Raw genomic sequence first — 72089 nt, 5'->3', positions numbered from 1 at the left:
TTTGCAACAAATTTGACCTATGCACAGGGGTTCGGAAATCAATGGGTTTCGAGTTATTGCAGTTTGTAGATTTTCGTGACATATTCCGACTTGCGACCAAAAACTACTACACCCTGGGCACTTAATTGACACTTAGCTAACAGCTGACAAATGAGTGACTACTGGGAAAAAAAATTGTGCCCAAAATTACCATACCCACAGAAAGAAACAGTCATTGGAGCACGCGTCATGAAGAAATTTGGAAATTATCGTTTAAATCGAAGAGGATTACTCAAAAAAATGGTAACACACTTAGTGTAAAAATTACGGAAAAAACTTCCTTGTTTCATAAGCTCTCCAAAAAGATACAAATGTTGTCAACTGGCACACGGGTTGGGGGAAAAATCCAGTCCAGTGCATCACAAGGGTATGGATACCCTGAGGGAAGAACATCCGTGGTTCAACGGCGTCAAGGACCTCGGCATCGTTGGCGAACTGGCGGCTCTTCAGATGTTTTTTTAGTGGCCCAAAGATGTGGTAGTCGCAAGGTGAGAGATAGGTGCTGTACGGAGGATGGTCGAGGACTTCCCAGCAGAAATGCCGCAGCAGATCACGGCACACCTGTGCAACATGAGAGCGTGTGTTGTCGTGCAATAGAAGAACCCCATTTGACAACATGCCAGGTCGCTTACTCTTGAGTGCCGATTTCAGTTTGTTTAGGGTAGTGCAGTATGTGGTTAACACATTTGGGTCTGGCCTCATAATACAGCATTTTTACCTCTGGTCTGTGGTTTTTGGTTGTTTTTCAAAAAATCATAGAAAAAAATATTTTTAATTTGTTGTTATTTACTACACATTTCTTAAATCTACAAAACTTCCTCTTTTCAATGAACAAAAATTTGTTAAATTTTCTTTTCATTTTCAGTCATTTTTGAATACAGTACAACATTGTAACAAATGTTATATATATATATATATATATATATATATATATATATATATATATATATTAAGTTCGTAATCTGTTAATTTCAATAATTAACAATGCAAAAACTACATAAACTATCAATACATCTTTTGAATCGTGCATAAGAATACTTCTTATGAGCACATAACAAAAAGTAATTACAAATTACAGGTAATTAGCTTTTGTATGAAAAAGTTTGAAACATTCAGGAACGCAGAGAGCAACGTCACAGCTGGGGCAGTAAACTGTTGTCTTTTCTTGCCCACTTGCCAGTTTCTTTTTTGTGCCTGTCTCCACAAAATTTACATGTCCTACAGGACCTTGACTTTTTCTCTGTATGAGATTTTCCTTGGAAAATGGCAGCCTGTTAGCCTATCTGCTGTAGTTGACATTGATGTTTGACCTTGAATATCTTAGCCAGCTTTGATCAGTAGCGCTTCTCCTACTTGGATGATGAACTCTTCCAGAGACATATTATGATTTTCCCTGTTTACTTTCTTATAAATTACATACGCATTCACCACTGACCTAATGAACAAATGGAAAAACTTCTTTTTCCACCATTTCGATGATTTTCGTTTGAAAGGATAGTAGCTCACAAGTTGATCATTCCGATCAACTCCTGTCTTATTCTGATTATAATCCAATACAGCATCTGGCTTTATTTTCTGCTCTCGACCACCCTTACATTTTACCGACACTTCTGAAACAGTAGCTCCATGTTTTGTGCTAAGTATTAATACATCAAGAGTGTCCCTCCATTGGCAGAACGTGAGTTCATTACTGTGATAGAAAGTCATTTCTCCCTTTTTTAGCTTGATTTCCTTCAGTTTTTGGGCAAATGTTTTCTGTTTCCTTGTATTGTTCCCACAGCAAGAGTCTCCTTTTTCCATATGAATGCACTAATGGACTTGAATAATACCTATCCATGTATACTGTGTGACTCTTGCCATAGTAAGGAGCAAGAAGGCGGTCAAGAGTGCAATTATTGAATTATCCAAGTCTCCTTTGCCAGTGTAAGTTTTGAACCCCAATACGTAACCAGAGTGAGACTCGGTCAGAATATACATTTTCATTCCATATTTTTCCGGTTTGCTCTTCATGTAGACCCAAAATCGTATTCTACCTCTAAATGGACAAATACCTTCATCAATGGTCAGATTTTCTCTAGGAGAAAGTGAGCCTTTGAAAGTTTCTGACAGAAAATCAACATACGGCCTCAATTTGAACAATGGATCATGGTTTGGCTCTTTGTACGGAATATAATAAACATTGTTATTTAGGTGTGACATAGCCAAAATAGAGCGAAATCTATCCCTGGACATAACTTTAGCAGCAAAAGTTGAATGAAGAAAAGCCCTTTGGCTCCAGTATTTCTTGATGCTACTTTTATGCAGGACACACATATGTAATATTATAGCAAAAAATTTGTAAATTTCATTGATAACCACAGACTTCCATTTCCACCACAAACTGTTTTTCTTCAAGTTATTAGTTCTCTTGGAGTTTCGAAATACTACTATTAGCATACCTGTTTGATGTGCTTCACCATATTTTCATCAAAGAAAATTGAGAAACAATCCATTGGAGAATTGTTGCAATCTACAGGAGCAGTCACTCTTGCATCCTCTTGAAAAACAGATCTTTGCGGGGAATCTTCTAAACGAATATTGGACCACTCTATATCCCTCAACTGGAATGGCCTCTCTGGTATACTTGGATTTGGCTGCAGGACAGGACCAGACGATGTATCAGTTGGTTCTGCATTGTCTGTAAAAATTTAATAAATAAAATAAATTTTCATTTGACATACACTATACAAAATAATAAATGGAAAAACTAAAAATACGTCAGTGCATGTAGGAGAATCAAGCAAGAGGCAAGATGAATAGACCCAAAAAAATTACCTCTTCTCACTTCATTCATAAAATACTATAGTTTTCAACACTGTTTATATTGTCAACAATTAATTATTACGAATATAACCTACCTTCCAAATCTTCAAATTCATCTGCATCATCAAAATCCTCGCTAACTTCAAACTCTTCTCGTCGAAGCTCTGATGTAGAAATTAGCCTTTTTTGGGCCCGTTTGGACGAAACCATGTGAACGTGCTTCTGCACATGTGAACAACACACTGCACCGTCAGACCATACCAGGTATGCATGCGATGTATGCTTTCTTACATACAACGCAACCTACCAGAGCAAACACAGAGCTCTGCATAGTTAAGCTAGGACACTACGACAAAAGTTTGTTTCATTTGGCCAACCCTTATATATAAATAGCCTATAATTTAGTGAAAAAATGATTGCTCACCTGGTTATATACATTAAGAAGGTTAATGAACCTATCATGTTCCTGAGGAGCATTTGCAGTTTTAGCAGGTACTGGAATAGTATGCAGACTGTATGAATTAGGCATCAAATGTACACTGTATCACATGTGCAATTAACCTGATATCATGGTTGAATCACAAGAATTAATACATACCATTTGTAGTAGCCACGAAATGTGAAGCATGATAATCGAAATTAGTTACATTACACCTCATAACACTAAGTACCACTTTACTCATCCATACATTACTAGGAAATATTAGTAGATAATATGAAACTTATCATATTTTCAGTTTTAATATGGAAACTCTAGTTCATTAGGTTTTCCTGATGTATTCGTGTTCAGTCCCTCAGAATTAGTAAAGATGAGCTGGCATGTCTGTGGTTTTTGGGCTGTTGACCCAGTGTTATGTGATCCTCGAGTGTAGAACATGTCAAGAAGAAGGGAATGTTGAACCTTTGGCTCCACTTAATAGATCATGCATTACCTTCAATAACATAATGCTTAAGACCATCACCTTTGACGTTTGCCCTATTCCATTTGTACAGTGTGTCAAAAGCCACACAACCGAGATTTTGAACGTTCGTAACTTTTGTACAAAAAATTACACATATGAAGCTTACACTGGGTATTAACTTTGTGTATGTGGATATTTTTTAAACATTATACAAGAAAATCATGCTCTACATGAAAGTTCAGTATGCGGGAAAAGTTACTAAGGTGTAAAAAAAAGTCTTTGTACGATGTAAAAACAAAAACAAAATAAAAGAGGGCTGTGGAATCATTTGCAAAAGTTTTTTGATGTGTATCGATGGTCAGTGTTGTTATTTATCTAATTGATAAAAGAATGATAATTTTTTATGCATTACAGGTGGTTTTATGTTGTTAATTATGACATTTAGATCTATCCATTTCCAAAAAGAGGCTTCGTAAACAGGCCTTTCAATGCAGACAGTGAGCAGGTCAACTGCCCTTGGGTCGGCATATCCCCCCAGACGAAATAGAAATAAAGATCTGGAGATATTTTTATTTCCTCACAAACCCTCCCAGAGGGGGTTTGCCAGATTTTACAACTATGTCAAAGTGCCAAAAAGTTTCAAGTCCATGAAGTCATTCTTGTTTGACACAGTAGTGCGTGTGGGTGTGTAGAATCACAATTATGGGAAGAAATTAAATGTCTAGGGAACGGGACAAATTTTGTAAATTTTAATCATGATTCCAAAATGGTGTAAAAAGAAAGGAAGGGGGGCGCTTTTTTAAAATGTCAGAAGGGAGCCTTCAATTATTTTTTTTTACTATCTCTAAATACAGTTTGCTTCAAATTCTGCCACGATCGATAAACCAAAATAATGGCGAAATCCTGGGCTTTAGTGTTAAATGATGATGGTGATAAGTCGAAGCTGTGAGTGCCAATAGCGATGGTTATCGTAAATTTAACTCTTTTGTGAGCCAGGTGACAATGTAGGAACAAATTGCGAGGAACAGTGTATTTCATCTTCTGTACCAGATGATAAATTAGTTCTGCTTCTGTTTCTAGACTCAGGTGAGTGACCGTTGGTTTTGAACAATAAATTTGCAGCACATGGCTGCAAACACAAAGGATATTTTTTGTAGCACTAACAGCACAGAAACAAGGTCTCAATCAGCAAAAGTCATTAAGAAAAGTTGTGTGCCTTGATGACACCTTCCTCTACAGAGTCAAATTTTAGATTTTGTTCGTAGTAAAAGGGGATACCACAAAGACACTCGTGTGTATAACAATAGATAATAATTACATATTACTAATAACCATGTTTGCTTTAGCATAGAATATTACGAGAAATGGATGATGTCGATATTTTCAATTTTCATAATACAGGGGCCTTGCGGCTATATTTCGCACAGGGCCTTGCTTTCCCTGGTGTGGATCTAGTTATAAAATTGTAACAGGCTAGAAAGTTGTTAATATTCAACAGAAATCTTAATTTCTTTCGTGAACTCCATTGTGTGGAGTAGTGATGGACCCGTGATCTGTTGTAAAAATTACTGTGAATTTTTTATTAGGTATTTTATTCTAACACATTTCTCTAATATGTCAATTTTCTGTTGTAGCACTGTACTTTTATGTACAGTTATAGACATAACTGAAATTTGCATATTTTATGTTTTGTTATCTATATTCAGATATTCCTGTGTTTTCATGTAAGAAGAAGAATGTTACAACCTACCCCACTCAGTGTTACAACCATCCCCCTTGGTGGGGCAGGTTGTAATAATTGCAAGGTTACTTTTGTTCTATCTCACAAACGGCTCATAGTTTGCAGTTATTGCATATTTTTAAACTAGAAATATATATAGTTTCTTGTGCGTAAAATTTCGTTTGTGTACTGCCATGTATACATCCGCAATATACTCCAGAACAACCATACAGTGTTACAACCATAGCCGCTCTCCCCTATTTCAATATTGTTAAGCCCAACTTCGTTATTGGAAGTTCTTGTCAACAGTCATAACATAAGTATTTATATCCAGAAACAAAATTTGGAGGGGTCTAGCCAGGGGTGCCCATTCCCCGGTCCCCCTGGATACGCCCTTGGTTAATGTAACCACAGTAACTGATGCATCTGTCCCCAGCCCCAAAAGGGAGAGCTTTTAATCCGCCCTGCATCAGCCAATATTCAGTATTACCATGTGCGCGAATGACAAAAACATTTCAATCACCCAGTTTGTTTTAATGATCGTTTTATGCTCACGTTTTAAAGACTGCTGGAATCCATGCAGCTGTAATGTACTGGCAAATATTTCCATAGACCAGACCACAATAACCCAGTGAAAGCTACAGTTGCACAATGGGTAATTCTTTGAAACAACACCTGCCAACGCAGGGTCGAACCAGACAAGTTGTTGCACCTTTGTGAATCAGGTGCTGGCTACACTGATTGACGTAGATTCTGATCTAAATGTAAGTTTTGTAGTTAATCAGCGTTACTGTCTTCGATGAAATGTATGATACATTAGTTTTAAAAGTTGAGGAAGCTTGAGTCCATGAAGTTTGAAAATTTGCTAGGAACGTTCTTAACTGTGGAATAAACCATTCTATTAACGCTGGAAATGGATCTAGAATGCTCGGATCTGACAAGTACTCCAAAAGCAATGAACGAAATATTGTCCATTCCACGATACGGGTATGTACTGTTTGGCCAAGGTACGTAGAGATTAGGTAAAGCCATCCGAAGATTGCCGATCTTGCACGAACGCATGACGTCACCGGAGAAGCAGTGAGCTCGTCTGAAGCAGACGGCCCCTAGCATTTATATGGGAGATTCAGAGAGCGAAAGTATATTATTACTTTTAGGAGGGGGAAAATATTAATTGTCATCCTCCAAGATGGTATTGAGGCATCCATTTAATGATTAGTAACATAATTGAAAACGCGCTACTATTAAAAGGGGGCAAAGTAAATGTGAAAAAATGTATTTTGAAAATCCATATTCCTGAAACTTTCTGACCGATGCGCTACAAAGAAAGTTGCGTGTTCTCCTTTAGAATTTCGTCATTTTACAAATTGTAATATAATTTTAACAAAAACGTTGCATGCTAAAGAAGAATTAAAGAGTTTAAAAAAATAATTGATTTATAGACTTAGTTTATTTTACTTCGCTTATCTGTCACCTAATCGCAAAGATGAGGATGCGTGATGATATGATGAAATTGAAGAAAGGAAAGTAGACCCATGCCCGGGCGGGGATTCGAACATGGGGGCCCTTGGCATCGTAAAGCGTTGCGCTAACCACTTCGCCACGGAGGTCAGCATTACAAGGAAATAAACAGAAAATGGCATATATGTTTTAATATGCGAGAAACATTTGCGAGGAGGTTATTGAAGTAACAAATAATTATTACAAGACGTTGTGATGAAAATTATTAATATATCTGAAATGTCGAGAGTTGACCTTGCAGTCTCTAAATGTACTTTTAGGGTTACGCAAAACCTTTACTCAAAATTGCTAGTGTAAATTTATAAGCTATTAAAATTTAAAACTTATTCCTGTTCGAAAAAAGAAACTGCCAAGTCAAATTAATATTTCGTATAAATACATATATTTTTCTTTCATGAGGCCAAGAGAGTATTTGGAGGGGACGGTGGCTTGGGAAGGCTATAGCCCCGGATCTTGATCTGCAAAGGGGCTTCCAGTGGGAAAACATTGCTATGAAATAGTCCAGAAGAAGGGGCGAAATGATTTTTTTTAAATGGCTCAAGAATACAAAGATATAAGTGGACATTTGGCAAGCTTAGTCTAAAACTTACAACTGATATCGTACGTGTGTGGGGGGGGGGGGGGTACGTGAGGTAACACAGTGGAATATGATTCACAATACTAAAATTAAAATAAATATGTGGGAACAATAGAAATCAAAATATGTTGTAGCTAGTGACGGCGCAATAGTAAAGATGGAGGGGTAAATCATATTTTCCCGGGGCAATCATGTTTATTATTCCGTTACATACGACACAAAAATGCATATTTTGGCTAAAAGAGCATTCATTCATTTATTTATTTTTGTCGTTTTACTGGGGGCAAATAAGAGAGAGAGAGAGAGAGAGAGAGAGAGAGAGAGAAATTGTCGAACGAGAATAGGGGGGCGTTCCTGCCTCCCCCCTGTAGTGTGGTCACTGCCTATAGCTATGCTGGAGAAGAATGCACCAATTAATACACTATTAAATAAAACAGATACTTTTAAAACATTTAATCAAATTATTTGTGAACTATGATTTAAATTTAGAGAGAGCACATTTAATTTGGATGAGTTAACTTCTGAAGCCTGACATTTCCGAGCCTTCTTCCGGTGTAACTGCACTGCCCTTTGAGCCCTAGCTGCTACGTTCAGGTGGCGGAACGAGCAGAATACTAATTAAAACAAATATGTGACAAATATATATATAAAAACAACGTATTGAAGCTATTGACGGCACCTTTGTTATGCAGCTTGCAAATGCTGACAAGTCTCTACATAGAGTTCAAGTTTGCTACGACAACACCGAAAGGGTAAGAAAAGTTTACGTGCAATATTATCAACAGCATGGTTTATTGAGTTTATTGAGTTTGAGTTTATTGAGCAATTTTCACACCGAAAGTACCCCTGAGGGGCATTGGTGCATGTACATTACAAAATACAACATGTTGACATCGCACATAATATATATCTATACATCAATTTGGCAGAATTTTTTTATAATATAACATAATATAATAGTAAAACGTACATTGACAAATTATTTTTTGAAGTGAACTAGTGCTGTAAAAGTACATATTATATAGTGTATACAATCTACATTTATTTTATAAAGTTATTTAATTCTTGAAATTCTTGAACTGAATATAATGTGTATTCCAATAACAATTTTTTCACTTTACTTTTAAAGATTGTGGATCTTTCAAATTTTTTGTAACTTTTTGGTAATATATTGTATAACTGGATGCCTGAGTAAAAAGGTCCCGTTTGGTATGCAGTTAGCCGCACTCTGGGAATGTGGAAGTTATCTTTTTGTCTGGTATTGTAATTGTGGGTGTCTATGTTCTTTGGATAGTTCGATTTTGTTTCGTGTATGAAAGTAAGTGTTTCAAGTATGTACAAACTTGGAAGTGTTAATATACGGAATTTTTTGAAAAGAGGTTTACATGTATCAGTTTTGTGTGCATTTGCCAAAATACGCAATGCTCTTTTTTGAATTTTAAAAATCCTCTGCGATTGAGCCGAGTTCCCCCAAAATTGGATACCATACCTCAAAATACTTTCGATGTTTGAGAAATAGATATTTAGCATACATACTGTATTGAAACTATTTTTTAAGGTTCTTAATTGGTAACATACGGTGTTTAGCCTCTTGCATAAATGATCTATGTGAACTTTCCAGTTTAGACACTCGTCTATAAATATTCCAAGAAATTTTGTATTGTTAGTAGCTGTTATAACGGCATGCCCTACTGTGAAATTATCTTGCTTAATAGAAGAGTTTTTGGCTCTAGATACACCAAATTTTATTATATTAGTTTTTTCGTTGTTCATAGAAAGTTTGTTTGCTGAAAACCAGCTTTGTAGTTCAGTAAGAGCTTCTTCCGTTTCTTGAATTAAAGTTACATCGTTAACAGAATCTACCAAAGCAGTAGTATCATCAGCGAAAAGAGTAACTTGGGCAGTTTCAACATTTGCTGGAAGATCATTTATGAACAATAAAAACAATAGGGGTCCTAGTATCGATCCTTGGGGGATTCCAATAACCACATCTTTCAATTCGGAGTAATATGTTGTTTGCGTCCCATTATTGGATAAGCTATTTATTGCAAAGCTCTGTTTTCTATTCGATAAATAGGATTCAATTAATTTATTTGATAGACCGCGGATTCCGTAGTATTTTAATTTCTCTAGTAGTATGTGATGATTCACACAGTCAAACGCTTTTGATAAATCACAAAAAATTCCAACAACAGAATACGTTTTGTTTATAGCGGAAAGAATATTATCAATTACATCAAAAATGGCATTTTTTGTTGTTTTCGATTTCACAAACCCATTTTGTTGCTTTATGAGTATCCTTTTATCTTCTGCATACTTAATTATCCTATTATAAATTAATTTTTCGAAAATTTTTGAAAAAATTGACAATAAGGAAATTGGTCTATAGTTTTCAATTTTTGTTTTATTTCCTTTCTTATATAAGGGTATTACTTTTGATATTTTTAAACAATCTGGAAAGCTACCATTTTCCATACACTCGTTAATTAATTTAGCCAAAGGCTCGTTAATGTACGTGCAAATCTCTTTGATCACGTTAATCGGCATTGAATCTAGTCCTGTTGACTTTTTGTTTTTCATATTTCGAATTATGTTGGAAATTTCTTCGTCTGTAGTAGGGATCATATAAAAAGAATGCGTGAAAGATCTTTTTACGTTATTTAACTTTTCTTTGTATGTGTCCGTTACGCTGATGTTACGTTGCAGGTTAAGTTCTACATTAACAAAATAATTATTAAAAGTATTAGGTATTTTTTGCGGATCTGTCTCTATTACATTACCTGTTTCTAATATGATATCTTGATTCGTGTTCGTTTTTTTACCTGTAATATGATTAACTATTTTCCATAGTTCTGCAGTTTTGTTTTCTGAATTATTCAACTTTTTATCAACATACAACTGTTTGCAATGTTTTAATGTTTTCTTGTAATTTTTGTTGAACTGTTTGTAATGATCTTTAAGGGTAGGGCTGTTTGCATATTTACTCTGTTTATGCAATGATCGTTTTAATTTGCTAAGATTTTTAATTTCCTTGGTTATCCATAGGCAATTGGTTTTGTTGTGAACTCGTGCTTTTTTTATGGGAAAACATTTATTAAAATGGTATTTTACAGTATCAAGAAATTTTTCGAATTTCGCGTTTACGTTTACAGCCATATTGTTTATAAAATCCCATGTTTCTGATTTAAGCGCGTTTCTGAATTTTGAAATGTTCTCATCATTGTTTGTAGGTCTAATAACTCTGAATTTTACGCGTGGTTTATGATTCCGCTTGTCTTCTATTACGTTTACCTTAATAAGCTGAGAATCATGGTCAGAAAAACCTATGCAAGTTTCTACTGAATATTTATTAACGTTTATATTGGTAAAAATATTGTCTATTGTACTTTTTGTTTTGTTGGTGATTCTAGTTGGAGTTGTAATTGTATGAAACAGACCAAAAGAGTTCATTACATCCAGAAAACTATTTTTTTCTGCTGTGTCTTTAGATATATCAATGTTAAAATCTCCACAAACAACAATATTTTTTTTGGAGCTTTTTGTTACGAGATCTAGTACTAGTGTTAACTTGTTTAAGAATACATCCATATTTCCACTAGGCGTTCTATATATTGATATTACACATAAGTTGTAAATAGCTATTTCAATCGCGGCGCATTCAAAGTCTTGTTCTATTGACAACTCAACAGCTTGCTTTATTTCAATTACGTTACTTTTAAGTTCATTCTGAGTGAAAATTAAAGACCCGCCTCTTATTATATTTGGCCTACTGTAACTAGATGCAATACTTAAATTATCAATATAATTAAACTTTGTTTCATCTTTTACTAACCAGTGTTCAGTGCAACAAAAAATACTAATATCATTATTGTTTTCTTTTTGTTCCTCGAAAAATATATCTATCTCTGACGCTTTTGATGTCAACCCTTGAACATTGCTATGAAATACGGTGATAGTTTCTAATGCAAGGTCACTGCTCGACGTATTCTTACCTCCCCTTTGTCCCGATCTCCCACTCCACAGAACTCACTTGTTTCGGTTCCTCAGCTGCATACTGGAATTCACGGAGTTCGATAGCCGGGGGTGACGTGGGGTGGGGGTGGGGGTAGCAGCAGACACTCGTGATTCACGTTCGACGTTGACATTCTCATTTACAGGTGTATTTCTGAGAATTTCCTGCGTTGGCATATTTCTTTGCACGGAACGCGATCTTGCATATTCTTCGCACTGTTGCAAGGAATAACGCACACCGTTAACAACGAGATGATCGTAACGAAGGAACGCACTGTCACCGCACTTTCTGGCTTCTTCGAGATGAGGTTTTAGCTCGTTTCTAATCTGACGCACACGATCAGAGTAATGCTCCGAAACCGCTACACCGCACTGTTTGAAACTTTTAGCTTTCATCAGTATTTTCGTCCTGTCTTTGAACGAGAGAAACTTTGCTACAATCGGACGGCAGCCTCTTCTTGAGCCAAAGCGATGGACCCTCTCGAACGAATCTCCTCCTATCGCGATGCCTGTATTCTTTTCTATCACTTGGCGTAGTATTTCCTCCGTCCTCTCCCATGTTTCTCGTTATTCTTCCTGGACGTTGTAAAAAACGAGGATGTTCCTTTTAGATTGGGACTCAAGGTAGGATACTTGATCATTTAACCTGGCGTTCTCATTTCTTGCTTAATGGCCTTCACGTCTTTCTTGAGAGACGACAGTTCTTCCCGGAAACTGATACTTATAGAACATTCTCCGTCTAGCCTTGATAAGTATTTCTCTCCTAAAATTATCGTCACATTATTCAAGAAGACAACAACCTAATTTTATCTAGTGTAAACTGAAACATTTCCTGGTGGGGGTGGGGGGGCACGAGTTACGATCCCCACCTTGGATACGCGCTATAAACAATAACAGGGTTATAGAACATTCTCCATCTTGCCTCGATAATTATTTATCTCCTTAAATTATCGTCACATTATTGAAGAAGACAAAAACCTAATTTTATTTCGTGTAAACTGAAAAATTACCTGGGGGAGGGGGCGTGAGACACCTGATGCCCACCTTATATACGCACTATTAACAATAACAGGGTTATAGAACATTCTCCGTCTCGTCTCGATAATTATTCCTCTCCTTAAATTATCGTCACATTATTCAAGAAGTCAAAAACCTAATTTTATCAGTGTAAACTGAAAAATTTCCTTGGGGAGCGGAGGGGCCTCGAGCCACCTGATCTTTACCTTGGATACGCGCTATTAACAATAACAGGCTTATAGAACATTCTCCGTCTTGCCTAGATAATTATCTCTCAAATTATCACCATACGTATTATACAAGAAGCCGAAAACCTAATTTAATCTAGCGTAAACTGAAAATTTTCTAAAGGGGGGTTTGAGCCCCCTGATTCCCACCTTGGATACGAGCTGTTACCAATAACAGGGTTATTGAATATTCTCCGTCTTGCCTCTATAATTATTTATCTCCTTAATTTAACGTCACATTATTTTATTTGACACCACAAGAAACAAAACATCTCATTTTATCTAGTGTAAACCGAAAACTTTTTGAGGGGCTCGAGCCCCCTAAGCCCCCCTTGGATACGTGCCTGGGAAGCAGTCACGTTTATTACACCTTTACATTTATATACAATATTAAAAAGTTCTGCTTTTAGATCTCACACAATGCCTTTTTCACAAAAATGGGCAATACCGCATTTTTTATATCAGTCAAGCTGTGATATTTTAGATTTATTCCGTTAGTTTTCTGATAATAGTTTTCACAGCTTTCCATAGCATTTAGGCATGATTTCAGTTGACAAGAACAAAATAATCTTATTTCAAAACATAGACCAAAAATAAATCCAACGCGCTTAAGTTAAAACTCCCTTACATTGGAAGCCTGGAGAGGACAAAACAGGGGTTCCTTCGTAACACGATTTCTTGAAAAACATTTTACACATTTGAATCAACTTTGTGATAAATTGATTAGAAAGGATGAATCTTAACAGTAAAAGTTGTAACTTTTTCCTTGCTACTATATTTTAGAAGATATTCGTTGTCAAATATCTCAATATTTGCATAAGGAACCAGCCTTTTCCGTGCCGAGTGTTTCGATGATGACGTCATGCATCCACGGACAACTGCGCATACGATCTGCGCCGCCGAACGAGCACCCCCTGCTGTTTGGCTGCATTAGCTGAGACCATGGACGAAAGTGCGCATGCGTCAACTGAACGTGTTCATTGGCAAAATAGGGGTGACGGCACTTTGGTCAGGAAGCGGGTTCCTTGAAAATGGTCTGCTGTGAACAATGAAGTTTTAAACGTACTAGTAACATCGACGCCAAATTACGCAGAGTTCCTTACGAATTATGTAAGGCTACAGAATGAAATAAAAAAATCCATCCATTACTACGTATATAATCGAATAGAATATATCAGGAAAATATTCATCACGTCACAGTAGTAGATAAACTTGTTTGTAAACCAGTACTTTTTTTTATCATTGAATTAAAGTGATCTCCTTAGTAAATATTATAATTAGCACAAATGTGCAAATTAACAGTAATCAGGATAGTATTCACTAATAATAGTATTATTATTATACATAGTATTATAAATATAATAAAGAAAATGTAGTAACTGAATGGTTTGTGGCATTGTGTATTATATCGAGGGCGTTTTGTAGAATGTGCAACAGGGACTAAAACGACACAGTTTTCTTTGTTCTATTTCGAAACGGTTTGTTACGAATTGTTAGAGACATCACAAACACAACACAGCAAGCAGTGATAAACACAACAAGCGAACCCATGCAAGCAAAATGCCACAGGGTGGTTTGGTGGGTGTTCTACCTGCTTCTCCTCTCGCGTTTTGAATCGCACTTTCCAGCTAGTTTCGTTTCCCTTGGCCGGACTGTAAATTTTCCCTTTCTGTTTATCTGCACACTTTCTTTGATTAAATTAAAGGTAACGGCAGCATAACAAGATCTAGCTCAATAGAAACATTCGCAAGCACAGCATAGATACGCAATTCGTTCTTCGGTCGTTCATTGTGTAAATTAGCTACATGCAAATTGCATTCGGGCCCTCCCCGATGGCGCAGTGGTAGTGTCGTCGCCTTGTAATCAAGGGTTTCCGGGATCTATACCCGGTGGAGGCACAAGTGGTTCGGATCCCACTTTAAACTGTAGGTCCAGTCCCGATTAGCCTTACTGTGCATAAAATGGACTTAAAACACCAAATTAATCAATCAAATTGAGTTCGAAGGCAATTTTGCTATCATTTCATTCCCCTTGCACACAAAAACTACCACTTGGTTCATCTTTATCAGGTTTTTAGTGACATTATGTGATTTTAGATCGTAAGTGTATCGTAATTCACTTTTAAAAAAATGTATATTTTCATAGTGGGATACACAAGTATTGCTCGAAAAGTTGTCTATGATTATTGTCATTAAATTTTCTCGCACCCTGTGTGTATTTGAATGAATTTTTGCGTAAAATAAAGAGAATAAACATGGTGATGGACAATGCTTGGTAATACTTATGCATTCGACTGTACTCGTTTGAAACAACACTTCAAAGAAGTTACGGTCACGGTTCTTCGCTGACACAGTCATGGTAATTTTGTTTTTATTGCTCATCAAATGCTGAACGTAAATGTTTGTCGCAAACACAAGTAGTACTGGCTGTAAACGTTGTTCCATTTGTTCTGTGAAAAAGAACAATACTTGTCAACGTTCAACAGGTTTTATCTGAAATATTGAACAATACTTGTCACGTTCAACAGGTTTTATCTGAAATATTCGGGTAATGAGGCTTGCATTGATATCAACAGGATAGTTAGTTCGTAATCTGACCAAAAGGTGGCTCTGTGTCTGTGAACTGTCGTATGCGAAGATAAGAAGGTTTCGTGAATTCAGATGACAGAAGTATTTGCTTACTTCTATTTGTGAATTTTTCTGGCGAGAACAAACAAAGGATCTGATGGGTTCAAAACACAGTGTTTTATCGGAGGAAGAGATCTCTGAGTACTTGGAGCTGACTTATTTAACTAGAACAGAAATTAAGCGGTGAGATTTTATTTTGTTGCTGTTTCCATTGCGCGTAACTACTTAAATCACATTTATACAAGAAGACAAGAAACATTATTTTAGTATTTTAAGATGTCTGACGCATTTGCGATTATATTTCTGGTGGTTGGTGTTTTATTTCTTTTAGCTGAATTGTTTTCTTCAACTGTGGCATATTGATTGTACTGTAGGAATAATGACATTTGAATATGTGCAGTGCATTACTAAATTATTTGCAGCATAAATTACGTAACTGCATATCGTATGTTTGGCCAAATGTGTATATACAAAATTCATTAATATTAATTGCTCATTATCGCTTACACGCAAATGTTAATCTACAGAGTAGGAAAAGGTCAACATTGAAATATTTATGCTACACAAACAACTTAATATCGTGTTTTACATGTTCACATTGCTAATATGTATGTGTAGTGTGTGCGTTGTTTTGCTTGCATGTTAATCGAAAATCTCCAAAAAGCACACACAATTTTAAAACTGAAAATTGTAAATCGTTGGACTTTTGTAACAACGCCTGTACCTACTAATATGAGAATGGGTATTAATATTGTGAATAAAATTGGTGCAATAGGTTTAACACTGTACATATGCCCCCCCCCCCCCCAAGACCCCTTGGTGTGTGTTTTTTGGTGAGGGGGATTCCGTCTGGGTTAAAAGGAGCACTTCAAATTGTCAGTTTCGTATCATAGCCAGTAAGAAACCTTTATTCTATGCACTGCGAATTTCATTGAATTTTTCAACTGATAATGTTGAAAAGTTATGAAACTGTATAGGAGCCTCTTACGTATTCAGTTCTACGGGCTATAAGGGGTTATTCTTTCGGAATGCACCCCAATGTCAACCCCTCTTCCTCTGGACTGCATGTTGCAGTCTAACGAGGCTCTGGCGTCTAGACTCATTGCCAATATAATTATTGGCGTCGACTAAGGGGAGGGGTGCTTTCCGACCCCCCAATTCCTCAAGAAGTATATAGCCTACATTATACATAAAAAATATTATTGTCAATCTTACCCCTTCCCTCAATATTTATGTGAAGTTTAATTCTCTGTGAGACTTGTGTCGGCGTCGTTGTCCATGTGTGTTTGTGACTGTCCTTTCATCCATTTCATATCAACATTCATCCTCATGTCCGCGATTAGCCAAAAGTAGCAGAAAAGATAAGTAAAATAAGGCGAACCAGTCAATCAATCTTTCAACCCTAAGGTTCGGCAGGAGAGTCTCGAAGCCACCGGTATTGCCGTCACTGTGTTGTAAAAAATAATTTCGCCGAAAGTGAGTTCACCAGACTCGTCTCGTTCAGGCTATTCTTGATAAATTTAATAAAAAGAGGTGGGAAATCTAAAAACAACCTGTGGGTGTTTTCGACACTGTGAAACAAAACAAGGCAGTTTCTGTGTGAAGTGTGGCGATCATGTTGCAATATATTGAAAGGACTGGCGTACGAAGGATTTTTTTTTCGGGAGGAGTTAAAATTGTAAAGGTGCATAGCTGCTTTCTAAGTGGCCGGCATACACAATAACATATTTCGTACACGCAAAACTTTTCACTCTCAAAAATTGCAATCGGGTGTCATTATAAGGCAAATTTGCATTTAACACTCTGGTTTTTCCCGAGTTCTTCACTGGCACTTTTATTTGAAACTATTTATTTTCTCAAAACTTCAGAGGTGGCCGTAGCCCCTTCAGTCCCCCCCCCCCACCGGCATGCGCCAGTGATTGAAAGTACTGTTAGCATTGTGTTAATTTGTTTTATTTGTCAATAATATTTCTTTGGCTCGTGACAAACAAAACACGAAATCATACATTAATGGAAAGTTTCTTCGATTACAAAGTGCTAACCCACTTTGGAAAACAGTGGAGCGATTTGATTTCCAAGTGCCATTAAATGGTTTCTAATGCGCGGTATAAAGCGGGCTTTCTTGACAGTGGTCCGAGTTGATAGCTTGTCCTGCAGAGTACTGCATTGGACTAATTTCGCTCGCTCAAACTCGATCGAATCTCCCACGCTCGAGCGAGATTCGTTCGAATATATAGAACATCAATGTGACAATAATCCTACAAATATATATGTAAAATTCGTGTTGGTAGTTTCAGCCCATAATCATCTATTCATTTTCATATATTGCTATGTATTGTTAAGATAGGCTAAATTACATTGTAACATGAAGATGTAACATGAAGATGATGACCATGTTCACATTAGTTTCAATTTCATGAAGTATATTTGAAGACCCACTACCACAGGCAAATTACGATTGTACACCCAACGCCGAAAGAAACAGTAGGCGAATTGTCCACCACCATTTTCATTCGGTCTGTATTACTCAATGTGATGACTAGTGCTCGGAAGTTGAGGAAAAATCATTTTCTTTCCTATTGTCCGAAGACTAGGCTCAACATAATATATGTTCATTTTGGGTCATTTTAGGCCAGAAGAAGGTGGGTTTTATTTGTCCATTTTTGCCTTTTTTTAGTCTTAACGGCTTTTTTCTTGCAACTTCACCTTCTTTTGACTTCGTTTTTATTAAAAAAAAAAATAAACTAGTGCTTGGAAAAACCAGGGGTATCAAATTATGTGATGATCAGTGAAATATTGAAAGGAGAAAATTTTGATGTGAATGTTTTTGAAGAATGTATTATTCACCACGAGATCTCACTTGCTTCAACTATGCACCCTTAACATCCGTTGATGCAGAGAGAAGTTTCTCGATGTTTCGCAACGTGCTGTCTGAAAAACCAACGATCCTTTTCATTTAAGAACCTGGAGATGACTATTGTGATATGCTGCAATGCCAACTGAGGTAAAGTTTCCGAAGTCCTATTTCTGTAACCCTAGTCTGGTTAGGCCAAATATGATTCTTCAAATATGATTTTTCAAATTATGTTAATCTAAAAAATATATAATGTCTGAAGGAAGCTGCATTTCATTCATATAGAGTTTTTTCGCACTGTGTGTTCCATACCACCAGAATATGTAATTACAACTGAAGTTATTAATTAATTTGGATCACATTTATACGTCATTTTTTCCGTTTTTAGCTCCTTTTTTTGATATTTTTAGGTCTTTTTATAGGCCTTTTTTTTGGCAATTTATAGGTCTTCAACTTCAGAGCCCTATGATGAGAATCAATTGAAATAATGACATCAATAAGCAGAGAACAATGCTTGCTTCTAACCAATATAGTTTCATTCCTTAAAATAACACAGGATGTAGAATAAAAAAGTAATTTGCCTACCATTATATTTGCCGTTGACTGTACGTGAACTACTGTGCTTCGAGCGTATACCGATCGTTCGAATGTTCGACCGTTATTCGCTCGAGCGAAGAAACAGTCGATTCCGTAAACCATCCAGCGTTATCCGTGCGAACTATTAGACGATCGAGCAAAAAAGCCTCGATGCAGCACTGCTACTTAACTCAGGGAACTATTTTTTGTGTGTGCTACAAACTAAGGCCGTGTCCGAAAGGTGCAACACCGTACTTGAAGCGAGCATCCTCCTTGTATGGTCTTGAAGTCGTGGACTGGAAGTGAAAGTCTTTCGAATTGCACTTCGACTGCAGCGCCAAATACGATCAGTAGATAAAACTGAGTACTCGTTGTTTTCCCCATGTTTTAAACACTTGTCTTTCACCATAGAAATCACGTTGCATTTTCAAATGTTCGTACACATATATTTCCACACATTAGAAGCACTTTAACCAACAACTTGCTGGCTGACCCATAACGTATATTTAACCTGTGTTGCTGGCTTTCTACCTCCGCGATTTTAAACAAACGAACAACGAGTGTGGAAATCACGTGACCGAGTCAGCTTCCATCTGCACTGCGAGCTATGCACTTGCGTACTCCTGTTCTTGGCGCTTTCGAACTGTACTAGGTGACGTCACTTCCGCCAAAACCATGCTTCAAGTACGTACTTCGTACCTTTCGGACAGAGCCTTAGAAATGTACGTGCTTGTCTCATATCAATGCATAGAGCTGTGGCGGCGATTGGGGAGGGGGCGAGGGGGCAAGTTGCCCCTCCACTTTTCGCCACTTTTGCCCCCGCACTAGGCTAAACCTTATCTACAAAGGGAAATATACTGTCTTTGCCCCCCCCCTTGCTCCCCTAGTTTCGGAACTCAATTGCCGCCACTGGCACAGAGTGTACTTTTGGAGTACTATTGTCACAATTTTCATCTTCAGTTGATAAAATCCGTGTCTTTTATATATACACACAAAATTACTGATGGCTAGGGGGAAACGTGTTTCCTTAATGGCTGGTATCAATCGCGTGAGGGCCGATCTGCGTAGCGGAGGGGTTAGCACAGCACGCTACGACGCCAGGGGGGTTGGGTTAGAATCCTGGCCTGTGCGTGGGTGTTCTTTGTGAGTGCTCCTTCATCATATTATCACTCATCCTCGTCGTCGCGATTAGCCAAAAGTTGCAGAAAAGGCGCCGCATGAGGAGCTCCTTTTAACTCCCCTCCGCCACAACTGGATCAAGATTACCAGTTTGCCAGTGCAATAACAGCTTCACTGTTATAGTATCTACATTGTTATACGTTGCGTGCTTTGGACACTTATTCAGCAACACACACATACAGAAATACACACACACAAACACACATTTTATATGTACATACAAGATTAATTGAATTGTTGTTTTAAGCCCACTTTATGCTAATCGGGACTGGATTAAGTGGGATCCGCGCAACTGTGGGTATCGAACCCAGGACCCCTTGATTACAAGGCGACTACGTCATCGGGAGGCCCTTATATGTACATACCAGGAGCGTATATCCCAGGCTACCTAGGATATCTGCGAAGCCTGAAGCGCAGAGAGTAAAATACAGAAGAAAAATCGATTAGCTACAAACTGTGAATAAATTTACTCATTTCAATAAGAAAATAATGAAGTTGGCAACCTGAATTCTAACGAGTTTGCAACCAAATTCCTTGAAGTTTGCAACCTGAATTCTTAGGAGTTGGTAACCAAATTCTTGCAAGTTGGCAACCTGAATAATTAGGAGTTGGCAACCAAATTCTAAATTCTTTCAAGTTGGCAACCTGAATTCTTAAGAGTTGGTAACCAAATTCTTACAAGTTGACAACCTGAATTCTTAGGAGTTGGTAACCAAATTCATACAAGTTGGCAACCTGAATTCTTAGGAGTTGGCAACCAAATTATAAATTCTTACAAGTTGGCAACCTGAATTCTTAGGCGTTGGTAACCAAATTCTTGCAAGTTGGCAACCTGAATAATTAGGAGTTGGCAACCAAATTCTAAATTCTTTCAAGTTGGCAACCTGAATTCTTAAGAGTTGGTAACCAAATTCTTTCAAGTTGGCAACCTGAATTCTTAGGAGTTGGCAACCAAATTATAAATTCTTACAAGTTGGCAACCTGAATTCTTAGGAGTTGGTAACCAAATTCTTACAAGTTGGTAACCAAATTCTTACAAGTTGGTAACCAAATTCTTACAAGTTGGTAACCAAATTCTTACAAGTTGGCAACCTGAATTCTTAGGAGTTGCCAAGCAAATTATAAATTCTTACAAGTTGGCAACCTGAATTCTTAGGAGTTGGTAACCAAATTCTTGCAAGTTGGCAACCTGAATAATTAGGAGTTGGCAACCAAATTCTAAATTCTTTCAAGTTGGCAACCTGAATTCTTAAGAGTTGGTAACCAAATTCTTTCAAGTTGGCAACCTGAATTCTTAAGAATTGGTAAGCAAATTCATACAAGTTGGCAACCTGAATTCTTAGGAGTTGGCAACCAAATTATAAATTCTTACAAGTTGGCAACCTGAATTCTTAGGAGTTGGTAACCAAATTCTTACAAGTTGGTAACCAAATTCTTACAAGTTGGTAACCAAATTCTTACAAGTTGGCAACCTGAATTCTTAGGAGTTGCCAAGCAAATTATAAATTCTTACAAGTTGGCAACCTGAATTCTTAGGAGTTGGTAACCAAATTCTTACAAGTTAGCAACCTGAATTCTTAGGAGTTGGAAACCAAATTCTTAGAAGTTTGCAACCTGGCTGCCTTTAGGATGGTAACTTCAAAAGCAAGCAAAATGGGCGTGTCTGACCACTAATACCGAGGGTTTATTCGAACCTATAGTCTTCTCTCTTCCTCCATTGTCTAGGACAACGTGTCGTAGTGAGCTAGTCCGGGTCTTGGGCTCAGCATACGCCACTGGTACAAACAAGATCTGTCTGTGTCTGTATGCCCTGTAGTGTTAATGACCCTAGCAATCTCTTCTCCATATTTTTTCCTAGACACGCCGTTGTCCCGGATGCTTTAGGTCTTGTACACAAATACATATTTAAATAAAACCTTTTCACTTTGACTGTCCATCGAAAGAAGACAGGCAGTTAACTTGAGGAATCAATGATTAAGCGTCCCACAAATTCTTGTGCTCATCGTTCCATAGGCGGAACTGTTTTTAATTTCGAATCCAAGTCGATTAATTTATTTGTATATGCCAAAGTTGAACAAATTATTTAGTTCCGGTGTCCTGTAAAACGTGCCCAGCGCAAATTACGCCCAGTACGGTCCCTGCCTGTCAATTAATCATATTTTTCAAATAAAACTGACTCCCATCACACTTTATCTAGGCCTTGGACTGGCTAAATAGCAAAAGTAATTTTTTGTCATTTAGGCGTGTTAAAAATCAGCTTATAAGCATCGTCAATATTGGATTTTTTTATAAGTTACTATTTACATTATGTACATTTTTATTTCTATACTTCTAACTTTAGGGCCATGAACTCAAGTTTTACTCCATTTACTCAAGTTTTTGAATGTAGGATATTGCTTTGAAACAAGCTCTGATGTCACCGTTCTCTTCGTACTTTTTTACTGTTTAGGTTAGGTTAGGTTATGTTATGTTCAAGTACATTACGAAAAAGACATAGGTATGTCTCTTTTTTTGTTTGGTAAGAATGCAAAGGCCACTAGTGTTCCGTGCTTCCAACCGCGGTGGAACGTAACTCATAAGGAGCAGGTGCGCCGTGACTCAGTGTGACCAGGTAGTCGCTAGGAATGAATACTTAAACTGGTCGCGATTTACACAGACTTTTGTATGGGCGCGATTTTCATATATTCTTTAGTTCCGTGTCGTTCGAGGTTCCAAAACCTGTACTTTTTAAATATAACTCTTAGTTACGTAAATTCTGTCACTGTGTCAGCAGAGCTTCTTATTAATTCCATAAATTCTTCAACGATAACTCTTCATTGGCTTGTGCTATGCGATTGGTTCTTTATGACGTCATTGAAGGAAGTTTTGTGGACAAACGTGATAAAGCAAGCAAGGCGTTATCTTATTTCTCTTTTTATCTCGTAACAATAGCATAAGCAGAGATAAATCATCGTAAAGATAAGATGGAAGGAACTGATAAAAACATCTCACTGAAGCTCTTGTCATATTTCGTTTGTAATAAGTTCTATGCCGAAGAGTGTTGAATTTTTACGTATTACTATAAACCTTTTTCGAGCAGGCCTCTTCTCCAGGAAGGTATCAACTCGGGGCAAGCCCCGGCACCTACCGACCTGTTGAGTGAGATGAGTCAAGGCAAGGATACTACAGGGTGGCTCAAAAAGTCACGTAACACCCTCGGTACAAGGCCACTGCAGCGCGCAACGTGGAAATGGTGATGACCAATCATTGCCAGGCCAAGGGGGAACCACATTGACGCCACCCACACGGTCGGCGGCCATCTTCATGTCCGCCATCTTGAATTCAACTTCAGAATTTCAAATGGGAAGGGGGTGATATGATATATCAAATCAGGCTAGAATTTCTCGAGAAATGCATTGGTGTAGGTTTTTTTGATGTATCTTTAACCAGTAAAAAGTTATGACTGAATTCTTGAACCAATTTGCTCCTTTTCGAGGTGTTGGAAAAATGCCTTAAAATTTGTTTAGCGCATCGGTAATGCATCGAGATCAAAGTGATGTCTAGGGAGATAAGTTCGCATGCCATTGCACACGATTTTAATCGGATACATCCATGAAGAGCTGCGCATTATGAATGGTTGTCGCGAACAATTTACAGTGTGACGCTTACATTAAATGAAAAGTCATTCACAGTGACAAAGCTAATGTTTATGTTCATAAGGAAGTTCATAAACAGAATATTCGACACTTGTCATCTGATAACTAACTTTGGACAGAAACTGTCTCACAACCTTCCCATAGTGTTCTGGTGTTCCTCCCTGCTGAAAAAAGAACTATGTAGAAAGTGCCTTCTTCCGTAAGCAAGGATAAAAAACCTGTTCATTTAACAAATCCAAGTAGCCTAAGCATTTAAGGCTCCGTCGATGGAAAGTGGACTAACCAATCTTGTTCCACACAGCATGCCACACCATTAACTTACCAGCACGCGGGTAGCGTCAATGTGGTTCCCCCTTGGCCTGATAACGATTTGGTCATCGCCATTTCCATGTTGCGCGCTGCAGTGGCCTTGTACCGAGGGTGTTAAGTGACTTTTTGAGCCACCCTGTATAAAGCTTTTCCTGCTCCCCTAAAAATAGGCAATAGTTAGGCTGGATAGTTCGATGAACTAACCGATCTCTAACTAGCTTGTTCTATCCACTTGTAATTTTTACGTATTGTGAGATAAGCTAGTGAAATAATTGTGGCTTACAAAATAATCAATAGGCTTTTTTCTAACGGTGAAGCAGATTGTGTCCGTCGTACAGTCACGGACACAACCTCCTTCACTTTCATTGGGAGCATTGCGATCCAGAAGTGTCAGTAACTGTACGTACGTAACAAGGCAGAGTCAATTTCACAAAAGTAGGCTGCTGCGCAGAACTGTACTACCGCCACACGGTGGCGTCCACAGAGACTTAATTTCGGCTGAGCTGAAGAAAGAAAGAAATACATTCAGGTGGATTCCTATGTGCTCGTTACTGCTGAGATAATCTCTCATTCTCTACTTCTGTATAACTTTTCATTCTTTTCATATTTCTTCTCTTTTTCTCTATCTACTTATTTTTCTCCCTCTTTTTAGGGACCACTCGTCGCCTTATAATCAAAGGGAGGCACTTAGTGGTTCGGATTCCACTTCAAACTGTAGGTCAAGTCCAGATTAGCCTCACTGCGCATAAAGTGGACCAACTCAATCAATCAATCAATCAATCCCTCCTTTCATTTTCTCTTTTTCTTTCCCCATTACTCGCTTTCCTCTCTCTCTCTCTCTCTCTCTCTCTCTCTCTCTCTTCATTCCTCCCTTTATTTGCCTATCTCTTTCTGTGATCCTCTATTCCTTTCTATCACTTTTCATTCAGATCATTATCTCATACTCTATCTCTCTCTGTGTTTCTATGTGTTTCTCTTTTCTTCTTTTATCTTTCTCTTTCTTACATCATTCAAAATGGTGTCCCAATAACGTGCCACTTCAAGGAAAACGCTTGAACTTAAAATCAAAAGAGAATAAAGTGGTTAGTGGCCCGTCGAGTGATCACGATTGTGGAGTCCCGAATGATGCTCAGTTAGATGTGAAGAAGCGTATGCAAGAGGCGAAGAAAAGGGTTCGAGAAGAAGAGTCCCGAATGATGCTCAGTTAGATGTGAAGAAGCGTATGCAAGAGGCGAAGAAAAGTGTTCGAGAAGAAGAGTCCCGAATGATGCTCAGTTAGATGTGAAGAAGCGTATGCAAGAGGCGAAGAAAAGGGTTCGAGAAGAAGAGTCCCGAATGATGCTCAGTTAGATGTGAAGAAGCGTATGCAAGAGGCGAAGAAAAGGGTTCGAGAAGAAGAGTCCCGAATGATGCTCAGTTAGATGTGAAGAAGCGTATGCAAGAGGCGAAGAAAAGGGTTCGAGAAGAAGAGTCCCGAATGATGCTCAGTTAGATGTGAAGAAGCGTATGCAAGAGGCGAAGAAAAGTGTTCGAGAAGAAGAGTCCCGAATGATGCTCAGTTAGATGTGAAGAAGCGTATGCAAGAGGCGAAGAAAGGGTTCGAGAGGAAGACACGCCAATTACCAAGATTTACAACGATACTCTAGGCAACCTACACGACAAAGGTTAGGTTAGGTTAGAACTGACAACTAAAAAATCGAAAAAAAGACGAAAAGATAAAACAAAAGAAAAAATGTGGACGACAGCTTAACCACAGCTGATTTTAAACACGCCAAAATAGCTATATATGCATTATATAGTAATTTTGCCAGTCCAAAGCGTGGATAAAGTGTGATGGAAATCAGCAAAACCATCAAATGGTACGTTTTTTCGCATCGCAAATGTTTTTAGACTTATTAGAAGACCCTTCGCAGGTAGCCGGTCAGGTGGTAGGTACGTTTTGTCGCTGGTACGTTCGGTCGCGTATTCATACAAAATACATATATTCTCTTTCTCTCCATCTCTCTATTTTTCCTCATTCTTTCTACTGCCTAACTTCTCGGTAGCTCGGTAGGCCAGCTCGTTTCGTATTCGACTTTCGATCTCGCCACATACGTTCTCATAACAACATGGGCATGGATGTTCATTGTGAGTGTCCCTTCGTCAATTTCATCTAGTTATCACCCATCCTCATTGTCGCGATTAGCCAAAGTTGGAGAAACACTAACAAACTAACACAAATGAACAAAAGAGTTTAATCTATGTTTATATATGTTTCTCTGTCTCTATCGTATCCCAAATTCTGAAAATTTCTCATACGAATGTCGGTCAAGAATTCATGATTCTCGCTCACAATGTGGCAACGTTCACCAAGCAGTGTTGTCTAGTCTAATAAACCACGAACTTCCTTTCAAGGAAAAATATGTAATCACTGGCCTTTACAGCATGTCATTGATGTAATGTGTGTATTACAAAGACGGATTTCAGAGAAGAATCTAGGTAGAAATCCTGTCGTGAGCAAAGATTTGGCAACACTGAAAATGTTGCTAGACGCCTAATTACATTTTCCTGACTGTAGCCGCTACGCACTGGTCACAATAAATTATCCTAAAGAAACGTTAAGAACACTGCCCTGTACTTATTTTGGGTCTCAGTCACAAGTATTCTCTCTCGCAGCCGTTCATTCCAAATTAGAAAAGACGTAACAACATTATTATTTTTATAGTCAGGAACAGAACTAAAACGTTAATCAAATCTTATTAAAATTAAATTACCAAAGGGAAAAGAGGAATTAGCTTAAAAAAATTATAGAACCAAATCAGAATTTCATGTTTTTGTGCTCTAGTATTTGTACCAAATTATATGTCACCATGACTTTTGAAAATTCCAAAAATTGAAATGATTACACTGGTCAACAAATTTTAACTTTTTTTTTGCGACATGGATGAAAATTCACTTTTCTTTATCAATCCATTATGCTGAACACGAAACTGACAATGAAAATGCCACTCGACTTCCGGTTTAAGAATTATACGAGGTATTGTCTAAAAGTCGGGTTTCCCAATGTTGTAACGTAGTGAAATGACGTATGCTTGATGTGCATGTGACTTTTACGTTTGAACTGTATTATGCGAACAGTACAAAACGTGGGTACATTTCCATTTGCCTTTTCCAAGTAAATTCATGAATCAAAGTTTTTACATTAATCACAAAACAAATATTTTCTAGTATACTACTGTATGGTGTGTTCTTTACTACTTACGTGGGATTAAATCCGCTTCCTCTTTGCTTCCCTCTTGTGGTGAAGTTCAGGATCATCCCTGGTTACTGTCCAGCAATAGTCGGCAAGCATTCCTCTACTCCATTTCCCTTGGTATCTTTTATCCATTACAGATATTTGTTGGTGGAAATGCTCACTGTGTTCATCACTTACCTCCCCACAACTTTTCGGGAAGAAATTGAGATGAGAGTAGGAAATGCAATTTAAGGAACATATTGCAACCTATTTTTTGATACGATGAAACAAAATTATTTACAAGTTTTTCATAGTCTTCAGCGCGTTTGTTTCCCAAAAAATTGTTGGAAACTTCTCCGAAAGAACTCCATGTACGTTTCTCAACATCACTTAGCAGGCGTTCGAAGATCTCGTCGTGGTGAAGTTGACGAATTTGAGGGCCCACAAAAATTCCTTCCTTGATCTTCTGTTCACTGACTTTTGGAAATTTGTTAAGTAGATATTTGAATACCAAAGAGTATCGATCCAACTTTTTGACAAAGTTTTTGATCAGTCCAAGCTTTATATGAAGTGCAGGAAGTATAATATTTTCAGATTCAACGAAAGGTTCATTATGTACATTCATATTTCCAGTTTCCATACTTTGACGTAATGGCCAATCCTTTTTAATAAAATGAGAAGCTCTGTCTCTGCTATTCCATTCGCAGAGGAAACAGCAATATTTGGTATAGCCTTGTTGGAGTTCAGTTAAAATAGCAATGACTTTCAAATCTGCACATATTTTCCATAGGTATGTACCTAGTTATTGTATTTAATTGATTGAAGGAGGAATTTTAGGCTATCATACGATTCTTTCTTTTACACAGAATAACCAATAAGGATTGACGTCAATTGATTGTTGTTATGAAGCAGTACAGCTTTTAGACTTTATACCGATGCATCTATGAACAACCGCCACTCTTCGCAGATGTGCATAATGCCCATAGCCCCCAATAAACCATTAATATCACTGCAGTATATCAGATCTCCTTCGGTAGAAAAGTATTTTTCCAACATTTTTTGACCGTCACGATAAAATGACACCTTCACATTACTAGCCAGAAAATTCCATTGTTGAACTCTGGAGGGTAATAGCTCTGCCTTGGCTAACCTTGTGCTGTTCTGTAAGTTTAACATCACCTGCAAAGTGCGGATCTGTAGATGTGGAAGGTTGTGGATCGTATAGTTCGTCTTGTGAGTCTACGGAATAAGATTCAGGGGGTGTTGGAACAGGTAGTTCATTACTATGCGCCACAGGACGAGAAGCAGAACAAATATTTGGAAATACAATTGTCTTCTTTTTATGTAGTATTGGACATACGTTGTATTGATGGGACCATACAAAAAAATAAACAATCGTCTGTATGATTAGTGGGCTCCAGCCGAATCATGGGAATAGCAAATGACATCAATGGTCTTCTGTGATTCATCCAGTCCAGCAGATTCGTGTAGCAGGTCTTAGAACGGAAATGTTGAGCCCAAGTCTTATCTTCATCTCCGAATTTGCAGTATTTACCGAAATATAGATCGTAGGCTGTTCTTACAGCAGGGGTAATATTTCTCCGCTGTCCAGAAAACACAATTTGACCACAAACATAACAGACATTGTTAGCATTGATAATGCATTTACGTGGCATTTTTTAACACCACTCAGCAATTTAATTAAATGTCAAACTTACCAGAAACGGACCACGTAATGCGCAAACACGATCTTCGATAAATGCACACACTCTACCTAGTTTTATAAAGCCACAATCACGTCTGCACAAATTAACACCTCACAAAACAATGGATAAAGAGGTTTTGTGGCTGATCTTGAACAGTTCCCCCTTTCCTTACAACAAATAAAAAAATAAGATAAGAAAAGAAAAACTCAATATTTACTTCTTACAGCTATGCAATACCATATATATAGGGAACTTCTCCAAATCAAAAATGCCATGTAAATCAATTATAATTAGTCAATTGCGATTTTTAACTACAGTTTCGTATTTAGGAGACCAATATTGACTAGAAATTGTATATATCACTCATGTCGCATTTTGGCTGTTGACCAGTGTTACTTGGAAAGTAACACAATGTAAATTTCATGATTAAAATACCACCCTTTAACTTTCAGGAATTTTATTGAATGAGGTGTTTAGAAGTGAATTGCGAAACATAATAATTATGCATTTCAGGATATTAAATAAAGTGATATGAAAAAGAAGGTTCAAGGACCTCCACGATGGCGCAGTGGTAGCGTCTTCGGCTTGTATTCAAGGGGTCCCGGGTTCAATACCCGGTGGAGGCACATAGTGGTTCGGATCCCACTTTAAACTGTAGGTCCAGTCCCGATTCGCCTTACTGTGCATATAGTGGACTTAAAACACTAAATCAACCAACCAAATCAAATCAAAGAAGAAGGTTCTTAGTATAAATTGGCAAATTGTTATTATTAGTTTATAATCACTTCTACTTAAAAATTATATTTTACTGAATTGGTATATTATTTCTCCAATTTAATATTGTATCAATTTTATACAAAAAAATTCTGGTGACGTCAATGGTCTCTCCCCCGGTTAATATTGATATGTGTAAACTAGTTTTCACTTATTACAATGAAGTTGTAATTGAAAAATCTATCTCCTTCCATTTTCTGTGTAATGGGAATTCACTTTCCTTTCCAGAATATATGACAGATTCCGTGAGATTCACCCAACATGTATAGACAGGGATAGAGGTGCAAGATTTCCATTGGAGTACGTAATTCCTCAATTTCCGGAGTTCAACGTAAGTAAAGGAAACAAACCATAAAGCTCTCTTTAAATGGAAGAATTTCGTTTCAGTATGTTTGCTACCTAAATACAAATTTCCTACAGCACGGAAGCATAACAATAAACACAACATTCCGGTTAGAAGTTGCGATTACGAATATGTATATTGAGTTACGTCTCAGCTTTATAATCCAAATTAATGAAGACAAATGAATAATATTTTCCAAAGTACGTATTTGCAATTGTGTTTATAAAGATGGCTGTTCTAGTACAGACACTATTCATAACGGTAAATAATGGGACTTGAAATGGTTTAATTATGATATTTTAAAGCAGTTTCGTTCACTGGCTGATTATATTCGTTAATTGTTGACGTATTCAGTTGCGAAACCACAGGGGGAGGGGCGTTGCCCCCCAACCTTGGAAGGAAATCAATTCTATGGGCGAGGGGGGCAAACATTGAAGTATGAAGAAAGCAAGACTAGTAGAATCTAAGAGTTGCAGGACAAAAGGATACTCAAGATGGAATTAGTTTTCACGTATTTCTTGCATTTTTTCTTCCAGACGTCCAAGGGCAACTGCAGTGGGGGCACAGAGGGGCAATTGCGGCCCTCGATTACAAATATTATACAAATAAAAATACATTTCGTAAAATGTTCTTGCTCGCTTCTCTCGCCTCACATCGTGATGATAGCTCCCAAACATCTCTTGAATGTGTGTCATGACAAGAGCCCGGATTTCTATGCAAAATGCATGTTTCATGTAGCATGCAAAAACTTATGGAAAATATTTTTTCTTTTAGACGAACTTGTAAAGAGTCTTTTGAGAAATATTTTGAGTGAATTTTGTTTTTCATGCATATTTCTTCAACTTTGCATTATAAGGCATATTTCGAATTTTATTGCTACATACTAGCATATTTCATAGTCTATCAAGAGAAAATAGCGTTGAGTTTGTTACCCACAATCGTTGGTAAATTCACTTTCGACTGCACGGCGATAACCGAATGGCGAACATACCAATTTAATATACAATATACACTATAATTTTTAAAGTTTTTTTCAGCATTTTATGTAGCACTTTTTAAACAACAGCGATCTAGCACCTTCTGATGCTTTTACAACTGTCAACTAGCGCGAAGCCTTTCTCGCGACTTGGCAACTATGTGGAAAGGGTTTCTGCTGTCAGTATCAAAGGAGTTCAAGAATGTGTAAGTGTTATTTTGTGTTCTGTTAAACATGCCACCTGAAAAATCAAGTAAGGCGGTATTGTTGCGTAAATACGTACAAGAATTTGGAAGTAGTGTATTTACAGAAAATGGGTCAGTTTTGTTCTGTGTGGTGTGCGAAAAAAGAGTTTCAGCAGAGAAGAAATTTCAAGTTACTCAACATGTCAATACAGCAAGACACAGGGAAGCCCTTCAAAGAAGATCGCGCAGTAAACAACAACTGCTTACTACAGCGTCCACTAATTCAACATCTGAATGCACAGTAAGTGATACATTCTATGTAGATCTGTGTTCTGCGTTTGTGAGTGCTAATATTCCTTTGTGGAAACTGAGCAATGCCTATCTACGAGGTTTCCTTGAAAAGTACACGGGAAAGAAGGTGCCAGATGAATCAACGCTACGTAAAAACTATGTGCCTGTTTGTTTTAGTGAGGTCATGGGAGAAATTCGTGAAGCGTTGAAGCACGAGAAAGTATGGGTGTCTATCGATGAGACTATTGACGCGGCAGGACGTTGTGTTTGCAATGCTGTTGTTGGTGCAATGAAGGCGAGTGGTAAACCCTACTTACTGAATATCGAGGTGATTGAGAAAGTGAATCATTCCACAATTGCCAAATTCTTTAACGATTCGTTAACTTTGTTGTGGCCAGATCACATCCAGTATGACAATGCGTTACTGTTTGTTACTGACGCGGCCCCGTACATTGTCAAAGCAGCATCTGGTTTGAAAGTGTTGTATCCTAAATTAGTCCATCTGACTTGTCTTGCACACTGTCTTCATCACGTAGCAGAAATAATCATATACCAATACCTGGAAGTTGACGCACTTGTATCAAATGTAAAGAAAGTATTTGTGAAAGCTCCTTCGCGAGTACGTCTCTTTCGCGAACTGGAGAAAAATGTTCCGTTACCTCCGCAACCGGTATTAACACGATGGGGCTCGTGGCTAGAAGCTGTGTCGTATTATGCAGAAAATGTCAATGAAGTGAAGACGATCGTAGACTCACTAAAACCAGAAGATGCAGCCGCTATTTGTGTGTCACAGAAATGTTTCTCTAGAAGTGGCATTGAGAACGAAATTAAGTACATACACAACCACTTCTCGAGTATACCTGCAACTATTACACAGTTAGAGTCCCGTAATAATCCTTTGCAGCATTCACTGTCCTTGTTGGGCGAAGTATCGCAAAATTTGTCCAGTGAAACTCACGGTGTCGTCAAAATAGCGTCAGAAAAACGTCGCCAAGTATTAGACAAATCGCGGGTACATTGTGACATTGCAAATGTACTGAATGGTGAAAATGTGGACTTGGAAGAGGACCTAACACAGGAGGAAGTTTGGTGTTTCTCACATGCACCAGTGACTTCTGCTGATGTAGAAAGGAACATCTCACTGATAAACGCAGAGGGTTTACAGAAGAAAATCTAAGGAAGACGTTCATAGTTCATTGCAACAGATGTCATTAAGGTAAGATGTTTGGAAAAAAAATTGTTCATGCATATCTTAGTGCATATTTTTTATATTTTTCGTGCATATTTGCATGCATATTTTGCTGTTTGTTTGGACATGGAAATCCGGGCTCTAGTCATGACACTTCAACTCGGAAAAGTGTGTGTACCTTTATGGGACATTCTGTATATAGCCAACATATTGCATATCTTCCATGTAAACTTGCATTTTGGGAATCCACTTTGAAAGTGACATTTGTTCGCAGCACAATCCATTCCGAGAACAGATCTTCCGAGTGTTCTCATCGCAACAAGACGGATGTCTCTCTTTCCACGACATTCTGGACCTGTGTTCAGCGCTGGGAGAAGACGCGCCAGTCGAAACTAAGGCAGGATGGGCCTTCAGGATATTTGGTAAGCACTCATGCGTCTGTATATAGGGGGTCTACCAGTCAAGAAAGTCAAGAAATCTACAGGTAAGTTAAGAAAAAGTCAAGAAATTATGCTTGTGGTCAAGGTTTTTTTTATATATATATAGTATAGTGAATATACAATGTTATATACCTGTACTGGGATTTGCTAAAAATGAATATTGAAATCTAAAATTGTATTGTGGATGAGATTTATTCACTTTGTTTCTTAAGAATTGCATGCTTTTATGCGTGAAGTTTTCTAAAAATATTAAAGGGATGTGGCCATTCCCCTTCTGGGATGAAGTCTGAAGCAACAGGAAACAAGATTTTTATTAATCATGGTTTTATTTATTTATTTATTTATATATTTATTTAATTGAAACACAACAGGCGCATGACCAATTACAGTGTTCAATATGGGATGACGCCATTACATAAACAAGAACATAACTAAGAAAATTAACAAGAAATATGAATGACGCAATTTACATTTTACATTTAAAAACAATTGTGAGAAGAAATTAATTATTAGATTATAGAAGCAAGGGGAACACAGAGACAATACAATAATAAATGAAGCTAAACTGTTGGATATAACCTTACAAGCTGAATGAAAACCAAAATTCAATGAACAAAACAAAACAAAACAAAACATACAGAAATTCAGCGAATAGATCTTATGTTACAATTACGTTTAAATAGGTCTACGCTTGGATTATTCTTAGAAACTGAATTAAATAACTTGCACATTCTCCTCATGGGTTCAGCTTCGGTCATTTTGGTTCTTCCAAGGGGGATTTGAAAGAGATCAGTTCTGGGCCTTAACATACAGTTTGGCACATAAAAATTTAAATTCGACAACAGATTAAAATAATCTATTTTACCATTGATAAGCTTGGAGAGAAAAGTTATTTGACTTGTTTGCCTCCTTTCGTCGAGTGACGGAATATTAAAGATTTCGCGTAATATGTTGCTAGGAGTGAGTTTTGGATATGTACCATCAAGTTTAAATAGTAGATATCTGAGAAATTTATTTTGAAGCTTTTCTAATTTTTCGATATCTTTCTTGCATTGCGGGTTCCAAACAAGAGAAGCATATTCGAGTTTAGATCTGACGAGCGTATAATATAGCAAGATAAATGTTTCCTTTTTTCTAAATTGATTACCCATTCTCATTACAAATCCCAAATTTCTGTGAGCTTCGCTTAAAATGCGGGCAATATGTGATTGGAATGTTAACTTTTGGTCAAAAGTGACCCCTAGGTCGGTAACTATATTCTCACTTTGTACTAACACAGTAGAAATAGTGTATGAATGTTGAATAGGGTGTCTGTTGTGGGTGAATGATACAAGTTTACATTTCTTTAGGTTTAGGCTGACTTTATTAATTTCACACCACTGAAGCAAGTTATTCAGCTCTTCATGTAATATTGTACAGTCATCAGCGTTTTCGATATTTTTATATATTTTAACATCATCAGCAAAGATTAATGTCTCAGATTTTGTAAGTAGTTCAGGCAAATCGTTTATAAAAAATAAATATAGCAACGGACCGAGGTTCCGACATTTCAGGATCTGCCGGTTGCGGCGCCTGTTGTGTGGATGGCTTTCAAAGATTTTTGTGTCCCATATCTTCAAGTAAAAATGTATTTTAATATTTAGCTAGTACACCCAAATGAGTAATTATTATATTAAACGATAAGACGTGTAAGAATGACTATAAAATTGAATTGAATTGATTTTATTGTTGGGCGAGGTTCAGCTGTTGCTGGTAAATAAGACACTGGGCCACTCTTGGCGCCATCCCTGCGATCTACACATCATCGCTTCTGATTTCCAAAAACATGAGCTGATGGACTTTTCGGATAAAGTTTTCCTTACAACACAGCGCTCTCAGCAGTTGTATGTGAGAATTCTGCTCCATCTGTCGGAAAGAAATTAAGAACGTTACAATTTATATACTCAAGTGAACAATTGAAGTGAAAACTACTTTTTCATATAAGGTAGGTGAGCCAAGGTAGCCCGTGTTCCCCCTCAGGTCCAACATGCAGAAAAGGAACTGTCCCGGGCTGCCAGCAGCCATTTTCTTTAGGTTATTGTGGAACACCTGGCGTGGCGTCGTAGGGACTGTGCTGACCACTCCTCCACGAAGGTCGGCTATTTGTCGGGTGCCGTGCTGTTAGCGAACGTGCTCATATCGAACACGTGCTCTTAGTGAACACAGTTACGGAAGGATTTGCAGGTGCGTGCTGCTAGCGAACACGCAAACTTGTCCTGTCTTATTTGTCCTTGAAACTGGTCAGCATGCAAGTGTTGCCACTGATAAGCCAACATGCGTGGAGAAACACCTCTTTCGTTGGTGCCTTTTGACCTGACCTCACCCACACCTGTACATTCTTCAATCGACTGTGAAATCAGCAAGATGAGTGAAATAGAATTCATTAAAACGAAGAACGGGAATTTGTGTTTGGTTTACGATGGGTACCAGTATCGAGAAGAAGGAGAAAGGCGTGGTGACATGGCTATGTACGAAAGAGAAGAAAATGAAGTGTAAAAGGTCACTGAAGAGAAAAGACGGAGTTCTGCTTGAGGAAAGTTTAAAAGTACATTCGCACGAACCAAATATTGCTGAAATGGAAGGTAGTGATTTCTGCCACTACAGTGTTAAGCAGTTCGATTGACTGACGTAACGTCATTAGTGACGCTAGGTTAGGTTAGGTTAGGCTGGGTTGGGTTGGGCAAAGAAGGAGTGTTGTGGTACTAATTCAACCGAAATAGAAGTGAAGAAAAGAGCTGGACATTGTAGGAAACGGGCGAGAGGTTATTTCTGTTCCTGTTAATACGATCTTCCAAGAAGAATTTAAGGTACGTTTACGTCAGTGGACACGGCACCAATATTTATTATTGGGCTTGCGTACGTGTTTTACGCAAACCCTAGTTTATATTATTCTTTGTAGCTGATCATTGGTGATTCATTCATTTATTGTACGTATAATACATAAAATATAATGTATCTTACAGGAGCTCGAGAATCGTGTCTACGGCTTCGTAACGGAAATCCCCCAGCTGATTTTAAGGAAGATGAAATACATCAATATTTTAACAAAAACTTTCATGTAGTTAACCTAAATTGTTGAGAATCCTTCATTTACCTAATTTCAAACACAAAATAATTATAAGGTATCACTGGCAGCACTTGCATGTTGACCACTTTCAAGAACAAACAAGACAGGGCAAGTTTGTGTGTTCGCTAACAGCACGCACCTGCAAATCCTTTCCTTCCGGTGTTCGCTAAGAGCACGTTCGCTACTAGCACGGATTTGTCGGCATATCAATAATCAAAAGTTTGACACCACCAATTTTCTCTAATAAGATGTAGAAACGTGAATCAACATGAATAAATATGTATTCTTGAGCGCAAACATAATTTTCTAAGCCAACCAAGCCGTGGGCCTCCTTGGGAACAGATGTAACAGTTTTGTAATAATCTTTTTTAAAAAGTTACAAGAAATGTTATGAAATATCCATTTGGTACACGTTGTTAATTAGTTATAGGAGTTATTTCTTTTAATTTCAGAAATTGATCTCTCATTAGAGATTTGTAAATTGCCCCAGAAGCTTAACTAGGGCCACCATTGGTTCACCTACATTATTATGTTTTATTTTCAGTACTACTTTTCCGAAGATATTTCGGGGGGGGGAATGAATCCCATAAACCTCCACTTTCATGCCGTGCTACCCTCCATTCAGAAATGGTCAGATTAAGGGGGGGGGGCGAGATAGCTCACTTCCAGCTATCTCAAAGTAAATACAAATCGTCAATTAATGTAAGGCAGTTTTCAGACCAAAGCGACAAACGAGCCAGTCAACAGCATTGTTTCACACTGTAACGGCATGGCAAGCTCCACAAGCCTGCGCTCGATTGGTAAATTCCTCAAGCGTCACGTGTCAGGCGTCGCTTCGGTGTGAAATCTCACTACGACTAACTAGCGATCACCCCAAGAGACGACATTGAAAAGTTAAAGGTTCAGGAATGTTAAAACAAATTCAATTCAAACAAATCCAGAAAATCAGCAAGTGTAAATGGGTTCTAGACCATAAAGAACATTTTAATGTGTGAAATATTTCAATTCGGTCCAGTAACCTTTTCCCCGGATCAATTAAATACGGTTCAGAAGCCTTTTCCCCTGATCAATTAAATGCGGTCCAGGAACGTTTTCCCCGGATCAATTAAATACGGTTCAGAAGCCTTTTCCCCGGATCAATTAAATACGGTTCAGAAGCCTTTCCCCGGATCAATTAAATACGGTTCAGAAGCCTTTTCCCCGGATCAATTAAATACGGTTCAGAAGCCTTTTCCCCGGATCAATTAAATGCGGTCCAGGAACGTTTTCCCCGGATCAATTAAATACGGTTCAGAAGCCTTTTCCCCGGATCAATTAAATACGGTTCAGAAGCCTTTTCCCCGGATCAATTAAATACGGTTCAGAAGCCTTTTCCCCTGATCAATTAAATGCGGTCCAGGAACGTTTTCCCCGGATCAATTAAATACGGTTCAGAAGCCTTTTCCCCGGATCAATTAAATACGGTTCAGAAGCCTTTTCCCCGGATCAATTAAATACGGTTCAGAAGCCTTTGCCCCGGATCAATTAAATACGGTTCAGAAGCCTTTGCCCCGGATCAATTAAATACGGTTCAGAAGCCTTTTCCCCGGATCAATTAAATACGGTTCAGAAGCCTTTTCCCCTGATCAATTAAATACGGTTCAGAAGCCTTTCCCCCGGATCAATTAAATACGGTTCAGAAGCCTTTTCCCCGGATCAATTAAATACGGTTCAGAAGCCTTTTCCCCGGATCAATTAAATACGGTTCAGAAGCCTTTTCCCCTGATCAATTAAATGCGGTCCAGGAACGTTTTCCCCGGATCAATTAAATACGGTTCAGAAGCCTTTTCCCCGGATCAATTAAATACGGTTCAGAAGCCTTTTCCCCGGATCAATTAAATACGGTTCAGAAGCCTTTGCCCCGGATCAATTAAATACGGTTCAGAAGCCTTTTCCCCGGATCAATTAAATACGGTTCAGAAGCCTTTTCCCCGGATCAATTAAATACGGTTCAGAAGCCTTTGCCCCGGATCAATTAAATACGGTTCAGAAGCCTTTGCCCCGGATCAATTAAATGCGGTCCAGGAACGTTTTCCCCGGATCAATTAAATACGGTTCAGAAGCCTTTTCCCCGGATCAATTAAATACGGTTCAGAAGCCTTTGCCCCGGATCAATTAAATACGGTTCAGAAGCCTTTGCCCCGGATCAATTAAATACGGTTCAGAAGCCTTTTCCCCGGATCAATTAAATACGGTTCAGAAGCCTTTGCCCCGGATCAATTAAATACAGTCCGGAGCCTTTTTTCCGGATCAGTTTAAATATGGTCCAAGTTTCGTATTGAAACGAAACAATACGCAACTTGAACCAAATGCAACTTGTGCGAGAAAAAAGGTTCAAGTCCTATTGCGGAACCAATAGAACCCATTAGAATTTATGGGTTCTTGGACCTTAAACAACCCTGTTGAAAAGTTCGATGGAGCAAATAGGCGTTGATACGACAATGATCAAGGCAATTGTATTTCGTTGTACTTATTCAATCGTCTAAGTCATAATTCACCATTCACATCCTTATCGTCGCGATAAACCTACAGTAGGGATATCCGAACGGATCTGGATCCGGGTCCAAAAGTTCCGGATCCGAGAGTTTCGTATCTCAATCCCATTATAATATTACCACACCTTAAAAGGTATTATGATCTTCGATTACAAAGAAATTTTTCATTAGTTAGTCCTACAAGATTTTTTTCAAGTGTTGTGCCTAAAATACTTTGCTACGCATCGGCTAACACACTCGTGCACAAAAATAATCTTACTTGTTTAACATAAAATGTCAGAGGTGATTCTGTAAATTCCATTGAAACGAATATGTATTCATTCGAATGTATTGGAATTGGAAACACACATAAATGTGAGACATTCCATTCCAGGATGAAACCTTTAACACATTTAACAAGATAGAAATGTCATACAAAAATTATGCAATTGTTCTACAGTTACAGTTTTAAAAATTAAAATAAAACATTATAATATATGCAGTGTTATATAATTAATTACAAAGTGTAAGGCTAACAAGGGAGGTTATCTAAGTGTCTCCCTCCGATTTCCATGAAACTTGGCAATTGTATAGAGGGCCCCAAAGGAAGAAATACTTTTTTTTTTTTTTACTAAAAATTGTTCTAGGGGGCAACCCCCCTCAAATGGTAAGATGAGGACAAATTGATGTGGGGATCTGACCCCTATTTCCCCCTCCGATTTCCATGAAATTTGGCGGGTGTATAGAGGCGCCCAAAGGAAGAAATACGTGTTTTTTTTTGTTTCAGCTAAAAAACTGTTATAGGGGGCAACCCCCCCCCCCAAATGTCAAGATGAGAACAAATTGAAATGAGGATCTAGCCCCTGTGCCCCCCCCCCCCCGATTTCTATGAAACTTGGCAGGTGTATAAAGGGGCCAAAGGAAGAAATAGGTGTTTTTTGTTTCAGCTAAAAGACTCTTTTAGGGAGCAAACTCCCCTCAAATGTCAAAATGAGGACAAATTGAAGTGGGCATTTGACCCCTGTGTCCCCCTCCGATTTTCATGAAACTTGGCAGGTGTATAAAGGGGCACCAAAGGAAGACATACGTGTTTTTTTGCTTCGGCTTTAAAACTGTTTTAGGGGACAGAACCCGCCTCAAATGTCAAGGTGAGGACAAATTGACGTGGGGATCTGACCGCTGTGTCCCCCTCCGATTTCCATGAAATTTGGCAATTGTATAGAGGGACCCTATGCTCCCTGTTTCTTCCTATGCCATATTTACGTGGTTTCGGGGTCAGATCCCCACTTCAATTTCTCCTCATCTTGACATTTTAGCGGAAGGGGGGGGGGGGGTGCCTCCTAAAACCGTTTTTTAGCTCAAACACATAAACATGTACTTCTTCCTTTGGGCCCTTTATACACCTGCCAAGTTTCATGGAAATCGGAGGGGGACACTTAGATAACCTCCCTTGTAAGTGTATTAATTACAAATCGTGCACGCGCGCGCGCACACACACACTATATATATACAGTGGCGTACACAAGGGGGGGTTACGGGGTTTAACCCCCCTCCCCTTGAGCTTGTGAAATATTATGAAAAATGCTGTGGAAAAAAATTAAATGGCCAATTTATCACAGTCAAAGATCTGGGACAATACTATTACTACTTCTACTACTACTACTACTAATAATAATAATAATTTGAATTATTATTTCCATCAGCATGAAAAAAGCACAGCATTCCAAACACACGCGTCTTTAAGAGTGATGCCTTGAAAATAAACACGAGTTCTTGAAAATAAAATATGAGGGTAACTATGATTTAAAAGAGAAGAAAAATGTTTTGTATCGCAGTTGCAACAATGAATACACTGGCGTATGCAGGATTTTTTTTTTGGGAGGGGCTGGAATAGTAAATATGGACACATGGCTTCGTTTTGGAGGGCAGGATGCATAATAAAATATTTCGTATTTTTGGAGCTTTTCAGTCTATTAAAATTGTATTCAAAGTAAAAAATGGTAATCGGGACTCACTTGAAAAGAGGTTTCGCATTTTCACATTTTGATCTTTTAAAGTTCTTAACGGATTTTTATTTGAAAATTCTGATTTTCTCAAAATTTCGGTAGGGTCTGGAACACCATCGGCCATCCCTCTACGTACGCCAGTGTTCAACGAACATGTATTTTTTTTTGTGTGTGAACAATGAGAATTAACAAAATAAAGTTATTGGTACGTTGTAAGAGGCTAATGTATAGACAAAGGCTAGGCGGACAAGAATACAGTCACCAGTTCAGTTCGCCTTTCCATTGTATAGTTTACCGCAGCACGTTTGAATGTCTCTCTTTAAAATGTCTCACCTTGTTCACTAGACAATTATTCAAACGACAATAAGCTTAACTATTGTAAAATGTTTTGTTGGTAAGAACAGCAAGACAATCCAGATGTGAATTATCGGGGACGTTTATTTGGGGAAGAAGCCGGAAAAATTCCAACCAATTTCGGGAATCGAATCCAGATCTCCCGCGTGATTCTCAGACGCTCTACCGACCAGACCACCGCAGCTCTTTGGATGAGTTCCATACTTTGATTATTTAAATTTATTTTAATATATTTTCTTGTTTTCATGGATTTTCGTCATCCTTAAAATGTCTCACCTCGTTGACCAGACAATTATTTCGTAACAAAGAAACAAAAAAATACTCTCAGAATTTGATAGAAATCGAATAACTAGAAAGTAATTTCGTTCTATTGTTTTCATAAATACTATATTTATGTAGATCTCTACTACTTAATAGTGGTAGTGGTATTACGTATTAGTAGTATTGTTAGTAGTAATTCAGCTAATTAATTAATTATAAGTATTGTTAATTAATTGTGATTATTATTTAATTAAAGTATAATAAAACAATGGTAATGTGAATTTAGAGAAAGTTTTAGAAATAACCCCCCCCCCCTTGATGAAATCCTGCGTACGCTACTGTATATATATATTAGGAGGTAACAATATGTTATAAACACATTCTTACTTTCCAAAGAAGCGCTCATGTGGGATGGCCAAACGATCCGAAAGTTCTGGATCCGGATCCGAAAAATTTTAGGATCCGGATCCTGATCTGGCCATCCCTAATCTACAGAAGCGACAATAATACAAACAACCTGTCGGTCCAGTTGTTCCAGTCAAGACTAGCCTACCTGTGGTAAATTAGAAATGGTCCTAGAGTCGTTTTCACGTTCAGAAGACACAATGGGCTCTTATGGGCAATGCTTTTCTTATGGGAAATACGAGCGCGCTGTTGTCAAATTTCTGGATTTACAAATTTAGCTTAAGTAAAATCGGTACCTGCAGTTTTTCAGGAAATTTTGTAGAGAATACGATGGTGAACACAAAAAACTGGTAACTTGCTTACATAATTTTAGATAAATTAAAAACGCAAATTTTCTGTGAAAACAAAATTTTTACATTGTTTTCATTTCTAACGTTGAAACATGCCGTAAAATTGAAGCTTTCATTATGAAAAAAATTGACACTGTTTTTTAATTGTCATAGGTGATGGTGGTACTCAGAATTTATCAATACTTTAAAGCATATTTGCATTAAAAAATGTTCAAATAAAGTATGTGGAGATTTTTTATATTCGTGCAGTAGAAAATGTCGTCGCTGGCCATTTTTTGTTCTGTAATTCCAAGTAAAAATTTCCAGCGACAAAGTTGTGGAGAAAATAATGAAATTATTTTTTATAACCATTCAAAGGTTCCCAGAAATATTACTTCCATGCATTTGGAGTTTCTTTTTAACCCGAACCGCGCGCGAAGTAAGGAGAAGTTGTCTGGCCATCTTGAGCTGACTCACCGCAGCATTCCGGCTAATCACCACCAAATTTTCGAGTTATTTTATTTCCATTCAGTAAAAATATGAACTTCATGCTGTTTGTTATAATAGAATTGAAATTACTTAAATTTAATAATTGACAATTATTTCCAATGCTGCTGTTGTGATCAACATTAGTGCTGTCGCAAATACACGTTGTTTTCGTTTACATTACTGTCGACATTAATACTGAAATGAAGATCACCTTTCAGTTTCCAACGTACACATAAATTCATAGACACCATATTAACCCTTGAAAGGCTTTCCAACACATGACAAAATATGGGGCTTCAAGATAGAAATATGACATGCCTTGCTTGAGTCATTCACGTCTTATCAGTTCACGTGGGCCATAACACATTTGTTTGTTTGGGTTGCAACTTCATCTAACCAATGTGCCAGGTTCCCCTTACTTGAGTGAGAGAGCTGCTTTGGTCTGTTTAGACTTTTTCCCTCTCCCGAAAAAGTGTTTTCAGTTGTGTGAGCTCTCAGTGATTTTTACTTTTTTAAGTGATTTCTGAAGTGTCATATTCGTGCATTACACTCGCGCGTGTAGTGATCGCAATGGATCATAGTAAAAAGGGTAACTGTAACGTTCACAGTATAAAATTAATATTAATATTTACATATAATTATCATTTTATATAAAATATGTAACACCTACATTGTGAAGGAAGCTCATCATTTCCCGGCGACATGAGCTAGCGCTGTATTGGCAACACTGTGCGGTTTCTCCATAAGCGCCGTTGTGTCTTCTGAACGTGAAAACGACTCTAGCTATTATCAATAGTTTTGTGATTACATAAGTCTATTATATTAAACTATTGATAATATCTAGACAACAATGAAAGAGAACTACATGAAAATTCACGTCAATACTCTAGAAGGAATTCTAAGCTGATGTAATGTTTCATATTTTGAAATATCCAAGAAGTTTTTCGAATGGAGAGGAAAATTTGAAAAACTTCGCCCATTTGCATGCCAAAGGTCCAGCCGAGCCTTAATACAGGGAACTCGCTTCCTGCGCTACGGGAATTCGTCCGGAATACAGGGATTTTGCTCCCTGTGCTACGGGGCTTAAGCCGTTAATACAGGGGTCTCAAGCATGTATACTTCTGGATTTAATAATTCTATTGACTTTCAATGGAATCGTTACAGCCCGAAGTGTCTGTGATACAAGAAGCATGCTGAATTTCGTCTTCATGGGTATATCACAGGAGATTTTTATTAAAAATTCTGATTAAAAGCGCAATAAAAACTTCCTGTTTGTGACAACAAACAAAATATGGAAATTTCATTCAAACCATTTTGATCGAATCCTTAACATGTTAAGCTATAGCAACCTCTCGGTGGGTTTGGAAATATTTAGCAGGGCACGATACAGCGAACGGTCTAGCACAGAATGAGAATAATTCAGTTTGGAAGAGCTCGACCACCGAATATTAATAATAATAATATTAAATTCTACATTAACGACCTGATACCGCCTATAAACATTTCTGGCGACGCCATATCGTCCATTGAGAATGTAGATATTCCGTCTCCAAATTGTAAACAAACGAGATATGGTTGTGGTCTGTTTAGGATGTTCATATCTGCTATCGTCTAATGTCTACATACAACCAATACTGATATACTGAGAGTGTTTTTGGCTCATTTACAAAAATTTGGAAACAACCTTGAGAATGCAAACTCCAACAGCCAATGAAACCTGACAATTTCCTCAACCAACCACAAGCGGCATCTGAGTATGAGACAAACCACTTGCATTCTAACCTCAGTCACTTGTGAGAGCTGCTTAGAAGTAGTAGTGGACTTCGGTTCATGCTTTTGTTGTTAAGAGACACAATTTTTTAATAATAGTGGAATTGATTGATTAAAGTTATTTATTTTACTTTAATTAAATTGTTAGGACACTGGCACTCTCGAATCAAAGTTAGTGTTGCGTGCAATTGTTCTGTGTGAAATTTCAATAATTAATTACAGCATAAATACCTAATCCGTACGTCTTTCTAGAGAGGCTTCAATATATCAGCCTTTGCAATGATACAAACTTTCAGCGCAATGGTGGCAAACCTCCAATAAACATATCATGGCGAACTTTAAAAGTCTCTCCTGAAAAATGAAGGTAGTGTCTGCTGCCACGTTGTTCTTCTGCTGGAACCTCAAAAGAGATGCGGGTTGCAGCAGACTCGGTCTTTGTTTTATCGTGATTTCATCATGCTATGTATGTAATTACGTCTGTAACACATACTGTGAAGCTGTAGCGATTACTTTCACAAAAATGCTTTAAGATTAGGTCCCTTAGCATTCTTCTAATAATAAACATAAATGCTCTCGTAGTTGGGTTAGGTTCTGTTAGCATTAAAATAATATTTCTAAATGCTTTCTAAAGAAAAAGTTCTAAATTACCTGTACATTCATTCCCACTAATCATAAACTTGCATTGTTCTCGTCTTCATCCGTTCTTAAGATTTGTAACATCCTTTTAGCAGACGAATAGCGTGGTAGGAGCAAATTTGACGCTTATTCTTAGTGCTGACTCTGCCAAAAATGAAATATTGGACATAGAACATTTACATTCTCAGTGGGCGATATGTGGTAGCAAACGATTTTCACTGAAGTTGCTTCCACATCTGAGTTCCACTTTCAACAGCCCTCCCCTTCCTTGCCAATGGACCCATCTACTCGGCGCATGCGCAGTTTGGTCCATAGTCATATGTATCGCAGGCGGACTGTACGCTACCGTTGTAGCCCTACTATTTGTTGCAGTGTGAAGTTATCCATTTTGAGCTTGTGGGTGGGCTCTAAAAGGTGCTACCCCGACCAATCGCAATGGAAGAACAAATTACAACACTAATATTAAAGCAAAATAGGAAATTAAATTATACAACTTACAGAATCCACAACTTTTTTCATTTCATCCGGCTTCAGCTGACGCAACTCTGCCGTGTCCGCCACTGTTGTTAGGCGATGAATAATTTCTGCGATGTCATACTGATTTAGGCAGTTGTCTCCGTCAAAATCTGTTATGGGAAGAGAGATAGTGTTATTTCTAAGTTGGCAATGGCTCGGATTCATGGGCCAATAAAAATATATAAAAAATTAAAAATATAATTAAAATAATAATAAATATTATAAACTAATAAAAATAAACCAATTATATTCCAAATTATTATTATTATTATTTCATTTTTTCCATTTCATGCAGATAGTTGAAATCCACAGTCATTGTATTTTAGTAACTCTTGCATACCCCATTCAAGAAAAGGCTCTAAAAGTTATGGAAAAATTTTACTCGTGATATTTATGTTATGTGACCTCTCACCTAAAAATGTATTAAATTGTAGAATATGAAAATAACCTGGTTCTTATATTTGACACTAATTAAAAATTAATGAAGTTTTTCCTTTGGTTATTCTGTTGGAATACTTACTACATAAACTTTATTTATGTTATTAACAATAAAAATAACAAACTTTATGCCCATGCTCGGATGAGATTTTCAGGATCAACTGTGCTTCGAGGAAATCGTAAGTTTCTGTTTTAACAAATCCAGTGGCTCAGTAATAATCCAGTATGGTAAAAAAGTTATGTTTTGTCTAACCACCTGCAGAGCTGATGGGACACACATTGATGATAGCTGTCGTTTGCTTGTCGCCATTTTAAATCCTTCACATGAGATTGATACAGACATGGGTAATGTTTGGTAACTTAGTATGTTGTTCATGGATGTCTAATTACAATTTGGCAATGTTGGGTGAATTATGACCCAATCTATTCAAGATAAAAGATTAAAACATTCCAAAAAACAGAAAAATATGTCTTTGTAGAATAATCTGAATTATTGGAGAACAGACAAATAACATTTCTTCAAAAAGATTATGAATGAATTTCTTGTTTGCTGCTGTTGAAGTACCGTTTCCTTGACTTCTATAGGTTCTTTTGCACTTCCGTTGGTTTTATTGTAGTCTTGTGTTTTCCTTTGCGACTGTCCCTCAAGTAAAAAAAAATATTTCTCGTATTCTTACATATATAAAGATTATACGAGAAATAACTTTACTTAAAATTTATATTTATCTCCATGTAGCTATATAAATTTAAAAGAAGTCGTAGAAATGTGCGGATTTGCAGTACTTTCCAGTGTTTCCGCCAATATAATTATTATATTGTTTTATTTTGTATTTATTGCCTTGATCAAATTTAAAGCCGTGATGAAATTTTGACCAGGCAACAGAGATCAGTCGCACTACTGCCATCTAGCGGTTAACATTAAGAAACATGACAATTACCGTAGTGGTTATGCAAATACCACCTCACCAACTGCATAGTGGTAATGTAATCAAGGGGTCCGTAGTTCTATAACCGGTGGAAGCACTTACTGGTTTGGATCCCACTTTGAAAGTACAGTAATGTATAAAGTGGAAAGAATAAACTAACTTATTTCTAAAAGGAGTATTACGTGTGTTTCTTACAGTTCCGACAACAACCAATAGATGTCACACTGTACATGGTTTCGTTTCCTGCCCTCTTGCGGTTGGAACACGAACTTCGAAGTCGTCAGAAGCAATACTAAAAGAGTCTAGAGTCGTTTTCACGTTCAGAAGACACAACGGCGCTTATGGAGAAACCGCACAGTGTTGCCAATACAGCGCTAGCTCATGTCGCCGGGAAATGATGAGCTTCCTTCACAATGTAGGTGTTACATATTTTATATAAAATGATAATTATATGTAAATATTAATATTAATTTTATACTGTGAACGTTACAGTTACCCTTTTTACTATGATCCATTGCGATCACTACACGCGCGAGTGTAATGCACGAATATGACACTTCAGAAATCACTTAAAAAAGTAAAAATCACTGAGAGCTCACACAACTGAAAACACTTTTTCGGGAGAGGGAAAAAGTCTAAACAGACCAAAGCAGCTCTCTCACTCAAGTAAGGGGAACCTGGCACATTGGTTAGATGAAGTTGCAACCCAAACAAACAAATGTGTTATGGCCCACGTGAACTGATAAGACGTGAATGACTCAAGCAAGGCATGTCATATTTCTATCTTGAAGCCCCATATTTTGTCATGTGTTGGAAAGCCTTTCAAGGGTTAATATGGTGTCTATGAATTTATGTGTACGTTGGAAACTGAAAGGTGATCTTCATTTCAGTATTAATGTCGACAGTAATGTAAACGAAAACAACGTGTATTTGCGACAGCACTAATGTTGATCACAACAGCAGCATTGGAAATAATTGTCAATTATTAAATTTAAGTAATTTCAATTCTATTATAACAAACAGCATGAAGTTCATATTTTTACTGAATGGAAATAAAATAACTCGAAAATTTGGTGGTGATTAGCCGGAATGCTGCGGTGAGTCAGCTCAAGATGGCCAGACAACTTCTCCTTACTTCGCGCGCGGTTCGGGTTAAAAAGAAACTCCAAATGCATGGAAGTAATATTTCTGGGAACCTTTGAATGGTTATAAAAAATAATTTCATTATTTTCTCCACAACTTTGTCGCTGGAAATTTTTACTTGGAATTACAGAACAAAAAATGGCCAGCGACGACATTTTCTACTGCACGAATATAAAAAATCTCCACATACTTTATTTGAACATTTTTTAATGCAAATATGCTTTAAAGTATTGATAAATTCTGAGTACCACCATCACCTATGACAATTAAAAAACAGTGTCAATTTTTTTCATAATGAAAGCTTCAATTTTACGGCATGTTTCAACGTTAGAAATGAAAACAATGTAAAAATTTTGTTTTCACAGAAAATTTGCGTTTTTAATTTATCTAAAATTATGTAAGCAAGTTACCAGTTTTTTGTGTTCACCATCGTATTCTCTACAAAATTTCCTGAAAAACTGCAGGTACCGATTTTACTTAAGCTAAATTTGTAAATCCAGAAATTTGACAACAGCGCGCTCGTATTTCCCATAAGAAAAGCATTGCCCATAAGAGCCCATTGTGTCTTCTGAACGTGAAAACGACTCTAGACAACAGTGAAAGAAAACTACACGAAAATTCACGTCAATGCTCTATAAGGGATTCTAAGCTGATGTAATGTTTCATGAATGGAGAGGAAAATTTGAAACATTTCGCCGATTTGCATGCCAAAGGTCCGGCCGAGCCTTAACAGCGGAACCCCCGTGGCACAGGAACCGAAATCCCTGTATTAACGGCGGAAGCCCCGTAGCACAGGAAGAGAATTCCCTGTATTAACAACGGAAATCCCGCAGCACAGGAAGCGAGTTCCTTGTATTAACAGCGGAAACCCCGTGGCATACGAAATAAAATCCCTGTACTCACGAAGGAAGCCCCGTAGCACAGGAAGCGAAATCCCTTTATTAAAGGCGTAAGATACTGTAGTATAGTAAATTGACACCACTCGCTGTCTGGTTATATTGAAATACCTCGTAATTATAATTTCTTGCTGAATTCGTCTACGAAACCTCATGATTTATCCTCAATTTACAAATTCCAATTCCAATTATTTTTAATCGGTAGGTAAGCATCGCACATCACCCTAACAGTTGAGCGAATAAGACTTACTAAACACCCTGCAGCTCGAACCGAATAAAAAAAAAACAAGGGGGAGGTAAAGTAACGGAACAATGAAGGTGGATGATGAATGGAAACCAACTCTTGCCGCAAAGTCCACTCCTGTCACGACAATACAAACGTTAATTAAAAGAATTAGCAATGCTTGCACGGTGCATTATCCGAACCACGCTCTCCAGTGAAACTTCTAATCATTCCGATTAGCATGCACGTAGGAGACTTAAATTACACCCTGCCCTTGATGGATGGATGTGACACAAAACGTGTCTCCAATTTCCTTTCCTTTTCTGTCCTGCTGTGATTCTAGGCACTTTTCTTTTGTCACACATTTCGTCCGTATGGTTTCCCATCGTGGGAACGCTCTGTTCAACAGATCTACGGATATGTGAACGACTGAAAAGCTATAGTTCGCGGCATGTAACTTGTCTCGCTTCCCGCCAAAACTTTACTCCAGTAGGTGAGAGCGCGCGAAATGGATAGCCAATCGGAATCCGCCTGACGAAATGAGCAACCGGGCTGGTCGCTAGAGGTATAGTCCGATTACTTTCAAAACATCTCCAGCTTCCTGGGCGAGTCTATCAAGCGAGCCTACCAACAGTGTAGAGCGTGAGCGGGAGAGCGAGCGATAGGTGCTGGGTTGAGATGACGTCAGCGGCTCGCTTCTTGATTGGAGGCTTCGGAGCTTTTGACTCGCTCCCAAGCTGCAAATGCAGAACACCCAGAGATGTTACGAAAGTAATCTCACTCTACGTGTTCTCCTTTACGTAAAGAAATTATGGGGGAAGATATACCGTTACAACTCATGAACTGCAGAGGATATTGACCAGTGGCGTAGTAAGCGGGGGAAAGGGAGGAAACATACCCCTCAGTATTTCCCTGAATTTGCTGTTATGCTGTGGGCAACAGGATTAATGAACACAACAGTCGGAAGAGTGCTATTTTTTACTGTACATTTTTTTTTAAAAAAAAATATTGATTGTATGTATTATGTGGCGTCATTGATTATAGTTGTGTCATTCAATCACCAATCACAGATATTATATGAATGAATTTGTATCATATCCGATTGCCGTGTTTTAATATTTTTCCTAGTACTTGGTGATACAGCAAAAAGAAAGACATAAAAAGCAAAAAAGTTAGTATTTTTTTGTTGTCCAATATTTTCTTGGGTTTAAAATTGGCCTGAGTAGTTTAAGTAGAATATTAAGTTGTGTATTTAATGGTGATAGATATAGCCTGTCCTCAGGTCCATGATTTTTAAGTTATCCTTTGCAATTGTAAGGTAGGTGACGTTAATAATTAATAGATTGATTTAATTATTATTAGCAATAATATTTTTGATGGGGGATTTATTAATTTATATTGAGTGGAATATTACATGGCTCTAATATTATTATAACAATAGTGTTTGATTGAATCCTTTTAATTTATATGCAGCTAGTAATGTATGGTTGTTTATTTCATTGGTTATTGTCAAGGACGTATTTTGGGGGTCCAGGGAGTCCGCCCCCCCCCCCCGATAGACTTACCAAGTACAAAAATAAAATAACGAAAATGTACTTTTCAGTATAATACTATACTCGCTTATACTATAATCGATGGGTATTTATTTCGTATGAGCTGGGAAGGCAAGGGTTATTATATATATATTATTATTATTATTATTATTATTATTATTATTTAGATCAAACTACTACTTATGATAAAATACATAAAATATTAATCAGGAACTTTACTTTTCGTCAACTGGATCTAACGTTGTACTTTTTTATTACTCAATAAATATTCAATTCTTTATCTATTTCACATAAACTTACTTTGTTTTTTATACAACATTTGGCGATCTTAAGTCCACGCAAGCTAGATAATAAATATATGATGTTATATCTATATTCTTACACCATCTTTTTACGTATTCATGTAATAATAAAAATGCAGTATTAATAAATTAACATATTTTAATTAATATTTAACATAATTATTGTAATTTAAACATTATTATTATTATTGAGACACTTGGATCGGACCCCCCCCCCCCGTCGAAATATATTTCTAGATACGTGCCTGGTTATTGTGTAACTGTTTTTCGATAATCGAAAGATATCAGCGCTGTATGTGTGTGCGCATTATTTATGTCGTTGTGGGGAAACTGTTGAGTTCTCGACACCCAATCTCGCCTTTGAAGGTTCTATAGTGTAAATCACCAACCCTGAGACCTTCTGTAAACAAACGGTCTCACCAATTCGATGTATCACTCCGCGTCAGCTGATTCATGACCGCAATCATCTGCTGTTACACTCATAGTTCGCCGCACCTATTCATTTTATATAAGAGCCTCTGAATGTGAGAATCCGCTCTCAAAACATCAGACGAATATGCAGCCGCATACATTGTTACTCTCCCGGTCATTCTCTCTTTCATAACCCTTAAAACTGCAGACATTGACACACCACTGCACTGGGATACCAACTTAACCACTTCTTTTACTGGTTTCTCAGGATACCACTGACAGAACGTTACATAAATATTGAGTAGAATCTGTTTCTCGGCCCTTTGGTGCTTTGAAAACAAGCTCGGAGAACACAGAGACCTTCCCGCACGCATAGAACTCGGTATGTTATTTTTCTAAGGATAAGTCAGGCAATATTACTAAGTTGTACTACTTCTTTGCTGTTCACATGATCATTTTTAGAAAATAACCAATGTTATAAAATATCATTATCTACACAAATCTCTAAGCGCATTGAAAGTTACAATGCATATTACTACAAACTGTTCACACTTACCTTGCCTTGCCATGTCACCAAGTTGTTTTACGAAGTGCACTATATTTGGCGGAACAAAAATCGTTATTAGGATGCTTGTCAAAGTTTCCAACCGCAATAAATTTACGAACTTTTTGTCTTGTTTTGATCATCATCAATATATTTATTGGACTTACAGCAATGCATATGGCTGTTTATGCCCATTATATATTTTATTTACATAAGATACAATTTACATAAAATCTACAAACAAATTTCAAATACACTCCTATCTATATCATCCTTAGAAATATACATTACCATGTTATATCATTTTGTCTAATAAATGCAAGTAAAATATATTCAATTCGCATGCAAGAAAGAAGCCAAATTTATGGGAAATGATTACTGGTGCAAAGAGTTAACCATAAAGGTGAAGCAATAAGTAAAAAAAGAAAGAGCATTGGGTTTAAAGTGAGACGTCATTTGAGGCAGCTTATCCCATACTACAAATTGGCCATTGTTTTACCTTACGTAATGAATCCTGTAACAACGCTGGATTTTCGTGTGGATTATTTTACTTCTATGAGTTTGCAATGCTTTCTGCATGCAGGTGGTTTTGTTTACAGAAGGTGTCAGGGTTTGTGATTTGAACTTTAGGTTCAATTCAGCGCATAGCCACTAGCCAGGCACATAGCGTGGGGTAGGCTAGGACGGCTGGAGCCAAGGGCGCCATGCACAGAGGGCGTCATTTGAAACTTTTTGTTTAAGACGACAAAGTCCGAATATGTGGCGGAGAAATTTACACTTGGTAGATGGAAGCGGAGAAGGAAGAAATGCAAGTTTTGACTCGATATTCTCTTCCTTCTTTTACTTGTAGGCTTATATCTGGCAACACACTATTAGAATTTTTTTGTTTCTGGAAATTAGTGAAGTACGTTTTTAAAGATGTTCTTCAGACACTAACATGTAACTGAAATATCCTTAAATGTGGTAAACTTTTCTCTTTCTCTCTCTCTCTCTTCCTTTCTCTCTCTCTCTCTCTCTCTCTCTTATGTCTTTCTTTCTCCTTCTCTCTTCCTATCAGAGGGAGGAAAGAATGAAAGAGGAGAAGAGAGAGAGAGAGAGAGAAAAGAACGAAAGAGGAGAAGAGAGAGAGAGAGACCAGGGGCGTATATTCCAGGCTAGCTAGGCTATCTGCGAAGCCTGAAGCATAGAAAGTAAAATACTGCAGAGACATCTCTTAGAAACTGTGTGAATTAAACTGATTTCAAAAAGAAGATAATGGCGATTCTGAAGTTGGCAACCTGAATTCTTAAGAGATGGCAACCTGAATTCTTAGGAGTTGGCGAGCTGTATTCTTTGGAGTTGGCAACCTGAATTATTAGGAGTTGGCAACCTGTATTCTTAAGAGTTGGCAACCTGAATTCCTAGGAGTTGGCAATCTTAATTCTTGGGAGTTGGCAACCTAAATTCTTGGGAGTTGGCAACCTGAATTCTTAGAAGTTGGCAACCTGAATTTATATAAGTTTGTAACCTGACTAGCGTTGGGACGGTAACGTGGCTTCCTTGAAGACGTCAAGAATGAGTCTAGTCTTCTCCCTTGCTCCATAGCCTAGGACCAGGTGTCATGGTGAGATTGCCCAGGTCCTAGGCTCAGCATACGCCACTGAGAGACCTACACACACACACTCTCTCTCTCTCTCTCTCTCTCTCTCTTCTTTAGAGAGAAACCTAAATATTACTTATATTGTTTTTAATGAGTTCTTCTTTGTTTCCTCATTTCAAAATTTGTATGAAGTAAATATCGCAAACTATGGCATGAGGGGAAAATATCGAAGGACGCACGTACAATGACGGTGCTTGGTACTGCGGGGAGGCGCCAAATCCTGCCTAGGGCGCCAAGATATCTAGCTATGGGTCTGAGTCATTTTCATCTATTCCATCTAATCACCATTCATCCTCATGGTCGCGATCATCTTAACCAGGCTAGAAAGGTGACGTTAAGGAATAAAAATAACTGCAAATACCCATACAATGTAAGTGGGCTGAACTCACCCCTTCTTGAAAGACGTTTGTGTGCCTTTCGTGCCTCGTGGCAGGATGCGTTATATCACCCGGATGAATTATTGTCTAACGAAAATCAACAAAGAGAAATCGGAACCTTGACCTTAACTCGAATCAATTCCAGCGATTGCAAGGCCTCCGCAACAAAAGGCGGAGGAGGAAGGCGCGAGGAGATGGCTTGGCCTACTTTTCCGCCCCCTTCTCGACACGTTCTCAACCTTGAGTGAAAACGTGGAAAATTAACAAACTCCACTTCTCCGATCTTTCCGTTTCAAAGACACACACGTTGTTTAATTACAGTACAGAGAGGTAGGTGATGCTGGCTTCGAATTTGTGAACTAATACAGGGTGTATCTGAAACATCGCATCCCGTTTCGGTTTATCAGCACCTGTCAATCGGACATGACAGCTGTCCGCCATTTTAGGGAAATTTTGCAACTGAGGGAAATTTTACCAAAACGGTACGTTTCCGGACATGGGTTCCTTATCAAAACTTCATCTACTAAGTCCCCTCAACAACCCCTAGAAGTGTGTAATAGGAATTCTGAATCGCTCTGTATACAATACTTAGATTGTGACTGTCCGTGTGGCAGTACAAATAATAGCAATGTTATTTTAATCCCATCATTGATAAACTTATACAGCTTAGTCTTTATGCCGCTATCTTGAAAATCCATCAAAATACTGAAATGTCTCGTGTGCGCTTGACTTCTAATAAATATTTTCCTCCAATCACAAGGACATCTATATTTATGTACGTACATCTCTGCCCCTTTTGCCTTAAAAAAATCGATCCTGAATTATTGAGGAATGTGTCCCACTTCTTAATACCTCCGAAAATCTGTTCTAACTTGCCAATTTTTTGCATTTTTCCTTCAGATACTGGAAGAGTGCGATTTGGACAAGACTGGCGCCATCGTTTCCAAGGAGTTTATCCACACCATCAGCAAGATGCCTGATTTTGCTTCTGTTTTTCGAATTCGATTCTGATTTCCATTTTAAACTCTGCTTAATCCTGAATTTACTACCGTTTCCGGTCCTTAATCCTTTTTCCCTTATTGACATTCACCAATGATTCCAATTTTTCTACAGCTTTGATTTCCTGATGCTTTCTGCTCATATTTGGCTACTGTCTGCTGATGGTGTTCTGTCCTTGTTCTTTCTTGTAGCTACTACTGTTTGCTGACTGCATTGTGTCTATTGTAGTTATCTACTGTTTGCTTACTGTGGCTTTTACGCTGTAACTACAAAGGCTGTCGCAGAGTAGGTGAGACAGATTTTTTCCTGGCTTGGCAACACTGCGTATGAATTCGGCACTAGTTGCGTCGTGTAGGATGACTCATTCTGTTTCCGTAGCAAGTTGTCACATGTTGCGAAACCACGTTAGTGAGCAGCTGTGTTGATTTACGTGGAACGTGTTTCGTTTACCCCTCCAGGTTTTTGTGTATAACATTGCTTTTTGCGATGAGTATTCAAGATGAACAGCGACATTCCATAAAATTTTATTGGCGTTTAGGGAGAAGTGCTGCGGAAACATGCAATGTTTCAACAGGCATATGCCGATCAAGACAGACTGAGTAGAGCCACAGTATTATCAAGGAGTCATTGAGACTCTGCGCCAGCACGTAGCAAAAAAGAGGCCGCATTTGAAGAACTCCTTCATATTGCACCACGATAACGCACAGCCGCACACCGCGCGGGCTTTTCAGGATTACACGACGAAGAATTTTCCCGCATCCAGCATACAGCCCGAACCTTGCACCCTGCGACCTTTGGCTATTTCCACTTTTAAAGGCCGCTATACGTGGTCGTCATTTCATGACGAACAAAGAACTGATCACCGCAGCGCAAGTTTTCTTCAGTTCGCTACCTGACGACGAATTTTCAAAGACATTCACAAAGTGGCAGGAGCGTATGGACGCTTGCTTAGCTGTCAATGGTGCCTATTTTGAAAAAGATGTACGTCTACTCGATATGGCTGATTCTGAACAAAAATTTTGTGGTTCGTAATTTTTTTTGTTTCATTTTATTGATTCTTGGAGGGGTCCATGTACATGCTTGTCTTTTAACTGCTACGCAGTCACGACTTTTTGCCCTATTGCGCTAATTTTGGTCTCAATCGGCAGCTAATGAACCAAATTTTCACCCTAGTACATTAGCTAGCCAATGGACGTTGCTGTTTTCCTATACAGAAATTAGTCTCACCTTCTCTGCGACAGCCTTTGTACATTATGTCCTTGATTCTTATCTAGCTAATTACTCATGTTTTCTGATTGTGGTTCTTTCCGTTTAATTGCTTGAAGTCCTGAGTTCTCATTTGACTACCAATTACTGATTATTGTTCTTGTTTTGCTATACATTTATGTGCATGATATTTATTTAGTTACCGTTTTCTAGCTGTTGTCATGATTTTGCTACCAATCCTCGTCCAGGGTTGTTATTTGGCAATGGTACTTCCTGTTGTAACAATACGAGTCTTCTCCTGAGCTTCTAATAGTGTGCCTTCTTATTCATTACCCATCTGGTTTTGTGCAGTTCTGTTCTGTTTACAATTCTGATTTCATTTCGCTAAAATGTGTGCATCAACATGCTTAACTGCTTTTTTTCATGTTTTGATGTTCATTATGGACTGTGACTGGTTTTCCATTGCATTTCATGTGCAACTAATTTTGTTACTGCTTGACAATTATTTTTTTCTGCTGCACCTTTCCAGATTTGTTACGACCGCATGTGATCCTTTAATTTTATTAATTGAAAATTGACAAAAATAGATGTTTTGAAGTTGAAACAACTTACTTTTATTTTGTATTTATTTATTTTGTAATATATTAAAGTGAGTTTGTATGTACTATATACATGTCTGCTCACATTTCAGAATAATCGTTAAGATTTTGTTTTCTTTGAAGTTATGTATGACTCTTTTTGTGTATTGTTCCATTGTAATGCAATTAAAATATATCTTGTAAGTTACATTTGTTTGTTCTCGTTTAGAAATCATATTTTTAAAGCCTAACCTAACATAACAGGCTCAACTGTGTATTTCAGGGGAGATGAGGTTCCCACATTTAGCTTCCTGCATTGCTTCCTCGAGTTCATGCATGGCTGTATGTATACAGGAATAATGGGTGGAGTTAAAATTTCAGTAGATACAATTTTAATAGTTACAATATCGTTGTTGGAGCCAGGGTGGTCCAGTGGTTAGGGCATCTGCCTGCCCGGAGTTCGATTCCCAGGATGAGTGATTTCAGGTGAGGTATCCAGCAATAACTGCTTGGAGCGGCTCTGTGGCTCACCCAGCCTCTAAGTAAATGGGTACCGTGCAACCCTATGGAGTAAAAGCTACCGGAGCGTGTTGCTGATCACACAACTTCAACAAATGGCCGAAATTGTGAATGTGTGGGGACTATACGGCGTACGCTTTTAGAAGGAACATGAGTTCGGCCAATACCCAGCCAGTGCTACTGCGCTGTTGCCAAACTAACTGCTAGCGCAAGGAAAGGACAGAAAATTCGCGATGTGTCCATTATTTTGATAATGCACAGTATATATGACTATGAGTACAGTGAAATAATATAGTGAATATTTCTACACAGGATTATAATATATCACTGTAGCATATACGAGAAACCCATACCTGAAAGAAGTTTGAAGGTATTTATTGTAGAGGAACTGCCAGGTCATCATCACCGCTCTCGTCGTCTTCCTCGGTCTCCGGGTCACTGATTTCACTCATTTCAGAGTCACTCTCCTGGAAGTTGATGACTAGATTTTGCACTATGCTGTATCGGGCCACATCATTGTGAAAATCCTCTTCCTGAAGCTTTTCGACGTGCGAAGATTATCACCAGCCGCTCTCAGGTTGTGTATTGTTCTCAAAAATTTAATTCTCGCGGCAACTATATCTCCCCTTTCTAACAGAAATTTAGGCCCATCGTTTTTTTTTGTTTTTGTTTTTATATTTGAAGCCCAAGCGTTTTAGTATTAACCCCGTAGAAGTATAGGAACCAGTGTAATTAATTCTTTCCCTCATGACGCACAAGCTTCTTGATAGAAAGATATACGACGTTGTCATACATTTCAAATATTGTACGACGGAGTACATCTTTTTCGAAGTCAACTATCAAGGGATCCCGGGTTCGATTCCCGGTGGAGGCACATAGTGGTTCGGATCCCACTTTAAACTGTAGGTCCAGTCACGATTAGCCTTACTGTGCATAAAGTGGACTTAAAACAACAAATCAATCCAATCCAATCCAATCGAAGTCATCTAAGCTAGTAACATTTTTCTGCTTTCTGGCATGTTTCCAAGGAGATTTAAATAGGGGTTCACCGATTTCTGTGGTAGATGTTTTACCCTGTTTAACAATACGCGACACAGTATGAACACTTACACCACACGCTTTAGCCGTAAGTTCTCTATGTGAAAACAATGTTTCAGCACGCACTTCTTCCGACGCCAATTCCTTGAAGTACGAATACACTTTAAAAATAATATTTCTCCCTTGTGAATGTATTATTGTACCCTTGGTGCCTGTACTCCTGGTGCCAGGTTTCGAGAGTGACATTATTTAAAATAAAAATCACACGGAACACACACTATTGCACGAAAGGGCTGTATTTAATCTTTTCACAAACTGTTCTTCGTGGCGCACGAGTAAACGATAACACTGGTCTACGTCCATTTTGCTGACTGGAGGCTGATAGTTGTTCTTTAGTAATTCGGGGGTGGTAAATCCAAAACCGAAATCCGTTTTTTTCTATCACGTCAGGTTTCGGAGGAAAATAGAAAATTATCTAAGATTAGGGATGTATATTTAGAGCAATGAAACAACGTAGTCCGTAAAGAGGTCACAAGATGGCAGCACATGCAATATTATAATGAATATTATTTCAATCAGTTATTCGAGCATTGTTAACCACAAAACAAAGGACAAATATTACTGACTTTGTAAGGAAAGCATATAGTGCATATTTCTGAATTAAATTGGGTGACTAGATAAATCCTGGGCACCTCATAAAGTATGCAGGACCTGTGTAGACTAAAGGAAAGAAATATGTTAGCGTCTGGAACAACCTTTATGTGTTGGGACAGAGAGAGGCATCTAAGATATTTTCAAAGGGACGAAGAACTTGTCTATTGTACAGATGTGAAGGGCCCGACCCTGTGGCCGAGTGGTTAGCACATCGCGCTGCGATGCCAAGGGTCCCGGGTTCGAATCCCGGTCGGGCTTGGTTGTTTGTGAATGTCCATTCATCAATTTCATCATTTCATCACTCATCCCCATCTTCGCAAATTAGCCAAGAGGCACAAAACGCGAAGTAAAATAAAGTAAATCAAATCAAAATCAAAAATCAAATCAGATGTGAAGGGACTAATTGAAGCTATGGGATGTACGTATAATGCAGAAGAATGGAGGCTTTTTATTGAAAACTCGAAGAGGAGTTTGAAGTGTGTGTTGCTGCATAATGGCAATAAGTTAGCATCCATTCCTGTTGACCACTCCGTACATTTGAAGGAAAGCTACGAAACAATGAAAGAACTGCTTCGAAAGATAAAGTACATGAACATTTTATTTTTATTTACATTTTCCTTGTGCGAGCTGTACGCTGTACGCACTACATTAATTTTACATTACACACACTTTCTCTTCCCTCAAAGTCATGTATTAATATTGTACCTTCTTTACGTTAGTATACAAATAACTCTTAGCAGTTGATCAGATACAAAAGAAAAAATTAAACATAATTAGTATATTTTAACAATCGAAATATTGCACATGCAAATAAAGTTGTGTGTCCGGTTCATTCGGCCTCCTGTCTGGAGACTTACTTGAATTTGAATTTCTTTGTTGAATAATGTGAAAAACAAAACAGAACAGAACAAAACAAAACACATATACATTGCACACTGCTAGACCCACAGTACGCGTATTACACGCTCGGTTCACTTTGTGCGGTTTCTTCGTTCTTATCGCTGTCCCGTGGGGAAGCTCTAATAACATGCCAGAGTCATGGGGGGAGGGGTTCTCAAAAATCACGCGTAGAAGGGCCAGTAGAGGGCGGCACCCGGGGGGCTTGGCAATCATTTTCAAACAAAAATGGAAAAAGTTTATAAAACAGATATGTATAGATAAGGAGGGGATCCTGGGGATCCATTTTGCAGCGGGGTCCCTGAACTTAATCGTGCTGGCAGTTTACAGACAACCCCCAAGCTCCAAGTTCTATTCAGAGCAACATTTTGACAATTTAGGGGCAACTATTCAACAACTGACGGAAGAACATCCTGGGGCCAATTTCTTGGTGACTGGTGACCTAAACGCCAGAATTGGGGAAGAGGAGGTATCCTGGGACGACTATGGGGGGCAAGATAGTGACCAAACGACTCATGACGGCATGTACTTAGGACAACCTAGACAAAGCAGGGATAAAATAGTAAACGCGGGAGGGAGGCAGCTCCTAGAACTATGCGGGTTACATAAGCTCCAAATATTAAATGGGAAATTTTTCACAGACTGTCCGGGGCACTTCACATACGTGGGGGCGGGGGGTAGTAGTACTATTGATTATGCTATTGGCTCCCTCGAACTGTTACAAAGAATTAAGGGTTTTCACGTCCAGGCGCAAACGCAATCGCATCATATGCCACTTGAAATCGACGTTCAGTGGGATACTCATAGTAACGTAGACACTCCCAAACTCGCGTTGGAGCCCGAGAAAATATTACGCAAATACGTGTGGACTAAAGAGGGGGAGGAACAATACAAGATAATTATGACCGATGACGTAACAAAAATGTTGCAAGAGCGTTTTAAAACAGCCATCGAGGGAAATAATATACAGGAAGCAGTGGGATTAGGATATCATATTCTCGAAAGGGCCGGAAGTCATATGATAAAGGGAGAGGGGAAGGGGGGCAAACATGTTAAGGGGGGGTGGTACAACGAGAGATGCAAAATAATGAAGAAAAGGCTGGACCGAGCTTTGAAACTCTACAGAAACACAAATAGCGAAGAGGGCAGAAATAACTACCTCATGGTCAGAAGAGCGTATAACAACATTTTAGAGCAAGAAAAAGAAAAATGGCAAGTTGAAAAATTCGAAGAAATTAGAAAGGCAATCTCGGAGAGGAATATTTCGGCATTATGGGGAGTTCTACGCACATTGAGGGGTCAGAAAAACAACTGGGTGCATATTGAGCCACATATTTGGGAATCTCACTGTCGTTCTTTACTTGGAGGGGAGGGGGAGACATCTCGAACAGAAATTGCACGGGAACGTTACTTCCTAGGGGACTACATACCGATACTTGATGAGGGTATACGAGTGGATGAGCTAAGAATGGCGATTGGGAAATTGAAAAAAGGGAAAGCGGCTGGATTGGATAATATCGGAACGGACTTCTTTAAAGCAATTGGGGAAGACATTAATATGTTAGAAAATATCCGTAGACTACTAGATAAGATTTTCAAAGAGGGACATTTCCCGAAGGACTGGGCCACATCAATAATTTGCCCTATATATAAAGGCAAGGGGGATAGGAGCGACGCGGGCAATTTTAGGGGTATCTCTTTGCTTCCAATATGGAGCAAAATATATACGCATATTTTAAACCGTAGAATACAAAAGTGGTCAGAAATATTTGATAAAATTTCCCCTTTACAAGCAGGATTCAGGAAAGGGCATAGTACCCTAGATAATATATTCATATTGCACACATTAGTACTTGAGCGAATTAAAGAGAAACGAAAAAAGTTGTACGCGTGCTTCATTGATTACGAGAAGGCGTTTGACAAAGTTCACAGGGGTATTTTGTGGGGGAAACTGCAAGAAAAAGGAATGTCGGCGCGCATGATAAGGGCGCTACAAGCTATTTATGAAAACGTACAATTTTGTGTGAGATGCGATGGCCACAGAGTATCATCATTACAACCCTCGCATTCCGGGTTAAAACAAGGATGTATCCTGTCGCCAATTTTATTCTCTCTCTTCATTGATTGGGTGGCGAACGAAGTATCATGGGAGCAGGGCGCAACCCCATCTATAGGGGAGCAAGAGATACCTGTACTCTTGTATGCGGACGATATAGTCATCATGTCGGAGACAATAGAGGGGCTACAAAGGGGACTAAATAGCATATACGAGGGGTGCCAAAAATACAAAATGACAGTTAACATTAAAAAAACTAAAATCATGGCTTTCAAAAATGGGTATACTTTCAGCAAACAAGAAAAATGGAATTACGGGGGGGAAGTAATTGAGCCTGTCAAGCGTTTCACGTACTTAGGAGTAACATTATCTATGACTGGAAGTTGGACGCAACATATGCAGACACGAAAAAGCAAAGCAAAGCTCGCAATAGACCAAGTAATACGTACCATAAGTAAAGTACCGCAAATGCCGTTCTCAGTGATTCAGGGTTTGTACAAGTCAATAATAACAGGAACTTTGAACTATGGGGTTGAACTGTGGGGGGCAAGAGGAGGGAGCACAGTCGCAAGCATTCAAACAGAATACTACAAAAAAGTGTTGTGTGTAAGTAGAAGTACTGCCAATTGTGGGGTACTTAAAGAATTAGGTCTAAGCAAAGAGACAGTACAAGCTAGGATGAGAACTTTAAAGTATTGGCTTCAGCTAGCAAGGGAGGGTAACACGACACTTAAGGGTCAATGTCTGATAATGCAAGTAAGAGAAGAAAATACACGGAACTGGGCGAGGGATATAAAAAACATGTTGAACTCTATTGGGATGGGGTGGGTTTGGGAAGCAGGAGGGAGGGTAGATACATCAGTTGAAAATCAAAGATAAAGTATGCAAATGACAGTTGGCTTGTGTGCGGAGATCTCAAGGTCATTTCAATGTTACTTGGTCAACAAGCAGGTTTCACGAAATATCCATGCTTTTTGTGTTTATGGGACAGTCGAGTAAGGAACGAACATTGGGTACGAAGACTGTGGCCATCCAGGAAAAACTTTGAAGTCGGGGCGAAAAACATCCAGAACAAGTCGCTTGTTGATCCTAAGAAAGTGTTACTTCCTCCACTGCACATTAAGTTGGGATTAATGAAGCAGTATGTAAAAGCTCTGGATAAGAATGGGGCTTGGGGCTTGCTTTAAATACATTTGCTCAAAATTTCCTGCATTGACGCATGAGAAAGTAAAAGCAGGTATTTTTGATGGTCCTCAGATAAGGATCATAATGAAAGATGAAGAATTCTTACAAACAATGAACCGCACAGAGAAAGATGCATGGTGTGCCTTTTCTGATGTCATTACAAACTTTCTTGGAAACTTCAGGGCGCACAACTACGAGGTTCTAGTTGAAAATTTGTTGGTGACGTTTCAAAAGTTAGGAGTAAAGATGAGTGTCAAGCTTCACTTCCTGCACAGCCACTTAGATGTATTTCCGTCCAATCTTGGTGCCGTAAGTGAAGAACAGGGCGAACGCTTCCACCAAGACATAAAAACCATGGAGCACCGATATCAGGGGAGATGGAATGAAAACATGATGGCCGACTATTGCTGGTGCTTGCAGAGTGACGTTCCTGAGTCCACCTACTCCAGAAAATCAAAGAAACATTTTTTTTTTGCCTAAGTAGGTATGCATGTTGTGCTATTCTGTGGTGTATGTTAAGTTTAGCATAAGTACAGGCATCAGGTGTTGACTGTATGTGCTCGTGAAACAAATTGATCAATTTGCCGGAATTGCCTAAAACTTTTTGTCCATTAAGGACTCTCTATTGAGAAAATAGAAACGTATGTTTGTAAACAACGTGATGTGATACTCTGCATGGACATCTGACTACGACGCAATCTCTTTGCAAGTGCTGTTGGAATGTAGCCGGATATAATTTTCTGAAAATTTGGAAATGTGACTTGTGAAACAATGCAACTTAATACCTGTTATCAGCTACGCCACCTATGTTTGTAGTCTTATAATTTCATTATATGCAGATATCTATATGGAAAATTGTTGGAGTTTAGGCCAGTATTATAATATTGTGAAAATTTTCAAATGTGATTTGTGAAAAATTGTGACGTGATACACTTTTTCTGACTACATATTTGGAATCAGCGACCTCAAATTATATAGAATCAGTTAAAATATCTAAGTCAGCAGAAAAAGAAATTTCATTATGTACAGATATCTATATGGAAAATTGTTGGAGTTTAGCCCAGTATTATAATATTGTGAAAATTTTCAAATGTGATTTGTGAAAAATTGTGACGTGATACACTTTTTCTGACTACATATTTGGAATCAGCGACCTCAAATTATATAGAATCAGTTAAAATATCTAAGTCAGCAGAAAAATATATTTCATATGTAGACCAGTGTAAGCGAATAATTTTACATCAGCTTTGCTACGAAAACGCTGAACTCAAAGTGACCCAGACTTTCAATGTTCGAGAACGCCCAGAACAATGAAGGGTCATTGTTTATATCGAGACGAATCTAACACCCACAGTTTTCCCTAGACACAACAACTCAGCTGCGTCAACACGGTGGCAACGAAGAAATCAGGCGGAAGGAAATGAAAGGTGATGTTTCCCTTGTTTCTTCAAGGAACGATAACTCCGGCTGTAGGCGACGGAAATTTATGGGACTTGGACAGTCAGGTTCAAAATGTCTTTCCCCATCTTATGATGAACCTTAAAGTGGTGAGTTTTATGAAAACTACTTGCGCGCAAGAAAAATACAGAACACGACTTTTAACTTCCGCATGCGAACTATTTGGCGCTCGAACGAAATCCTCTTCCTCCAGCACTCTAGTGGGGACCCTATCTCCACATCCCCCCACCCCATGTGCCTTCACGGCATATTGCAGTATAGCCTTTTTGCTTAGCTTTTAAGATAATTGTTAATAAACAGTCTTAATGTACAAACAGTACACCTCCAAACAATGTGGATGCAGTATTGGTTTCATGTACATTAATTATTGTATTGCCAATAACAATAATAATTTTGGTTGGACTCAGTAGCGGTGATTGTGTGCCACAACGTGGTGGGGGGCAGCTTACTTTCTCTTGGTAGACAAGGTTTACCATTAAGAGGCCATAGTGTGAGGACGAAAGTGGCATAAAGTGAGGAAGCAACTGCCCCCCACGCCCCCAAAATCACCGCCATTGGTTAGACTTTTATTTTAAAGCACCTACATATGTGTAGTGTGTGTGGGCGCGCAAAATATTTACTGAACCAACGGGAAGAGTTTGGACCCGGTAAACCTTTCCCTAAAATGTTCGACTATCCATATATGTCGTCGTGAAACCGCCATTCTCGGCTCACATATCTTCAAAGGCTGAGCAAATACCACCGGAGTGTAGTTCATGAAAGTGCCACTTACACTCTCAGAAAGTCGTGCCTTATCCTATCCTCACAGCGAAAGTATTGCCGGCTGTCCACAATAGAATCGGCTTCACATACTTTGAGGAAACTCAGCTAGGAGAGCCGGAGACTTTTCCTCTGCTTGTTCCCGACGTTACACCTCGTTAACTTGGTTTCTTTATGAGCCGGTTGTCGCTCTTCTCACCCCCCCCCCCCCCACCTCCTTTTCTGCATCCGTTGTTTCCTGTCGATTCAACAAACCACTTGATCTTGACCTCAACCTGTGAAACGTGTTCGGTCTCTGAATTATTCATGCTGAGGCTACGGGTACAAAACCGAGAAAAGGCGTGCCAACGTCCATCGGAATTTGGTCGAAGTCCGATCTCCACACCTGGTTCTGGATCCTTGGAGTTCGGTGGCACAATACTCTTAAATACACTTCAAAGAGCTTGTAAATGAAAAGTAGCTCAAGAGATGGCGCTGATGATTGCAATCAATTGAATGCTGGAAGAACTAGGATGGACCATATCAGATAGAAGAAGAAAACCATTAATAATTTGAAACAATACTTTATTTTTGTTCGTAAAATAAAGTCATCTGAGTGTGGAATATAATTAGAACACAAATTGTTAACCCAAAGCTATTACATATAGTAATTGCTTTGACGAAATAATATAATACAAATCTCTGTAGAAAATATTTTGTAGGTCTGTCTTCCAAAATTATCTGTGCCTCATTCTGTACACTGTACAACTTAAATAATTCATGTCATCCTTTTCGACCAATCCCTTTATCTCTGGAGCAAGGCCGGCCGCGTATAGCGGCAGACAAAGCGAAAAATTGAGTAGCCAAAGCGAAGCAGTACACGCTGCTGCAAACTGCAGTCGTTTCCCCTCCCCTCCACGCAATCCCAATCTCTCTCACGTGTCCATTGGTGGAGCCGTCTCGCGTCACTACTTGCGCAGAAACTTGTTTTCGTTCGCTTGCTCCACTGGGACGAAGTAAAGGAGTTTTGTGACACAATGTTCTCTGATCACTTAAGTGCACTCCAAAGAGCTTGTAAATAAAAAGTAGAGCAAGAGATGGCGCTGATGATTTTGATGGATTGAATGCTGGAAGAACTAGCACAAACAGTTTTAGGTTGGGAGAAACCATGGCCAATTGGAGCAATGTTATACTTGTGTTTGTAAAACACATGCAAAGTTACCCGAGTGTGGAAGAAAATTTGAATACAAATTGTTAACCGAACGCTGTTGCAAATAGTATATTTGGTTTAGAATGTAATATAATGAAAATATATGTGGAAAGTGTTTTCGAGTTCTGCTCCCGTCTCTTTCATTTGATTATATGATGTCATGTCATTTGTTACGTTCAAAACGAGTCTCTTTATTTCAAGGTAGTTGTACGGCTACTTGAAATGTCGGATTTTCTTCTGCTTTCACACGTTTAACTTTTGGTAAGGCTACTATTATTTTTGGAACTTTTAAAGATTTTAACATCTCGTCTACTTCTGGATTTTCTTCTTGAGATGGTTTGGATGGCATTTTAAGTAATTCTTGACGATATTAGATCGCACTTAAAATGTTCTTACCAAGTTGATCGTTCCTCTGCCTCTTCGGAACTGAACAACCTGCATTGTTATTCCTTTGGTTTCTTTTTCAATCCTTCAACGGATGATCACAAACCTTAGTTTTACAAGCTAACCGACTTTGCCCCTTAAAGACAGGTTGTGATATAGTGAAACTAGAGAATATGTTAGCTGATATATCTCTCCAGTCTAGTTGTACCGATTTGAGAGTGGGGAAGCAGGAGAGAATTAAGTTACCTCTCTCTGTGATTCTCACTCAAGGGGTCGTCAAGTGCCTGGGCATGCCTAGTGTTGATACATTCCCGGAGAATGAGTCATAATCAAAAAGATTAAATTTACGGTGGATAATTCTACTTCACCCATGACACTACTTCGACATGTACAATCAGGGGCGCCGAAACGAGGGTGTCCCAGGAGGCTCGGCCCCTCTAAAATTTCGCTTGGGGCCCCCTAGGCCCAATGTATAACTTTCATGATTATTTCATTTCGGAACAACTTATTATTTGTATGATCAAAATTTCATAAAGTAATTGAGTTCTGTGTGAGAACATTTTAGCTCCATATTACCTAAGATTCCAAATTCGAATTATTTCTTCTGTTTACGATCATGCGCACAGTAACTTTGCATGCAGAGAGACGGAAAATTACGCAGGAGTCTCTTCTAAAAGGGGCACGTCAACAATAAGGAGTCTATCACACAGCTGATTCTTTATAGCGTCCCAGCATGCCTCTCCGTTTACTCTACTTCCGTTTATTTTATATACAGGGTGTCATTAAAATGGCGCCCGGGGACCACAGAAACATATACAGGACATCAAAATAAACAACTTTTCTCAAAATTTCGAAGTTTCGGAGCTAACCGAAATTTAAGCATAAAAATCACAACAAACACTTCTTTTTTATTAATTAATACTTTGAAGATCAAAGAAAACTGCCTTTGTCTACATGCATGGATCTCTCTCCCGAACCCATTTGGTTGCAATTCCAAACAACTGCCCGAAAACATTCGCTGCGGAAGAAGCTGATGACGTAATGCAAAATACACTTCCCAGTATCCTGTCTTCAAAGAAGCAGAATAGTTTGAGGAACCGCGGGGAGGGTCCAGCAATTAAAGGCTCAAGATCAAGCGAATATGAAGTGGGAGGGGCGGTGTCCGGGGCCGATCGTAATTCATGTTGGTTAAGGAGGGACCGTATTATCGGAACTGTCCATAGCAACGGACGCAAACACTGGCACTTGGCTCTGAATCGTACAAAATGAAGGCTTATGGGAAATTCCCAGCTCAGCTTTCACGACGAAAGTGCTAAAGAGAAGAAGAGGCGTTTGTTCAGAAACTATTAACTGCATGTATGCTGCTGCTGGATACAGCACCAGAGACAAATCGAGGCAGAGAGGAAAAGAGAAAGCCAGGAGAAGGAGGAAAATAAAGAAAGACAACTGGAAAGAGAAGAGGGGGAAAGTGGGGATGCTATGGAGACGAAACGAGACTTGGCAGAGCTTCGAGTTTCTTGGTCATTCCATTCCATAATTCAACTATATTTTGTGATTTCCTAAGAGGTGTTTTTATATTCGGATTAAATTTTTATTATTTTAAGATAAACTGGTAAATTAATGCTTATAAATGGGGAGGATTACTCTACTCACCCACTTCAAATCAATATTTATAATCAAGAGGTCCTGGGTTCGATTCTCGATGGAGGCACATAGTGGTTCGGATCCCACTTTAAACTATAGGTCCAGTCCCGATTAGCCTTACTGTGCATAAAGTGGACTTAAAGACACTAACTCAAATCAAATCAATATTTAGAACAACTTTTAACTTGTTTTTCTTGTAGTCTACGGTTATTACAAGCATAAAATCACAGTTTTTCGTTGTGACGTTTCAGGAGAACACACGCTCCCTTCATCAGACATTAATTTTTAGTTTGATTAAAGATACAGTTATAACAATGGTTAACAATTTTTTAACCAAAAAGAATCAGTTATACAATGTCAATGTTACATTGTTATAATATAGCAACTTAACAATGGAACATTGACAACACCCATTGTATAACTGATTCTTTTTTGTTAAAAAAATGTAAGCATTGTTATAACTGTATCTTTAATCAAACTAAAAATAAATATCTGATGGAGGGAGCGTGTGTTCTGCTGAAACGTCACAACGAAAAACCGTTTCTATGCTTGTATAACCGTAGAGTACAAGAGAAATAATTCTGCAATGCAAGCAATGCGTATTGGTATCGGTTTCGGAGAGATTCGGTAATATCATTACGCTATCGGTGATGCAGGCTTTCCATAATACTAATAAATGCAATACTGAATAATGTAAACAATTTAATTAATAAAATGTGATAATATTACACTTTACATAGTGGGATATTTAAAGTTTAAAATGTCTTAAAATGACCGCTTTTTCACTTTTTAACTTATGATAACCTTGCCCATGCCCTAAAGGCTTCAACATGAGATACTCTCTAAACGCACCCTATTGACAGTCGCTTGCACCAGCAGACGAGGAACACACCCTTTAATTTTCTCCGTCACACATAATCCACACATGCAGTCCCCTGCGACAGGTTTTACATAATGCATTCACGGCCCACACGGTGGTTCTAAGTACAAGAACCCTCCAATGCACCATCTGCACCCCGAGGAACCAAAAGAAGCATCCAATACTGCTGATGCATGCATAAACACCATTACGCCCATTGTCTGTCACAGCGTGTACTACGAAGCGGACAAATCAGCAAAGGGCTGTCTCATGTCAAACTACCAATAAATCACAACTTTCCGAGAATCGTATCGAAGCGTTGGGCCCAAAGTGGTTTCCGGGAAAGCAACCGGAAATTGCAATCTGCCATCTTTTTTCCAGTGCATGGTAAAGTGGAGAGGGGTGATACAACAACCACGCTTGCAGGGATAGTAATTATCAACCATTATGCCGCGCCACGTCGTATCTAATCTTGCTACATTGTTTCTATCTCCTCTCTCCCCTCTGTTTCCCACATCAACCCTTTCCTACACACTGTCTGGAGCCTGTCCTTTGTTCTGTCTACGAACACTAACGTACTGTTTTGTCTGTCGTGTAATTTTTGTTCAGCCTCGCGTCTTGTCTTCGCCTTGGAGCGCATGGGGGTAAACCTTTCTTAAGACACCCAAATATCAATCTCTCTTCCATTTAGTACGCCCTGGACTGCATTGTACGTACAGACTAACGAGGCTCTGGCGTCATGACCAACGTTCCCTCTTTACAAAGTTTCATTTTCTCCTTCTCTACCATCTTCACCTCTACAGTCCCTCGATAATGGCTGACGTCATACACAATGATGACTGGCGTCTTTTCGATATACCGTATAGGCCTATTTTCGATAAATGTCTGCTATTGGCGATGAATGCAAACAAAACGATTCTCTCCCCATTTGCCAAAATATACCTGCTCGCATGCCAAGAACTTGAAATTTCAAGAATTAAGCCTGCACCTTTTGGAATGGCCAACGACCTGTTTGTCTGCCCGTGTCCCTAAAGAGAGATTAGTCAACAAAGACTGAAGGAAATGGGCAAAGTATTCTCGAACCCAAGACTGCTCAGTTCTTGAATAGGCACATATGTCGAAGAATGCCGAATGCGGGACCACGCGTTGTCTTGGCACAAAGAGATGCACTTGATCTTGTAACTGGAGAATTCCTACAAGTCAAAACTGGTGGGCTTAAGCTAGACAAAGAGTAAAGAGAAGTCATTTTCCAGTTTTCTAATTCTTTGAATTCGTCTTTGGAGGTAGCGACGAGTCGACTCGTAATCATTGCTGAGTTGGACGATACCCGAGGAGTCGGTGGCAGGGAGGGGCCGGACCCCCCCCCCCCCCCCCGCTGGTTACGTGTATGTGTGTGTGTGCATTTCTACTCCTCAAATAAAGAATGCTCCTGTTCCCCTGACTCTTAAAATACGGTGGATCACATTCTAATAAATTCTGCTCCTGTCCAGTTACGCTGTTCTACAAGAAAGCCGACACCAATGAACACAACATTACTTCGATGATTCACCGAGAAATTCCAACTAATCACGGACATCTAGATTCGCTTCTGTATGGTATAACCTCTTTTAAGAATATCCATGGAGAACTTACACGCACGAGATTTGCAGACCATCATCCAGCCACTGTCTGGTTGCCATGCAGAGATAACCCGGGTTCAACACCAGTGGCGTAGCGTGATTGTATGAAAGGTGTAAGACTTCCTTAGATAAACCTGACCTGAATATTGGATAAAGAAAACCCAAAGATATTTTAACTAAATAGAATCTATTTGAATCTAAGTCATGTATGGGCATACTCAATTTCAAACACAAAATGCACACACACTATGTTAACAATATTAGCATATGTATTACTTAATGAAAATTCTCATTTATTCTGTAACTCGATCCGACAAATTTCGCATTCAGCTTAGTTAAGGACACAAACCCTTCTTCTGGAAAGGTCATGTGATATTTTTATTCTTCTTATTATTTTTCTTTCACTAAAAAAACATTTGTGCGAAATGCGTAGGATACAATTTGCAAATGCATTCGAGAATATTACTCATTATCATGGTTACGATATTTGCGCACATTTTGAAAAGCATATCAAGCAACTTAGTGAAAGGAAAAGGTAAAAAAATATATATATCTGTAAATCACAACGCTAAGTATTACGCGTATGCTTTTAACATTAGGGAAACTGGGATGCACGCGCCTAACTTTGCGGGCGCTGACGGATCTAGGATTGCCAGATATTCCTCTTTTATCTTTAACTTCGCTGCTTCTAATGAAGGTAATATCCAACATTATACCATCTCTTTGTTAACTTAATAGTTAGTTTACACGACACCCGTTTTGTTAGCTACACCTCCCGTCAAGCATTGTTGAAACAACACGGGAGTCGATTTTCTTGGTTCTCTTCGGACCGTGGCAAACATGAGTCAGACGCAGCGGGGACAGAAATTCTCGCCAGTTAGCACCCACTGTAATGCGTCTTACAGTTTGCTTACAGTGCCTGAGAATCGGGGCGCCCTGTCATTGGTTGAGAAGATACTACGCGAGCAAACACACCCGCTATGGGCGAGTCCAAATCATTTCTTCCATTCACCAACCAGTAAGTAAGTCCTCTCAAGAAGCCTTACAGAGAAACAACTCGAATCAAAACAAGTCCTCAATTGTTTCGTTAAAAG

At 38.4% G+C, this 72089-nt stretch overlaps 1 protein-coding gene across 1 annotated transcript; it reads left to right on the top strand.

Moving 5' to 3' along the window:
- The first annotated feature begins 15419 nt into the window (after nt 1-15419).
- On the top strand, nt 15420-55810 carry LOC146001781 (calcium and integrin-binding family member 2-like). The gene is made up of 4 exons (XM_083139502.1): nt 15420-15626; nt 29919-30021; nt 32949-33110; nt 54852-55810. The coding sequence occupies exons 1-4, from the start codon at nt 15541-15543 to the stop codon at nt 54960-54962; spliced, it is 462 nt and encodes a 153-aa protein (XP_082995628.1). The 5' UTR covers nt 15420-15540; the 3' UTR covers nt 54963-55810.
- Nucleotides 55811-72089: the final 16279 nt, after the last annotated feature.

Source organism: Lepisma saccharinum, chromosome 17 (genome assembly GCF_977018435.1).
Source record: "Lepisma saccharinum chromosome 17, izLepSacc3.1, whole genome shotgun sequence".
Classification (NCBI taxonomy): domain Eukaryota; kingdom Metazoa; phylum Arthropoda; class Insecta; order Zygentoma; family Lepismatidae; genus Lepisma; species Lepisma saccharinum.
The sequence above is the reverse complement of the archived record's forward strand: the minus strand, read 5'-3'. Positions and strand labels throughout refer to the sequence as shown.

Coding starts and splice junctions, on each gene's coding strand:
- LOC146001781 (XM_083139502.1), top strand. CDS start 15,541: ATGGGTTCAAAACACAGTGTTTTATCGGAGGAAGAGATCTCTGAGTAC. Junction 30,022..32,948: donor CTCAATTTCCGGAGTTCAAC/GTAAGTAAAGGA, acceptor ATTTGTTCGCAG/CACAATCCATTCCGAGAACA. Junction 33,111..54,851: donor TATTTGGTAAGCACTCATGC/GTCTGTATATAG, acceptor TTTTTCCTTCAG/ATACTGGAAGAGTGCGATTT.